The 60948-nt window shown below is 38.1% G+C and overlaps 3 protein-coding genes across 3 annotated transcripts in view; all 3 read left to right on the top strand.

The window, feature by feature from the left end:
- Window positions 1–866: 866 nt before the first annotated feature.
- On the top strand, window positions 867–27103 carry LOC118797436 (transferrin receptor protein 1-like). The gene is made up of 18 exons (XM_036556792.1): window positions 867–942; window positions 13692–13742; window positions 14158–14392; window positions 14655–14835; window positions 14967–15189; window positions 16013–16135; window positions 16246–16341; window positions 17584–17723; window positions 17819–17988; window positions 19448–19567; window positions 19691–19776; window positions 19868–19931; window positions 21169–21233; window positions 21315–21385; window positions 21477–21561; window positions 23037–23261; window positions 26316–26468; window positions 26763–27103. The coding sequence occupies exons 2-18, from the start codon at window positions 13704–13706 to the stop codon at window positions 27003–27005; spliced, it is 2319 nt and encodes a 772-aa protein (XP_036412685.1). The 5' UTR covers window positions 867–942; window positions 13692–13703; the 3' UTR covers window positions 27006–27103.
- Window positions 27104–32027: 4924 nt separating this feature from the next.
- On the top strand, window positions 32028–53893 carry LOC118797437 (transferrin receptor protein 1-like). Its single transcript, XM_036556793.1, has 17 exons — window positions 32028–32173; window positions 34927–35139; window positions 36919–37102; window positions 38706–38928; window positions 39010–39132; window positions 39263–39358; window positions 40577–40716; window positions 42280–42449; window positions 42545–42664; window positions 44792–44877; window positions 44973–45036; window positions 45118–45182; window positions 45278–45348; window positions 45456–45540; window positions 47423–47650; window positions 49717–49869; window positions 51976–53893. Exons 2-17 carry the CDS (start codon window positions 34974–34976, stop codon window positions 52225–52227), a joined length of 2226 nt encoding a protein of 741 aa, XP_036412686.1. The 5' UTR covers window positions 32028–32173; window positions 34927–34973; the 3' UTR covers window positions 52228–53893.
- Window positions 53894–59894: 6001 nt separating this feature from the next.
- tnk2b (tyrosine kinase, non-receptor, 2b) overlaps window positions 59895–60948 on the top strand; it is a 125841-nt gene continuing 124787 nt past the window's right edge. Inside the window, exon 1 of the mRNA XM_036556205.1 lies at window positions 59895–60133. The gene's annotated coding sequence lies outside the window, so the exon portion shown is untranslated. The remainder of the gene's footprint in view (window positions 60134–60948) is intronic.

The raw sequence follows: 60948 nt of genomic DNA, 5'->3' as shown, positions 1-60948 counted from the left end.
TCAGAAAGTAGCATTCAGTGTACGCAGTTCATGTGTGGAAACAAAGCCTGTTTCAAATTTGCTGTTTTTGTGATGTCACATTTAAATATCAGCCTCCAGTTTAGCCCCACCCGTTCACACACAGGTCACAATGAGTGTTTCAGCCTGGACTGCTTTTTGAATGAGGTGCAATACAGAACAGCCAGTAAGAACAGAGCTCATTTGCATACATCAATCTTAAAGGCACAGTAACATAAACAGCTTGTTTAATGCTAAGGGATGAAGAGAGGTCAGAAAATGGTCAGGAAAATTCATTTCTGGTTAATAAAGCCACACAAATTGCATGACTGTACCTCAGGAAAACAAAATAAATAGAAGAATGTAAGAAATGTTGAAGGGTTAAAAGATTAGAAGTTAAAAGATTCAGGTTTAGAAGGAAATAAATAAGATGCACGATTGTATACCTTTTTCTCGCACGTTTTAAAGCACACTTTCTATATATTTGCTGTGTTTTGGCCTCGCGATGGACTGGTGACCTGTCCAGGGTGTTTCCTGACCACTGGAATAGGGTCCCAGGATAAGCGGCTTAGAACGTGTATGTGTACTGTGTTTAATGTACATACATATATACATATACATAAGTGTACATATATATATATATATATATATATCAAAGCACACACACATATATGTGTGTGGTGTGTGTGTGTGCGCGCGCGCGTGTGTGTGTGTGTGTGTGTTTATTTACTTATTTTAACTTATAAAATCAGCAAAACATGTCCAGAGGTGCCCAAACTTTTGCACGCGACTGTATGTATCCAGTATCAGTTCATGTGCATGCACGATTATAAGAGTGCTGCCCACATGGTCTTACGTAGCAGTGACGTATTCGGCATTGAAAGCCTCGCGCAAGGTTGTCTGCACTCGAAGCGTGCTCGAGCCGCGGCAGACAGCGCGTGCGAGGTAGGTGCCAAAACTTTCCAGCGCTTTTGACACTGAGCTTCTTCAATGCATTCGTTGAAGTGTGTTGTGCAGTAGACCAGAGACCACCCGAGGCTGAAGGGGCTTCTTCCTCTCCGGCTTCTCTCTCTTTCCGATTTTACCCGATCCACCTTAAATGCCGCAGCGGTTACATTCCGGTGCCCTAGGTTACATTCTGAGGAACGTTACCGCTGCAGCATTTAAGGTGGAACGGAAAAATCGGAAAAAAACTTCAGATTGGTGGGGACCATGTGCTCTGGTCGACCTTCACAGTGGACCACTTTCCACTCAATACGTCATTCAGTTTTTTTATATTAGGTAATGGTCAGCTAAATGTGGCAGACAGCATAACTGACTGACTTACTAATTCACAGACTAAATGAATAAATAAATGTATTCTTGTCTTGTTTTAAAACTAATGAAATCACTAAAGCACCAAGCAGTGGATTAAAATTCAGTTCATCAAAAAATATATAGAAGATTTTTTTTTGCTCTTTCCATTTGATGATTGGTCACTGTCTGGTTCGTGTGGTCACTGTCTTTGTCATTGTTTGAGTCATCTCCCCACTTTATCCAGTTATTTGTGTATAGAGGTACTGGAGTGGTCTGTAACTGATATGCCCTGGCATGGCACAGTGAGGGGTTTACAGTGTCCTTCATGCCCTTCACCTACTTTCAATGCAAGGCTTATGTTTAAAGGGGAATCCCACCAATTTTTTAAATTTGCTGTTTAATTCAGTGGTTGAGATGTTAGCAAAGTCACTAAGAGTGGTTTGGCATGCAGTGGTTCGCTGTAGAGAAACTTACTGACGCAAATTTCTTTACAGTGGTGGTGATAGGAACCAGGCGTCACAATGTCTACAACTCAAATATAGCCATTTTATTTACTATCCAGAGCCACCAGTGAACCTACACGAGTTTTTATATGTTTAATAATAGTAAAAAAAGTTTAAAAAGTTAGTTTTCCGTGTGGACTGTGCCTAACAATGTCCTGTATGCGTTCATGCACCATGAATGTATATAAAACTATAAGTTTTAAACTTATTTTATCAAAGCTATCGTAACCATTGTATTCGGTAACTCGTGAGTTGGCTTTTTAAGCTGTTAAACGCTGCAGACGTCTGGTTCCCATCACCGCCACTGTGTACAGTTCTGCCTCTAAAATGGAGCAACCACTGTAAATGACTGTTTACGTCCTAACAGTTGATTTATGAAGACATTTTGAGAAATCGTTGTAATTCTCCTGTTAGCAGTTATAATTATGAATGTACAGAGCTGCTGATTGTGGCTTGTAAGTGTAATCTTATAGAAAAAGAATGACCACAGCTTGAATCCCAGATGGCTCCTTTTATTGGACATCAACCGTGCTGTTTGGGTGCAGAAGCTATTTATTTATTGACCCGTAGTCCACTTTGAGGGTATAGGGAGCCGTTTGAGAATTGGCCAACATGACCACTAGAAAAACAAGTTCATCATGCTTGGGTGATTTTATGTACTTTCTTGGAGCAACACTGCATCTCATTAGAGCTGGATTTCTTCGGAGTTGCTTTTTAGGACAGTTTTGCTCAGTTTCGCTGTAAAGGATGTGTTGTTTTAACTTTTTCAAGTTCATTGAACAACTTATAGTAAAGTTAATAGAACAATAATCTGCCCTACAGTTTATTAACCTCTTGTTATTGTTATTAGTCTTAAATATGATAATAAAGACTGAATATGAATATAAGTGAGGCTTATTATTCAGTATTCATAAACATAATTTGGTAACTGCTATGAAACGTGTAACTTATGTAGTTATGGGCGTGAGAAACTAAAATATGGGCCCACATAAGAACCCTAGTGTTTAAGGGGTTATCACAATTTTCATGCATCATTAGTAAAACAATGAATTGTTTTTGAAATGTTAAAATTGAGAGTAACAAAAGTCCTAAAACGCAATAATCTCTATTCACAATTCTAATAAAATACATTTTTTATGTTATGAAATGCAAAAGACAGTGAAGTAAAGTCACCTGAACATCAAGAACTTCGTTTTTTACCGTGTTCGTGGCACTTGGGGACACTAATATGGAGGGTTTTGGAACTTGCCCGTATGACTCTCACATGACCGGCCCAGTGGAGCTGAAGATGGGGCTCTAATCCTCTATGCTTTTTAAAAAAGGCAAATAAAAATGAGCTTTGAAGACTCAACAAGAAGTCTTTCAGAATGTGCCACAGTTAAAACAGTGATTGCATTTATGCTTTATGTTAACATTCATGCAAAAAAAAAAAACTTTTTCATAGCACATATTCACCCTGTTTCTGCGAAGGGATTAATATCTTCAGACTGGCATGTGGTCACATGCTGCTGCGGATTTGGGTCCCGGTGCTTGTGAATGGGTCGTGAAACGACCTGCCCAGAAAAAGCCATTCATCAAGATTTTGGCCGGAGAACAAGGTGCACACACAAAGAGCTGCACTGCTTGATGATTGTGCACTTTGTTCAGTGAGAAAAAACTGTATAATTAAAGAAAACGTGTCATCGCCATTGATTTGCTCATAGAGTCTGGCGGGGTCATTTTGTGCCACTGCTAGCTGCCATACAGAACAGACGTTATTGACAAGGGTGCAGACTGGAGCGCCCATTTCCCAGGTAATGGTGCAGAATGTCATTTCCTGTTAAATGTAATCTTATACAGCAGAATGACCAACTCCTGCAGAGTTCAGTCCCGCATGGCACCTTACTGGACATGTGCATAGTTAGAGTTAGGCCTTGTGATGACAGCGAGGGTTAGGCGATAATCATTGTTCAAAACTGCCAATAGTTCACAAATAGTTCACTAATAGTTCACAAATAGTTCACTGATAGTTCTCTGATGGTCTATAAGGCTTAAAAAATTCTGTATTTCCAAAACTGGCCACACAGTGGCGCTGAATGATTTCTTTCAGTGGCTGCTGAAGATATTAGCTTTAAGTGGAATTCCACCATTTTTTTAAAAAATTTCTGAATAGGTAAATTGTTTCGATTTGAATCAAAGTCACTCAGAGTGGTTTGATATAAAACACTCCATTCTTACGGAGTCAGACTTGTTCACAGTGCTGGTGATAGGATTCCTCTTAAAGCTACATCACGAAAGTTATTACGAGAAATGGTTATGAATACACTGCCTGATGTCTGAGACGTGGTTTAGTTGTTGTAAAATAAGTTTGAGATCAGCTTTAGCTTTAAAATGCATTTTTTAAATATCTTCATAGTTGAGAGGTGTATGCAGGGTAACTTGTTATTATTGAATATACTTATTATTAAAGAAAACTGTCACTACCACGGTAAAGAAGTCTTTAAGCTTCTCTACACGGAATCATTTCACATGGTAAAGCAATCTGAATGACTTTGTTTAATTGACGAGCGAATTATGTAGAAGTTTTTAAACATCGAAATTATGCTGAGATGACTTTGGGAAGCTGGGCTCAGTGTCTTTGCACTGAATTTCATGCATTGTCACGGATGTAGCTGATTAGGGACGGATCAAGACAATGTATCATATTAAATTATATTGTATTGCATTGCATTGTTGTACTGTAACTGGCATGTTAGTTGTGGTCAGTGTGTTAGCTTAGGGCTAACCTTTCGACTTGTGACTAGATCCAGACTCTATAAACTTTTGTTTCCACTGTTGTACTTTTATAATGTTGAATGCTCAAATAAACTGAAAATATCAGAAAAAGGGAATATTAACATTTTAAAATAAGGCACATTTTCAGCATCTCCTTGTTTTAGTTGTATTGAAAAACGTATTGAAATCGAGAACTCACTGTATAGTATTGGATCAAGTAGTGAATTTTGTGAATCGTTACACCCCTATAGTTAGAGCTTTTTGCATGTTTTGATAATGACTAGTTGTATCTAAATCTACAGCAAATTGCTTAACACAAAAATAGTGTTGTTAAATAAGCTGTTATACTGCTAACATTGCGACAATAATATCGATAAATCGTCCAGGCCTAATAGGAGCATGATCCTGATCCTCAGCCTTGACAGATGAAGATAAAGGAAACATTTGTGAGACACAAAGTAAGAAAGTTTAACATATCGCTGTTGTCGGAACAAAACCTTGTATCTCCAAAATGGTAACTTTACAGGAGAAGGAAAAAACCTACTTTACTTTTAATGTAAGTCAATGGAACCAGACGTTTTTCCAATTCATTTTGGGTCATTTCTTTTAGTCCATTCATTATGAAATTTACACACAATGTAAAAGACAACAGGTATTTTCAAATTATGTCAAAAATTGAGATACGAGGTTTTCTTCCGACAGCAGCGATATTAAGTGTAACATTTTAATACTGGTTTGTAAATCACTCATACGCCCCTTGGTTACTTCAGATGGTCCTTCATGTACGATCATTTCTAGAAAACTGATAGTTGTAGAAAACTTTGCGTTGTTTATAGCTACTCACTACTTTGCCGTCTTTTGTTTTTCTGAGCTAAACTGATCTTTACAGTATTTAATCAGAACTCTGTAGAATGACAGGCTTGGCATATAAAATATCAAAAATTGAATCAAATCATGACCTCAGAATCAAACCTCGAATCGAAACTGAAAATGCATGCATCCTTAAATTTAATGAGTGTGTGTTTCCAGGATGGACTGGAACAGTCGTCGCTAAGTGACCAATACATCTGAGGATTAGATCAGTGGCCCTTTTAGAAGAATGCATTTGTTTTCTGTGCAGCACTGAGTTCAGACTGAGGGGTAAAGTGTCAGTCTCAGGGGACGTGAGGCCCAGTTTGATCCGATTGTGTCCAAGCCCGCTGTGAGCCTTCCTGGTAGGGTGTGACCCAAAACGTGTTTCCTCTATCTCTAGAAGGCACACGCTGCTGAAAGCTGGAAGACCTGATACAAGTATGATCACGAATGTCCTCCAGAAGCGGCTGTGGTAGAATAAAGTTCTTGTAATTATTTTTAAAGTGTTCGTTTTTGCTACTGGAGCTACGAGGCTAATGTAGCTAGCAAATAATGGAAGCTGATACAGCGCCAGTTACTACAAATGCGTCGATATGAAAATTCTGTGTTGGTACCAATATGCCGATACAGAAACATTTTATGTACATTAAATGCAGAAATTGGGACTAAATCTATCTGGATCAGCATTACAGACAATATAACGTTTAGTTGTATGCAGACATTTAAGCACAGTAACCCAGCATATTGTTTAAATCTAATTATCGACCCAATACAATATAATACGATACCAATATGATTTTGATATCGTCGTGCATCCCCGCCAGTCAGCATAGTGTAATCTTTGAGGCTAAATCTTCCCACACCTGCCTCAAGTTGTTAAGTAATCTCAAATAGACTTTATGTGGTTTCTGACGCTGTAATGCTTCCAAAGTGGTTTGAAAAATTGAATTTGAAACCGTCAAAAATGTAAGTTTTTTGTGTAAACCACTGTTAATGAACAGAAGTAGGCATCTGAGTGCAGCCTATCAGAGGAAAGCAGGATGGGGAGAAGGCAGGGCTTATTCGGTGCACGGACCCTCATTCAAAGACTGGACTTTTAATAAATCAATTATAAATGCTGTGATTTTCTGGGGTTTCTTTTGTTAGAGGGCTGACATGAAAGGCTTACATTTATACATTTATTTCTGTGCAGTATAGAATTATAGCTCTGTAGAATAATTTTTAATATTTGAAAAATACAAAATTTAATATTGAATCTTGTCTTCAGACTTGAAAATCGTATCAAACCTGAGAATGTGTACATTGTTTTGCAAATGTTAACATATTAAAGGGCCAATATCCTACATTTTTCTTGTATTTTATTTTTTCCCTGAGGTTCACTTGAAAAAGTTGTGTGATTTTACATACCAAAAAAGGTCCTAGGCCATTTTTGCATGACCATTTTTCTACCTCTCTTTATCCCTCAGAATTAAACCGGCTGTGCCTTTAAGACTGATTTATGTAAATGATCCCTGTTCTGATTGGCTGTCCTGTGTTAAACCTTATTCAAAAAGCACTCAGTGTTGAAACACTCCCAGCTAAACTGCTGTGGGCTAAAGTATGTGAATACATGTAAATGAGCTGGTTCTTGTGACATCACAGAAACCATGAATTCAAAACAGGCTGTTTTTGCAGTTTAGTTTCCATATGTGGACTATATTGTATATACTTCAAACTCAGTTATATAAAATAAATAAATAAATAAATAAATAAATACAAAGCAAGGGAAATGAGTTTTTCCCTGATATGGGCCCTTTAACGTAGGGCACATATCAGAAATGTGTCATACTGAGACACCTGTGTTGTATAAAATCGAATTTTGAATTTGGTGTATCGCTCCTTCCCTACAGTATGGTATGCTGTATGGACAAAATTTAGGCCTTAATGTAGCTGCTGTTGCTGTTTTTAGCTATGAAGCATGATGTGTCCATGTTTATAGATAACAGAATGTCATACAGTGTCAGAAACCACATTAGGAAGTCAGTTTTCCTCTGATTATTCACTAAACTAAAGAAGCAGAGCTCTTTGTCTAGACTTGGACGTGTCTGTGCTTCTGTATATTTTGGTCACAGATAAACGTTTGTTGTGGTTTCCATCTCCACTGCGAAGCTCAAATCTCCAAGTCATCTCAAGTATGAATCTGAGCTCTAAATCAGTTCACTTGGCTCTAAATAAATACAGGTCTGAATTTATGACCTGGCAAAATAATAATAATAGTGCATGAGTTTTTGTCATTTTAAAACTATAAAAAACAACTGTTTTTTTATGTTCTAGTGTGACCCCTGGTGGAGGTCTCTGATGCTTAAACTTGCAAAGACATGAATGTAACATGGGCTCTGGCACAGCAGACTGATTTTCTAAAGGGTGGTGTCTGATAAAAGCCTGCATCGTGATATATTTGCATGTTGCTTGACTGAATGCGTGAAGTTGATGTCAGACCCTTCACCCGCATTGCAGGAGACAAAATCTTAATGGGAATGATTCAGTTATGGTGATATAGATTTGAATGCTGTGAATTACTCAGGCTGTAACAACACGCATGATTTGAGGTTCAATATGATTCAATTGTGAGGTCAAGATTCGCTTTTTGATCTTTCATACGTTAAAAAGGTCTCAGTTCTACAAAGCTATTACAGATTTGTTGGCTCAGATGAATAGAGGTTCTGCAACAGAACTGTCAACGCCTGCCGCACCACCCTTAAACAACAACAAGACCCCAAGATCACAACCCTGAAAATTTAGTAGCTCTTCAAAATAAAAGCCCAGGCATTTTCAGTGTGAGTGTGTGCATGGTATAAGCCCTGCCCCCTCTCTGCCTACTTTACTCTGATAGGCTGCATCCAGATGCCATAGTTATGTGATGGTTAGTGATCATTGATTTCAATGACAGTGTCAATGAAAGACAGTAGAGGTCACAGTGTTAGGATAGATTTAGTATTGTTATGTTTGTTAATAGTGCAAACATAAGCATGCTGGGTAAATGTGTCGTGCTGTGTCCATAGATATACATACCTAGATGCCGGTCAACATCGCTGCTGGACTGCATTCAGTACCGTTATAGAGCAGCAGTTTAAGAAAGATACTGCCCAAAATTATACTATTTCAAGAATATTACACTCAGAAAGCGGGATAGGATTATAGAACGGAGGGAACGCAGCGATCCACTCTCATGTGTGTGTGATGTGTATTGTTTGTGTGATGTTTATAGATATGGCTGTGTGGTTGGTGAAGCACAAAGAACCTGTTGATGTGTTTTTCCTCTGGTTTTATATTAAGCTTATTTCATCTAATGGTCTATTCAGGGGATCTTAACTTTATGTAGTACTTATTTATTTACAGTGATGGTTAAAGCTTGTAGGTATAGCATTCCTTAATCTGTTCCACCTTAAATGGTGCAGCTTCAGGCATCAGAAAGTGACTGCTGCGCCATTTAAGGTAGAATGGAAAACTCGAACAAGAAGCTGGCGAATAGGAAGCCAATGTGTCCTTCTGTGTATTAAGATTAGAAGTGATTCACACATTGACGGATCTGCTGATGTGTGTCTGATTTGTGCTTCTTGCGCTAAACTCAGTTTTAACGTCAGGTACAGACTGAATACTTTCCTGCTGGTCCAGATGGCTAATTATCACGATCAGTTATTAAAGAAATAAAAGCTACCGAGAGCAGTTCGTGCAGCCTAGATTAATCTGATTTTTTACTAAATAAATTTAGTGAAAATCAGTCGAGTAGTAATGAAGTTGTGGCTGATTTAATCCTGAGACTCTTCATCTCTCAGTACAAGTGAATTTGTTCACAAGCGGATCTTGACCACTCCAAACGTGGTGGACGCGCAGATGCATCGCCTCACATAGAGAATAACATAGCAGTGTTTACTGCAGAAACCTTGTAATTAACTGTATAAGTAACCTTTTATTGTCCAATTAGCCATTAGCATAGTGCTAATTTCCACTAGCGTCCCTGTAGGAATGTGTAGCATTGTTAGCGTCAAGCTAGCAGTGTTGTAAACATACCAACTCTGGCTCAAACACAGGCACGTGAAACAGCAGTAGAAGTAACGTAATCTTTAAGTACAGTTTTATTGTGAATCCACCCAAAAAGGTCTGAATTTTGAGGTCTGTTTCTCAATAATGTTGAATCACTCTGTTTAGCCTATTAGCTACCATCTGGCTTTATCTAGTGCAGCTTAGTTTCCATATATGGACTATATGGACTGGGGAGTGAAATGGTCTGTTTTGAAACTTTAACAATTGCTTGCATATTACTTTAATTTTTTTTTTTTAAATAAAAAAAGGAAACTAAAAGGAAACTAAATCTAGCATCATTGCATCCCTCTGTCTAATTACTTTGGCAGAGTTCACGAAACCCTGCCTGTGTGACGTTTTAAACAGTTTTACCTTGAATACACTTGAAGGATTTGAACTGATTAGATTTATTTATACTGTGAAAAAATCATAAAACTATGAGGATTTTTAGTTGTGTTCTTACAGAGCACTGTGTAATTCACTTTATATGTAGCCTTTTAATGTTCAGTTAGTGCTAATCTTCCATTAGCGTCCCTGTGAGAATTTGTAGTGTTGTTAGCGCCAAGCTAGCAGTGTTGTAAACACATTTTATACCAATTCCAGCTCAAACACAGACACGTGAAGCTTGTAGCAGCCAAAGAAGTACCATATTATTTTTTCTGTATGCAGTTTTACTGTAAATCCACTCAGAAAGTTCTAAATTTTGAAGTCTGTCTCTCAACATTGTTGAATCAGCTTGTTAGCCTATTAGCTACCATCAGGCTTTGTCTAGTGAGGGCAGAACTAAGTCCAGCTATGAAGAATATAAGGTGTAAATCTGTTAAAGAGGTCCTGCAACGGCTACTAGTGTTGTTCAACTTGCAGGGTCTTCATTTAGTTGCATTTTAAAGACAAGGATTTCAGCGGTAATGACAGATTTTTCATGCTGTGAATTGTGAAGCACGACGTAGGGACAAAATGCTTAAACAAATGTACACAAATTTTAGTATTTAGACCTTTAAACCATTTTTAAAATCAATACTTTATCTAGCAGAATGTCACTGCAGCTAATAGATTAACTTTGACTACTTTGATTATACATCTATACATATTGCATATTGCACTGCCACTTGATTTATACATCCATACATATTGCATATTGCACTGCCGCTTGATTTATACATCCATACATATTGCATATCGCACTGCCACTTGATTTATACATCCATACATATTGCATATCGCACTGCCACTTGATTTATACATCCATATATATTGCATATCGCACTGCAACTTGATTTATACATCCATAAATATTGCATATTGCACTGCCACTTGATTTATACATCCACACATATTGTTATGAACATTGTTATTGTTTACATTGTTAAGTCACTCAGTTCATTCACTGGACGTGACATGCACCACTGCATTGTCACCTGCAAAATATTTTTACGATACTTTCTTATTTTTGTACTGCACGTTGTGTTTTATGCTTGTTTTAGTATATTTTATTATATATCCTCACTTCTTTTTATGCATCTGTTTAATAGCACATGGCAATACTTTTGCTCTTGTTTTGCTCTTTACTGTACTTTGTGCTGCTGTAATAGACGACTGTGCCTCTGGGATTAATAAAGTAATCTATCTATCTTGATTAGAGTTTCGTCTTTAAAAGACACAATGGTGAAGGTGTAAGAATTAAGCTCTGTTTAAAACTCTTAATGCCTCTCATGCTTACAAGGGATATATAAAAGGCTCTGGAGAGGACCCCTGCTGGCTGACTGTGTCACTGAGATTTGTGGAGCTTATTTAAACACGCTCTCACGACATCTCCTCTCTGGAATGTCCTCCAGCCAAAGCCAAAGATCAGAGAAAGGTTAACGGCCCGCCAGTGGCTACGTGACTGCAGCAGCGTAATGAGTAAAAGCACCTGCACCCACAGGCCGGGTCGGTTAGACCTTCACGACATGGTTTAGATGCTTGTTTTATTTTATCTTGCATCGCATTTCTCACTCTTAACAGTGTGTAGCAAGATTGTGACTTTTTTTTTGCCCATATGGGCTTTTAATCTCTTTATCTTAGATCATGTAATGACAAAGCCACCGGTTTGGACAAGTTCACTAGTTTGGAAAACATCCAGCGTGCAACAGGAATAATTTCCACCTTGCAGAAACCTTTTTATTTTTTTTTTTTAGTGAATACTCTTGAAATTGGAAGCCCTTTGTCTTAAAGCTGGTATTGCTTTCACTGTAGCTGATATGAAAGGTGGAAGAATGAAAAGGGGAATTCCACCAATTTTATCAAAATTTCTGCATAATTACAATAAGATGTATAGAAAGTCAATCAGAGTGGTTTGGAGTGACATGCTACGTTCTATAGAACCTTCCCGAGAGAATTGTTCACAGTGGTGGTGATAGGAACTAGAAGTTTTAATGCCTTTAAAAGCTCCCTCACAGAAAGCTATTGCATGAAATGCTTACACAGCCCAATGGCTGAGACATTGTTCTACAATAGGTTTGAGAATTTGTTTTAATCCTTTTAAAAAAAGAAGGAAAAAAACAGCTGTCAAGCAAAATGGTACCCAAAAAATCAGTGGAATTCTCCATTAATGTGAGGTGCATTACTCAGGGATTCGTCCTTTGCTCAGTTAAATACGCTGCAGAGGTGATGTGTTTGCTGATGACTCCCTGCAGTGAAAGACAATAGCTTTGTATTCTGTTTCCATTTTAACTGCAGAAACCCCTGCAGTGTGTGATGTGATTGTGTGGTTGGCCTGATTTTCTACTGTGCATTCAGGTGCAGTTTATTTTTGGACACCGCTTTAGTTTCATGCCACCTACCACCACATTTAGATCATGTGAACCCACTGGATCCCCTAAATTTAAATACAGAGCAATAAAAATGATTCACTACCTCGACAATCACTTTAGACTCACTTTACTTTTGTTAAGAAGAGCTTGACTGAAATGTACAGTGATTCATGCCAAGGTCACTAATGCCACCTGACAAGCTCTTGTAACGCCATGGATAAAGTTCAGTGTGTTTTATTGACTTTTCGGATTTCAGTTTAATACTCAAATGTTGTCCAGCTGCCTCCATTGACAATGGTGGCAATTTAAGGGGCAATTCCACCACTTTTTAAATTAAAATTTAAATTTAATTAATTCTACATAATTAAAGGGCCCATATTATTTATTTGTTTATTTATTTATTATATACTTACTTACTTGTTTGTTTATTTATTGCTCTGAGGTTCACTTATGACATTTATGGTGCATTGTGTACTAAAAAACAGTCATAATTCATTTTGCCATGGCCATTTTCCAGCCTCTCTTTCTTAGAATTATACAGGACCAATATATGTAACTAACATCTGTTCTCATTGGCTGCCCTGTAAAAGCAGTCAAGGCTGAAAGACCCCTTGTAAAATAAGCATGAATAGCCGGATATGTGTAAATGCAATACTTTTCATGACATCACAAACAAAATTCAAAATGGGCTGTTTTTTTGCAGCTGAGTTTCCATATATGGACTGTATGGACTGGGGAGTGAATGATACATTTTGACATTTTAACATTGTTTACATACTACATAGATGTCTTTCATTTCACAAAAGTGAAGAAAATTAAATCAAAATGAAATTTTCTCTGATATGGCCCTTTAATTCTTTGAGATGTAAACAGTCATTAAGAATGGTTTGATGTGAAATGGCGCAGTGTAGAGAGATTTCTTTACAGTGGTGGCGACAAGAAACCAGAGGAACCAACAGAAATAGTACCATTTTGTTTACTGTTGAAAACCACCAGTGAACCTACGTGTCTTGTAAATTTTATACGTAATGTTGATGGTAAAATAGTGAAAAATCTGAAAAATAAATTTTCTTTGGGGACTATTTTGCCTCACAATGCCCAGTGTTTACCACTCCATCATTTATGGATTTTAGACCAAAATTTGTTTCAGACCAAAATAATGTAAACAATTTTTCAGGCATCAGGCAGCGTATCCGTTTCCTGTATTAACTTTCTGTGAGGGAGATTTTAGAGGCATTAAATTATTCATGTCTGATTCCTGTCACCACTACTGTGAACAATACTGACTCTTCTAGAAGGTGCATTTCATATCTTAGAGATTTATGATAATTAATCTTAGATATTTAAATACTTAATGGCCACATTATTGAGGATTGAATGATTGAATTTTGAAAATATTGTTTAACAAATTCTTCTTCTTTGTATTTTTTTTCAGTAATTAACCGAGATGGCGATGGATCAAGCCAGGTCCACCATATCAAAAATAGTAAGTCATGTTTGTTGTGCGATTTTAATGGAAAACTATTGTTTTACTGCCTAAAATCACAGAGTTTTGTACTTTTACAGTGAAACGAGGTCAAGATTCACGATCGCAGTTACATCATTACCAGCTCATTCGCTTGCCGTTCATGTAAATTCCTTTGAATTGTCTTTAATTGCGTGTTACAGTTTGTAGTTGAGGCCGAAGTTCACTTTAATTAATCAACAAAAAGCCTCAGTAGCGACTTTCAGTGTATCTGTTTCACTCACTCAGGAACATCTTGGGAGGGCTTTGTTACATGATTGGCTCTTTGGGGGTTTGCATTTGCGTTGGAAGCTAATCAGAAGAACGGACTGCAGTGGAAGAATTGTTTTAGGTCAGATGAAGCTTTGCTGTTTTTAAGTTTGCTGTGTGTCCGCAGTTCAACGGGGAACCTCGATCCTACACGCGCTTCAACCTCACCCAGAACATGGAGGGGGACAACAGTCAGGTGGAGATGAAACTGTCATCTGATATGGATGAGGAAGCCGAGGGGAATGGAGTTGGGGAGCATATGAACCACCACCCTCGTCCATCCCACGTCAGCAAACCCAGCCAGCGCTCCCCCAGGAACATCTGCTTTATGGGCATCGCCATCCTACTCCTCTTCATCATCGGTAAGAAAGCGGCTTGCTAATGATTTCTGCTTCTTATCAAGCCTGATTGAGCCCACTATAAATTCACAGTATGTCCAAAAGTATCCGGACATAGAAAAACATTCTGGTTTTCACTGTGTAGATCAAGGCATTATCACGTCTTCATTCAGTACCTGCAGCTATGAAACTTAGGATGATTCCACCCAAATTACAGATCTCTGTGAAGCTTGTGATGCTCTTTGTTTGAGGCTAATAGTATCATTTTCATCACCGTGTTGTTCAGGATACCTGGTTGGCTACCTTGCTCACAGAAAGGCAGACAAGGCGAATACGAGCTGCGCAGAGACCACTGATGATGGTGAAGTCATGGCTCCGATACAAACGGTTCTGTCTCTTGACTGGAGTGACATTACGGCCTTGTTAAAGAGCAAACTGACCACGGACAGCATTGACAAGAGCTTGAGGTAAGCATACAGATGTATCATTAGTAAAGCTGCCCAGTGCTTAGTGAGGTCTTTAAACAGTGTCCAGGGCTATGAAGAGGATTATGCTGCGATGTAATAACTGCCTCGTTCTTCTTCTCTTTTGTTCTCAGTGACTTCTCCAGTGAAAGTCACCAGGCAGGATCTCCAGGAGACGAGGTGCTTGCCAATAAATTGATGGGAAGATTCAAGGACTATGGCATGAACCCCTGGACTGACGAGCACTTTGTTAGAGTCCAGGATCGTCCTTCCAGCGGCACCAACAAAGTGACTTTCCAGAACAAAACGTATGCTGAATCCGGCTTTTTGGCCTACAGTGCAACTGGATCAGCTCAGGTTTGTAATTTAAAGCGATAGTTTGGCCAGAAATGGAATTTATTTTCCACCGGAGCTTTGAGGCTAATGTTGCTAACAAGTAAAGGGACCTCATAGCCTCCATTAGCATTGTGCTGACCACATACCTAAATCATCACACCTGCCGTAAATCATTTTGCGGTGTTAAAGGGGGAATCCATCGATTTAAATAAAATTACGCATAATTAAATGGTTAAGATGTAAACAAAGTCATTCAGAGTGGTTTGGTGTGAAAATGATCCGTTGTAGAGAAACTTACCGAGTCAGAATTGTTCACAGTGGTGGTGATAAGAACCAGACGTCCGCCTCTAAAAGCTCCCTCACAGAAAGTTATTACATGAAATAGTTATGAATACAGAGGCCTTGTCCACATGGATATTAAGAACTTTTTCTCTCGGTTTTCAAAAGATAAGTAAATAATAATAATAAGTTATCAATTTAATATATTATAATAAAGTAAAATAGACTTGCTTATGTGGTTTACGATGCTGTATTACACACTTTTATCTACAAAAATGGACAAAAGTACAGGTCAATATTCAAATTTATCTCTGTTGCTGCTGTTTTTATAGATACCAGTTTGTCAAACGATGTCAGAAGCCACATAACCAAGTCTATTAAAAATTACTTAACAAATAAACATGGTTTAAGGCAAGTGTGCACGACGCTTTCCATTGCTTGTTAGTGCAATTAGCCTCAAAGCTCCAAACCTTCACATGCCAAGCATGTTTCTCTGTGTATCTTTCCAAGATTGAGCTTGATATGAATGAGTAAGCTGTGTTATTGATTTGATTTAATTTAATAGGGTGCAGCTTTATATGCATATTATGGACAAGTAGAGGATTTGAGGCGCCTGCAAGACTTTAACATCGACCTGACCGGAAGAGTCCTCCTGGTTAGAGCTGGCAGAATTAGTCCTGCTGAAAAGGTTGGTACTGTGGATTTCAGCAGTGTTGCTGAATTTAATTAATGCTAAACTATCTCTTAGTTTGTTTCTTGTTTGTTTATTTTTATTATGCTTTTATTTTGAAATTACAGGTTGCCAATGCAGCCAGGATGAATGCAAGTGCTGTGCTGATCTACCCAGATCCTGCTGACTACTCATTCGAGAAAGACACAGACTTGTTTGGCCATGTAAGCACTTAGCAAACGCTCTGCAAATACTATAGGTTTAAGAAAGCAGCCAGTCTTGTTAGTGGATGCCCTTTTTTAGACGTCTTAAATGCTTCCATAAATGAAAATTTCCCTATAAACGTTTTAACTTTTAAACTTTAAAACTTTTAAAGCTTTTTAAATTTTACTAGTAGTTTTTAAATCGCTTAATGGTTGAGCGCCTTCATCCATTTCTGAGTGTTGATAGATGATGTTCCAAATCGAGCTTTATGATCATCTACTGCTGCCTTCTTCATATTCCACGTGTGAAACTTATAAAGAGCTGAGGTAGCGCTTTGTTTATACACACCAGACATCTGGAGCATATTACCAGTAAACATCTGTCAGGCTCCTTCTGTCAATGTTTTAAAAAAAAAAAACAGTTAAAAACATATTTCTTTACTTTAGCAATTAACTATTTTTGTAAAATTATTTACTTTTAATTTTACGGGTATATTACAATTACCGTTTTTTTTTCTTGTTAGGTGCATTTTTATTATTTTTTTCTTCTTTATTCATACATTTATCTTTTATGTGCTTTCAAATTGTAATTATTAATATATCCCTTTCCTGCTATTTATTATTTGTTTATTATTTTTTGTTTTTATTTTTGATGATCGATTTTCTCTTCTTCCTCTCTTGTTTTATACTTTGTAAAGTGAAGAAATATATAAATAAACATTATTATTATTATTATTATTATTATTATTATCATTTTAAGCCTATGGGCTGCAGTCTATTCATATATGAGTAAAACCCAATTTTAGATTAAACTGCAATGGCAGTGGTGTTTCACCCTTAAAAGGGCCCATATGTTACATTTTTCTAGCATTTTGTTTCTTTCCTCAAAGCCCTTTTATGACATTTGTTTAAAATATATATATATATATATCACTTTCAAGCCAATTAAGCAGGCTCTTTTTGTTACTGTCTCTTTAAGACTAGTATATGCAAATTAGATTCGTTCTGATTGGTTGTGGCTCATTCGAAAGCAGTCCAGGCTGAAACACTCCTGGCTTAAATAATAAAATTAAAAATTAACTGCTTTAGGCTGAATAGGTGGATATATGTAAAGGTATTGGTTTTTCATGACATCACAAAAGCAATTACTTTAAAACAGGCTGTTTTTGAAGTTATCGTTCATATCAGGGCTGCATAGACTAAGAAAGTGAAATGTTTGAAATTTAACCTTGCAGGTTGATTGACAGCTGGTATTTTTCCCAGGTCCATCTTGGCTGTGGTGATCCGTACACTCCAGCTTTCCCCTCTTTCAACCACACTCAGTTTCCTCCAGCGAAGTCCTCCGGCCTGCCAGCCATTCCCGCACAGACCATTACAGCCAGCACAGCTGCAGCCATCATGAAGTACAGCAAGAGACGCCGTTGTTTTGCTTTGGATGTTGTTCAGTTTCTCTACTACAGCATTAATAAACTTCATGAATATTAATTTCTCTCAACAGGGGTTTTGGAGGTCGTAATCCTCCAAGTGGTTGGGGTGATGGAGGTCTCAGAGATGTTCCGTACAAGCTTGGTAGTGACAGTGATCTGATCACTGTGGAGGTGAACAATGTCCTCACGGAGAAGAAGATCCATAACGTGTTTGGAGTCATCAAGGGTTTCGTTGATGCAGGTACAGAATGGTACAGCCTTAAACAGTGAAAATCAGAACGAGAACAGGTTATATTGGCAAATTAAGATACATAATTATCTGTCTGTCTGTCTGTCTGTCTGTCTGTCTGTACTACTTTTGACTAAGACTACCCTTTTAAAGGGTTTATGAATAGTTAGAATTACTTAATTATTAATTAGCTCATAAACACCTTAAAAATCATTAATAAACAGTTATACTAAATTAGTAGAACAGCAACAGTGACCTGTTATATCTGATGAATATGAATAAATGGTGAAGCTGACTGCTAACTAATGCTTTTTAAAGTGTTAATGACCTGATTAATAACCATTAATAAACTAATTTTTAAGCATTCATAAACCTTATGAGAGTAGTGTTGTTTTATTTTTGTGTGTATATATATATATATATATATATATATATATATATATATACACACACACACACACACATGCAATACAATATATATATATATAGTGAAAGAGAACACAGTTAGAAGAACACAGGTTTGGTTCCTGACTTCTCGCTGTACTCCAGCTTTTTGTGGCTTTAATTAAATGAAAGATTGATTTAAAAACTCTATTGGATGGTGAAATCATCTTCAATCTAGTAGATAAATCTAATATATCTCATTTTGATACTTTTTACTTATATTTTTACAACAATATTTCATTTATTTCTTGACAGTTTTGTTCTGGCAGATTACTTGTTCCAGGTTAATATTGGCTGTATTGACTAAATTTTAGTTGTTTTCACTCGATCACGCTATCATTATAGCTCTGTTTATCTATCTACCTGTCTCTAATGGTAAATTGTTTTTGATGCAATCACAGCACGTAAATTCATAATGTAAGTAAAGATTTTTAATAACCTTTAAAGAATCTATTGTTCTTATGTACTTTTTCATTTATTTATTATTTAAGTATTTATTTGTTCAGTAATGTATCAGTTTCTTATTATTCATGATTTTGATTGTAGTAGTAATAAAAAATAGTACTTCAAGTTTTTGAATCTTTAATAATAATAATAATAATAATACATCAATTTTTTGAATCTTTAAGAAAAAAATAATAGCAATAATAATAATTATTAGTTTTATTTTGTATTATTATTTTTTTTATATAGTTTATATGGTGAAAGTGTACTGTTGTGCTGAATGGTTGTGATGATTTTTGACCCTTCAAAACATTTACAAATTGTCTGTGGCAGCTTCTACAACCAGTTGAGTAATTTGTATGTGGGAGATTTGCGTCGTTGAGGCTCCTGCACAATCTCACGCGTTTCCACTATCAGCCACACAAGAATCCAATCAGGAAGTGACACGATTGACCTCAGCTGGTCCCCGCTAAGAACAGTGGGATCACTGGGTCCAGTTTAAATGTACTGTCTGTGGTTCTAGCTCTTGCACTCATTTGCACAAAAGGAGCACATCTTAAACTCTCTTAACCCTCTGGTGCAGATCGCTATGTGGTGATTGGAGCTCAGAGGGATGCCTGGGGTCCTGGATATGCCAGCTCTACTGTTGGCACCAGTTTGCTGGTTGAGTTGGCCAGGACTTTTAGCGAAATGATAAGCAAGGGTAAGTAAGGTGTACAAGTGTTTTTGTTAATGTGTTTGTGTTTTCCTGTGTGGTAAAAAGGGAGGGAAATGAGTGCAGTAGGAAATACTAATATTTACAATTGCAATTGTATTCCACATGAAGATGGATTCAAGCCGAGGAGGAGCGTAGTGTTTGCGAGCTGGAGTGCTGGAGAATATGGAGCTGTGGGCGCCACCGAGTGGCTGGAGGTTTGAAAACTTGTTTTTTACCTTTTGTGTGCTATATAGTTAATACAGTAAGTAAGCATGAATATCTAATTCATTTCATTTTGTCCTACAGGGCTATCTGTCCTCTCTCAATATGAAAGCTTTCGCTTACATTAGCCTCGATGGAGTTGTCACAGGTATGTGTTCAGTCTTATTTACAGCAATTGTTCAGCAAAAAGCTATTTTGAAGTCACTCAGACACCAAACCTGAGTTTGAGTTGGAGCTCTGAGGCTAATATAACAAAGTAAAGGCAACTCCCGATCAATTAGCACTGAGCAAACAGCCTCAAACCTTGTTACCTTGTTAAGTCATGTTAAATAGACTTGCTTGTGTGGTTTCTGCCTCTGTATGACGTACTGCTGTCTATGAACATTTGACGTAAGCACAAAATTGCATAAATTGCAGTTTTTGGCAAGAATGGTTTGGCAAAAAATCAAATGTCCACAATTTTCCACTTACCTCAGATGTACTTGATCAACCAAGACATGTTTGGTGTCCAGAGTTTGCTTCATTACTTTAGCACTGGAGCTGGACAAACACTAGAAGTCAATAGTCAGCCAAATGTTTTCTGTAAATACATCCTCGTAACTTCCTTCAACCTGCTCAAACCACATCCAGGTCATTAAGGTTGTGACTTGATGTGGTTTAAGACACAGTGTGACTTACTGTGAGCTAGGGATGCGTGATTGGAGTCAGCCAAGATCACAATCGACAGATTTTTGGTCCACATGCACAAGTGGCCGATAAATTTTTTTGTGTCGCAATTTTAAATAATGTGAGGCAGCTTTGTACTGAATGCTTCTACACCTGAAACAATATGTCGTAGCATAATCCTACATGACTCTTATATTAAATAGCCAGTTGCCTCTCACTTTCAGTGTAGCATTTTATTTGATTCATTAAATTTAAATAGGCTTCTTCACCCCTTTTTTGCATTGTCAGCCTGATTGATTTTATATAGCTTATCTACCAACTGCAACTTTTACTTTACTTTTAATGCATTTACGTTTAGTGCATTCATCATACGATGCAAAGGGCAACTGGCATTTTCAAATAATGTCAAAAAACGTCAAAAATCGAGATACAAGGTTTTCTTCTGACAGCAGCGATTTTATATATATATATATATATATGAATATTTCTGTTCAGGGTGAATATGGTAGTTTGAAACCCCTGATTTACAGAAAAGATTTGGGTGACTACTGACTTCTAGTGTTTGTTAGCAGCGCTAGCCTCAGTATTCCCCTTTAAAACTACAGAAGCAAAGTTTGAACACCAAACATGTCTTGGCTGACCGAATGTGCCCAAACCATTCCTTTAACAATGAAACATGACTTTCTAAAATGATAATAAACATCTAATATTTTGCACAGGTTCCTCTTTCAAAGCAAGTGCGAGCCCCCTGTTGTATGAATTAATTCAGAGCACTCTGAAAGAGGTGAGATTTCTGAGCTTTTAGGCTTTCTGGGTTGTGGACTGAGTAACTGTAGAGAACTAATGCTTTCTTTTTCTACCACAGGTGTCTTTACCCACTGATGCCAGCAAAAGTTTGTATTCACAAGTGGCTGGAAGCAACTGGGAAGCGTCTGTGTATGTGTGTCTTCTGCAGAAATTCAAACGCATTCCTTAAGGAATCGTATGTATCATAGTATACATCATAACAGTGCGTTTTTCTTCACAGGATGCAGCCAATGAGGATGTCTGATCCTGCCTATCCGTTCCAGGCTTTCTCTGGCATCCCCTCTGTCTCATTCCGCTTTACCTCAGTAAGTATCGTGGGAGGCAATGCTTATGGAATAAATAAAGGCTTCCTGGCTTCATAACTGATCTTAGTATGCAAAATGTTAGGCTTTTGTGCTTTGCTGTTTTTGAACTGTTGATGTTAGATCAAAATTTTAGAATTTATTCTTTGGTTTAAGGTAGGGATGCTTCAGAGTACTGACCCGATACGAGTGCTCAGTTAAGGCTCTTGTTTTGTAGTGACTATATAGCAACATATATGCTGAACTAGACAATGTATTGCCCTTTATTACAATTTATAAACTATTGGTAGGTAATTTAGAAAAATAATGAAAAATTCAGAGGCTCACACATGTACATCAGTATTTTTCTTCGCACAAATTTAACGGTTATGTACTAACATCCATTTTACTACCAGTGGTTGAGTTTTTACTGAAGCCTCTGGACCTGTTAGTTCTTTAATCAACATTTTATTCCCTGAATCTGTCTACAGCAATTAACAACAGTATTTACAACATCCTGCATGATGTTAACATCCATCAGCATGGCTTTATCAAAGCTACAGGCAGTAATATGTTGCTAACTTAGCAAATCAGCTCTCATTAGGGAAATGCAGCTGACAGTGTCGGCTTTTTATATTATTTTACCTTAATTTAATTAAGTATTTAGATAATCTCCGACGATTAGAAATTCCAACTTTCAGTTTTAACATCTTCAAACATCTCTCACTGGTTTGGGAAAGATGAAGATCTGCACTTCTTTGTGTGTTTTTTTTCTCCCATGACTGGATTTCAAACTAGCTAAATTTGGCAGGAAAACCGCAACCCTGGCAACCCCGGCAGTGTGTTTGCATGCTGAACCAAACACTCCACAGTGTTTGGTTCAGCAATAATGATAGTGAAAGCGTGTGATTCTACATAAACACCTCTTCTGTAGGTGTGCATGCTCTGCCCTGACCAGAACTGACAGTTGTTTGACGAGGATTTAGATGGAAAGAAAATATTGATATTTTGTAGAACACTGAAGTTTAGTGATCCAAAGTGGCTGGAAAAGGGGAGTGGTTGTTTTACAAGGACAGTTGTTTTTCTCTGTTTTGTTTTTTTGACGGGGTCGATGGCATCCCTTCGCACCCCCCCTCAAATCGAACCCTGTTTACAACTGTGAATATTTTTTTATCATATTTTTCTATAACATTTATAAAATTGTATTGTTATGTACAGTATTGAATGTGGATCAGTGACATCTGGCCAATATTTAGACCCTTTAATAAGGTTACTATTGTTGCCGACACCAATTCGGATACAGACTGTAGGTGTTTATAACTCATGTAATACAACTACCCAGTCTGGTGATCTGATGTGGTTTTACCCCTATAAATGGATTATTAATCTTAATATTATTCTTCCTGCGAGTTAAACATTAATCAGTGCTCTGGTTTAGTTGTGAATGCTGTTAGTTATAAAGACTTGAACTGAGATGACAGCTGACTTTTCTCTCTCAGGACAAAGAATATCCATTCTTTGGAACCCTGCTGGACACCAAGAGGAATCTGGACTCTAAAATATTCAACCTACGTGCGCTCACCAAGACAGCGGGAGAGATAGCTGGGCAGATGGCTCTTCGGCTGATGCATGACCACCTGCTCAGGCTGAATGTGGAGAAGTACACCAACATCATCCGCAGCAAAGTGGCTCAGATCAATAGAGAAGTCATAATTCTGCAGTCGGTGAGGCTTTCTGACTAAATTCAGGACGTATGTCCTTTAAAAACAAACCCTAGACCACAGGTTCCCAACCTTTTCTTAATCGTGGTCCACACAACCGTCCACAAAAGCATCTGTGAGCCACAGAATTTTACCAGCCTGATCATTTAAAGTGCAAACAAATATAATACAGTAATCAATGTGGCCTGTCAGTTGTAGTTGATATTATTAACAACACAATAAATGCCATAAAAGAACCAAACATTTTGTAGCTCACCTAATGAGTTAGACGATGTTATTTGGCAGCTACCAAGTGCTGGACGACATGCTGAAGAATTGAAAGTTGTGAAAGGTCTGGCTCAGTTAAATAGGTTTAGATGCTTATTTGTTTAGCCTCCAGTTGATGGCAGGCCTCATAGCACCACAACGAACAGGCAGAATGTCTTCAGGTGACAAAGATATCTTTTGCTCCTCGTAAAATAGGCAAGTGATGACACTGAGTGGGTTTCTTTCCATTCTGGAAAAGTGAAAGGAACATGGAGAGTTTCACCACCTCATTTAAGAGCTTTCAGACACAGTTTGGATGTTTGGAACTCAGTTCGAGCTCGTTTGAGCTGCTTTTGGAGATGCTGACATCATCTATTTGTTTGGCTTCACAGCTTTTTTTTAAAAAAAAAAAGACATCTGAGCGTTCAGCACAGAGCGGTAGTTACTCTTTAGGCTGTGAAGCCTAAACGCCTTGAACACCGAACACAGTTTATTTGTGCAGTAATTTGGGATGGCAGTAATTAAATTCGATCATGTATTTTATATTCTGCACACCACATGCGATTTTTTTTTTAACTCTCAAAAATGTATTATTATTCATGCTCTGTTTGATATTTGTGAACTTTTGCTGGTGACTGGATTCGTTTGCCTCCTGGTTTCTCACGGATGGTGTTAGCATCTCCAAAAGCAGCTCAAGGTGAAACTCTCTGGGCTACTTTCACTTTTCCGAAATGGAAAGAAGCCCACTCAGTGTCATCATTTGCCCGTTTTGCGAGGAACAAAAGAGATCTTTGTCACCTAAAAAACGTTCTGTCCTTTTGACGTGACGCAATAAGACCTGGTACTCTCTGCTGTGTTTTCATCGTTTCGTTTTATACTTGGTTTTCTTGTTTTTCTCTGTCTGAGACACAGTGGCTATTCACTTGTAGGTAATCCAACCTTGGGATTTTTTGGGAAAGACTCTGTTTGTAGACATCTATGATTATCTATGATGGATGAATTCCTTACGAATGAAAAGAGAAATGTTTTAGTTTGAATTGCACTCAAAATGTGAACATAACTAAAGTAACTTTTGCCTTTGACTAATAAACAAGGCTGACCTAAGTATGATCTATTTTTGCTAATAACAGGCGTTTTTCACGCACGGAGGAGGGGTCAAGTTCCGGGGGAGGTTGTGTGTAAACTTATTTCCGGTTTCCGTGCCGCTTCGCTACGAATATGGCTGCATTTCAGTATTCATCATCTTTGGCTGAACTCCCATGCTTTAGGCAGGACGATGTGGTCAGAATTGTGGAAGAGCTCTCGAGCACCAAACGTGCAAAACTCGATAAGGGATATAAATTCTTTTTTGAGCAGTTTATTTTTGATTATGAAGGTAAATCGTTAGCTGGTTCCAGTGTTGTAGTTAGTTAGCTAACGTCGGCTGCCTTACTTAATGTCACAGACAGGATGAGTAACGTTCTTCAGATTTAGAGATCTTTAAATATGTGTCTGTTTAAGAAGTAAATAAACGGTGTCTAACATGAATTATATCCTTCTCAGTGTCCAATGCTGTAGATAGGGAGATCCATGTAAGGGCCCGGTGTTACCAGTCATTAAAGAAAAGCGAGGAACCACACAGACTAGAGGTCCAAAGACTTCAAAGAAGTTCGAAGGAGTTGAACCAGTCCATTGTTACAACATTGCAGTTCACGAACCCATTTTAATTTACGCAATTAGATTTACAGTTTATAAGCTGATTCACTATTAGGTTTATACTGTATGTATCACATACAGCCACACATCTTTCCAGTAACCACCTGCCATCACCTGGGTCACTGACGTTCTTTGATGCCAGTCCCGAGGGTCTTGTACACTAGCCATGATTTTGGCCCATAACAAAAAACCCACGCAGACATGGGGAGAACATGAAAACTCAACACATATGACTGTTCAAATGTAGTACAAAGCTAAATGAAAATAAATAAAAGTGTAGAAATTAAAACGAGATATATATTTTAATAACAGCATTTCACACACAATGCAAGTTATGGTTGCCTCATATATACACTGTATATGCGCGTCCTCCTTGGCTTGTTCTTCCTCCTCTATCCCCGACATATCCTGCTCCACCACCCCCTCCTCCTCATTAGTAGAGTCTCCGAGGCAGGCCCTCACTCTGCTATACACAGACTCCCTTGCTTGTTGACTCCAACTGAAACGACATGGTACTGCGTCCCTTTTCACCCATGTTTTTCCCTTCAGTGTAATGTAGATGTCTGACGGGTTGAAATGAGCGCTGCACACATACATGCTGCTTTGAATTACTTTGAATGTCGCTTCTTTTTATTGTGATTAACCATTTCTTTCTGAGCTCATCATCCGATGGAAATGAATGAAAACTCAAAAACGGAAATGATTTTACACAGAACTTCCCAAACCGGAAATGTCGACCCTGGAAACGAGAGAAAGGCTCATTAGTCCCGTTTAAAAAAGTATTTGGTTAAATGTCTAAATATTGTTTAACATTGGTTTAAAAAAACTTCTAGTACAGTGGGCACAATATATTGCAAGTAACTATTACTAACATTTACAATTTCTTGATCTACGATGGTGGTTTTCAGCCTGCGGGCTGCAGTAAAACTGCTACTGGGTCACATCCCACAGGTTGAAAACTACGGTCCCAGATAAAGATATTCTAAACATGAATATATTGTGCCTGTTATGCATTACAAACTGTCAGCACAGTACAATACAGTAAAGGTTGTAAACCAAAGGATACTTAGGCCAGACTTGATACTTGACCAATTTTTTTACTGTTTGTTTTTTCAGTCTGGCCGTGTTCCAAAGACACTGAAAATGCAGTGGTTGATGTCAGCTTTGGGCTCATATAGTCGTGCTTCCAGAAATCTCAACACCAACATCCAGAACAGCGACCTTGAGGACTACGAGCAGTGTCGCATCATCAATAACCGAATCATGGCGGTAAATCTGAGCTTATTTAGTTTTCATCCAGTTAACAATACTGGTTACCAATTTGTTCAAAGCACCAACCCTTCATCTACCTCAATAGATTATGTGAAATTTTGTACTATCTCCTGTTTAGTAACATTAAACCAATGGTAACATGTATATGGGGCCTAGAACAGAACCCTGTGGTACACCATAAAGAATATCATGTTTTCAATGGAGGTTAGACTTACTAAAGTATTTTCTTACTTTAAGATGAAGATGGTGTGCTCTAATACACTACATTGTGTGTTTTCTCTGTATCTACAGGTGGAGAGGGATTTACTTTCTCCTTATGTGTCTCCCCGGGAGACTCCATTCAGACACATATTGCTGGGCTCTGGCTCACACACTCTGGAAGCTTTGCGTGCACACCTGGCTGCCATCAAGGAGGGCTCGGCCAGTGGTAACATTGACCTGCTGAGGAACCAGTTTGCTCTGGCCACCTGGACCATCCAGAGCTGTGCCAATGCGCTGGCAGGCAGTGTGTGGGAAATGGACAACGAAATTTAGGTGAATTCGATTCAGCTCATGGCTTGATTATGAACCGATGAAAAGTTTCAGATGAAAAAAAAAAAAAACATACCCCTCAAATAATGGATTGCACCCCACAGGTACATTAAAGTGCCTGTACTGTATTTCAACCAGAAGTTCTGTCTGTTTCTAACTTGCCATTCAGGCGGCCAGTGCTTTTGTGAAAAGAGTATGTTTAGCTTTAGTTTTCTCACAACCATTTTCTTTCAGTTCTGCACTCCTAACAAACAACGAGAGAAATCTTCCTGAACTAAAACTGGATTTTTGAAGACCGTGGGAACCTTTTAAATGCTACTGTAAATTTACTGGAAAGAAATGGTGGAGGAAAACGCCAACACAGTGATCCCAAGACACAATAACATTATAGAGTTTTATAAAAATAGCTTTAGGATAAAACTTTGGGTTGAAATACAGTACAGAGTTGCCATAAGCTGAATATTCAGATTATTATGTATCAATGCAAAACAAACAAAATTGAAGTTCAGGTCTCTAAAAAGAAAAGAAAAACCCCTGTAATATTAAGGCAAAAGCTGTTAATATTCATACTGGTGCTTCACGAACATGTAGTTCCGACTCAAATATTACCTCACACAGTATTTTTCTTAACAAATGCAGTCAAAATGCTAACTATGCAAGGCAGATGAAGCTCAAAATGTAGACTGTTTTAACTCCAAGGTCAGGCATACATTCAGTATTGATTGTTTTTGGACACAAAACTAACAATCAGGGAATTATATGGATTTTTCTTACCTTATTTGAGCAAGTCTTCCAGATGCCTTGTAAGGAAAACCTTATGCAAAAATCCTATGAATGCGGAAGCCGGCGACTAGTTCACACAGGCAAGGGCTACAGAGGACAGTCGTTTTCATTCTTCTGCTGTCTCTGACACTCCTGACTGTAGAGTTCAGTGCTGTTAAAATAGACCTAAAAGCAGCAGGAAGCCTCCTAATTTCTGGCTGCATGCTAAAATTCCAATGGACCATCCAAGACGGGCTAACCAGAGGCTTCAAAATGTGGCACTGAAATCTCTATTTATTTTTTATATTTATTTATCAGTGACAGGGTTCACTATAAATAGCATTTTGTAACGCCTTTTTTAAAGAAATGTATAATTATCGGAAGCAGTGCCTTCCATAATTATGACAGTTATACTGTCGAAATGACAAAGCAGCATCTGCTACGGAGGTAAACCTGTTTCCAAAAAGCTACGGCCAAGGACAGTCCCGTTGCAATGACTTTTGCTAAGACTATACCTGAAGGAATATTTCTCAGTTTATTAGCCGAGGCGTGTTTGATGTCTGAAGTTTGCTTCTTTAGTTTTACGCTGGAGCTACGAGTAATTGAAGATGACTAGTAATGAAAGCTTAAGGTGAATTTCACTAATTTGTCAAGATTTCTGTATAATTAAATGCTTAAGATGTAAACAAAGTCATTCAGTGTGCTTTTAATGTGAAAGAGAAAGAGTCAGAATTGTTCATTGTGGTGGCGATAGGAACCAGACGTCTGAAGAGCTGAATGCTTCTAACAGAAAGTTGTTATACAGACGAAGTGGCTACGAATACTCGGCCTGATGTCTGAGACATTAAGTGCGTTTACATACACTTAATAATCTTATGAATGCAGAAAATCAGATTTTGTCAGTAATCCGATCAACGCGTTTACATGCACTTGAGTAATCAGATAATGGGGAAACTCTGAGACAGGCGATAATCAGATTTCTGCTTTGCAACCAGCCAATAAACACGCAGAAGAAGATGTGACGTAAACAGAATGTAAAACTCAAACTTCACATCACAGCTTCTTTTTTTTTTTTTTTTAATTGAGCCACTTTACCTGAAAATATGAATATACATCATCTCGAAGATGAAGAATATTTAAATCCTTCATTTCATCAAGTTGGTTTCAGTGTTGTTCCAAAAGTGTTTTGCTGCGTCTCGCGGCGACGCTGCTTGCTTATTTCCAGTACTGCCGTCTGTTTTCACATGCGCAGACTGTGAAATGCGAAAGAAATCAGAGTAAGAGTTCACATGCACTGAGAAATCTGATTACTGAGCTTAAATCCATTATCAGATTCCTTTATCGGATTTCTAGACCTTACTCTAACAAATCGGAGTGCGCTGTTTAAATGACCATTTGAGTAATCACGTAACTGCAGAAATCCCATTATGATCATATTATTGAGGGCATGTAAACAAACTCATTGTTTTAAAATATAACATATTTTATAATATGTTATATTTATATATTATATTTTTGTTTTAAAATATAACATATTATATAACATATTATATAACATATTTATATGTATTTAACATATATTCATGGTGGACAGGTACATGCAGGGTGTTGTAAGCTTAATTTTGAAAAATTGGTGAAATTCCATATAAAATGGCCACAGCTACATTAGCTACAGTAGTGAAACTAAAGAAGCACCATTCTCTGTAATGTTCCTTGAAGCGTAGTCTTTATGCTGTCGTCCACACTAGACTAACGGGCTGCTCTCTGGCGCCTCTCCATTTTTGGAACACTTTTCTTCCTGATCCTAGCCATTATCGGGAGCAGTGTCTTCCATAATGTGAAGATGATGGTAGTTTTTGCCTACCAGCGTGTTGATATCGAGGGCAGTGCCCCTCATATTTCACTGTAGGGTGGATGAAATTATCGGGAACAGTGTTTCCCATAATGTTGTACATATCCGCGTTTGCGCACAGTCACCATGGGAACCGTCCCACGCGTGTCGGCTATTAGCAGTTCCTTTTCAGCAGTCGCATGGAACGTAGAAAAGAATCAGAAGAATCAGATGTAGATGAGAATAATATGCACGGTGTGATACTGTGATGGGCATTTGTATGATTTTGTAGTACATATTGTATTTTCTTTTTCTTTTTCTTTTCTTTTGGTTTAGTTTCTGACATTTTATGTTCTTTGTTTGCGCCTTATATGATATGAGAAGCTTTTCGAGATTCAATTTTGTTTCCCTCCTCTTTTATGCAGGGCTTATTTTATACACAATTCGATCTTCTGTCCTTGAATTGCATTCTGTCCATCAGCTCAGAAGTCTGGACACCCAATATGTTGTACTCAACAATTTTAGAGTGGTAATATATTTGACTCAGAATTAATATAACTACTTTTTATGATGCAAAATTCATAAATGTAATACCAATATGAATTTGGGATTTTACTTTATTATAAAGAAGGAATTTAAAAAGCAGGGACATCATTCTTGATGCATCTACAAAAAACAAAACCACAGACGTTTGTTAAAAGAAATGTATGTAATTTGCTTCCAGCACTCCACCTGCCTACCTGTTTATGTGCAAAGATGTTCAATACATAAACTCTTTAATGCAATAAATATTTACAACACATTAAAGGGCTTTGGCTTCTAACTCTGATGTCCTGCTTCGCTCATTTGTCAGTGTAATATGTTTTACTGCTTCTTCTCAGACTCTATCCGGATCACGTTAGTCTTTGTGTTTGTTATTACTGTATGTTCTACAGTATAAAGTCCACACCATCGTTTTAATCCCAATCCTGCTTCCTCTTCTGCAGATTTTGCAGACACGCATCAGTTCAGCAGCTCATTCTCAACACTTCAGTGTTCCTTCTCCTCCTTTAAGGGACTTACAGTTTCTGTTTAACTGTCTAACTGGGTTTAGGACAGAAAACACAATCTCAGCATTTGAAATTCACTGGATTATTCTTCACATTAGAGCCTTACTGTGCAAAGTACAAAAGAACTGCTATCAGTCCTGAAGGAAGAACCATGAACACTTAAAGAACCCTTTGCATGATTAAAGGGTTCTTTGCATCGTGAAGGAGTTCTTCTTCTGATGGGGAATTTGCTGTACATGGTTCCATATAGAACCATCATTGTGTGTACTACAAGTGTGTAGTAGAAATCACATAGATGGCACAGGTTTAATTACAACCGAAAGGAAATGATTACTGGGTGTAATATAAGTATACTGTTGTGTGCAAAAGTTTAGGCACCCCTGGTCAAATTATGTGTTTGCTGATTTTCAAAGTGAAAATAAGTTGCAAGTCCTCAACAGAGACGCACTTAAATACGACATTTCCCTCAAATTTTAATGCACAGTTTATGTTTATTTAGGGTGCCCAAAATTTTGCATATGACTGTCGGCCTAATGGGGTCTTTGAATGAAGTAAGAAATGAATATAATATAATATAATGCAATACACACACACACCCACACACATACATTTTCTAAGTCGCTTATCTTTCTGGGTCACAGGGGGTGCTGGAGCCTATCCCAGCAGTCATTGGGCGGAAGGCTATAATATAATATAATATATAATAATTCAGTTACGGTAGTGTGTGGCGTCCATGTTTTCATTTTTTTTTTTTCCAGCATATCAAGTTAAAAAAAAGATCACAAATGACCTGTAAAAGTTTTTCATTTTAACTTTTTTTTTATATTCGCTGCACTTACAGAAAACAAAGTTTGCACATATCAGAAACAAACAGAAACATGGAAATGACTACAAATAATTGAACTACAAATAACTGAAGGATGAAAAACATCTGTACATCAAAAAATACACAAGTAATTAAAAAAAGAAAAGGAAATCCCGTCTTAGTGGAAAAATGCAGAAATAAAACACAATTTAGGGTATCGAAAGTGCTCACTTTTTAAAGAATTTGTTATTTCTGGTATTAGTACTGAATTTTACAGATTGAAGTATTCATATTTAAGAAATGTTTAGGACTCGGTGCCACATAGTCTTTATGTGGTGAGTTGAAGCAAAAATGTGGACCGTCTTCAGGGGCCCTGAGGACCGGGTTGGGGACCACTAGCTTGAGTGACTTTGAGCGCTCACTCTGTCTGACGTGTCTGGTGCTAATAAAGAAGCTGAAGCTGTTGCTGAGTGTGGTCTATCCTCCACTGAGAGTGAGATCAGTATGCGCACAGACCTTTTTACATTCATACAAAAACGGTGTAGTTTTCTTTTCCGATTTAATTCGGGGACTTTTATGACTTTTATCTGGCGCGTGGCGACAGGAAACGAGGCGAAACACGGTCACATGACTGCTGAGCGCTTGTTGTGCAGCTCCAGCTGCAGCTGACAAACCGTGTCTACCGTGATTCGCACTGAATGATCTGCTCTGAACTGGTTTCTAGGTAAGAAAACATGTTTGTATGTACACAAATATACAGAGAGAGTTATGCATTTGAGGTGAAATGCCTTTAAGCTCTCAGCCAAGAAGAAAAAAGTCCAGTAGAAAATGATTAATAATGAAAAACTATCAGTATTTGTAGTTTTTTCAGGAGCTCATAAAGGGGAAGTTAGTTTTTGCTGATGCGCAGGAAACTACATTCTTCAACACTTTGGTTCTTTAGTGAACCATATACATAAAACCATCTACAGCACATTCTCCATTGATCTGAAGAACCATTTCACCATGCAAAGAACCATTTTAATCATGCAGAGAGTCCTTTGATTGTTCATGGATCTCTATAGAACCATCTTCTTAACTAAAGAACCTTTGAGGAACCTTCATTTTTAAGACCAGCTCTCAAATCCATTGATTTTCCAAAAATGTCTGTAGTAAAAGTTCTTTAGTAAAGGGAGAGGTTCTATTTCTATTAATTGTGTTCTATATTTCATGCCTTAATGGTTCTTAACTTGATGGTTCTTCAGACTGGTAGAGAATATGTGGTATAGGGTTCTGTATAGCACCAGACAGTGTTCTGCTGTGAAGCTTGTAGCAGTATAAGAACCCTTTTCTATACAGAACTCATGGTTCTGAGTAGAAGCATTGCCTTTACTGAAGAACCCTGGAAGATGTCTGTTGTAAGAGTGTAGATCGGGAGGAAGGCTGCATAGGGAGGATTATCTGAAGACACTATCTGTTCTTCCTTCGAGTGGAAAGAAAGAAATAATAAAGAACCCCTTATGGATAAGAAAGGGGGTCCTATAAGGATCTCATAACTGGTACAGTTGCCATTGTTTACTGCTGGATACTGGATCAGCATTATTATAGATTTCTATGAGACAATATTATACAGGAATATTACATAGAAGCAAAAATGATCATACAGGGTGTCCCAAAAAGATTCACATCATTTGAGTTGTGACTATCTGAGTAACTACATGTCCTGGCAGACGAAATTAAACAGGCTTCATGTTGAACAAAACAAGGTTTATTTATCAAAATTCGAACAAGAAATTCAGAGGGATGTAGATTTTATAACCGATTTCAAAGCTTCACAAATGTTCAATATGCGCACCGCCTGTGACACGACGCACGTCAAGTTGGTAGTCCAGCTCCTGCCAAACACGCTGTAGCATGTCTTGTGTAACAGTCTCCAGCGCAGTTCCAGTTGGTGCATTTTTATTGAATTTTTTCGAAAATGCCGCTGCACACTCTGTTTGACTGTGTTGGAGTATATTCTAACACACAAAATGCCTTTTCATCTCTAGTGGACGCCATTCTTCAACCTGAAAAAAGACATTAAAAATGAAACTTGGTTAGTTTTTACACATTTTGTTCAAATTTGAGATCATTTGAGGGAGAATTGGCTGTTATTAGACTACGAAACATGTCCGTTTTTTTGGGACACCCTGTACAAGAAATCCTTTGTTTTGCAAGGGACTCTAAGTGTGAATTTAGATATATTGTGTTTGCGCTGTGATTCAGATTATTAAAGAATCCCCCCCGACTAAAAATCCCACAACCTGTGGTGCACACTCAAAAAAGATGGTTCTTCAAGGGTTCTTTAGTAAAGAACATGGTTCTGTATAGAACCATGAACACTCAAATAACCATTTGCATGATTAAAGGATTCTTTGCATCATGGAAAGTTCTTCAGATTGCAGATTGCTGTCGATGGTTCTATATAGAACCTTTCTAAAAAAGGGTTCTATGTAGCACCAAATCAGAACCATTGACCAGTTGTGCTTGCACACAGAGGAATTTGACCTCCACATTTAACCCATCAATGCATTGAAACACCCACATACACTAGGGGGCAGTGAGCACACTTGCCCAGAGTGGTGGGCAGCCCCATCCACAGACCCCGGGGGGGGGCAGTTGGGGGTTAGGTGCTTTGCTCAAGGGCACTTCAGTCATGTCCTGTCAGCTCAGGGGATCGAACCAGTGACCTTTCAGCCACAAGGCTGGTACCCTGACCCCCAGCCCACAACTGCTATTGTCATGATGTCAAGTCTGTAATAATAGAAGAACCCTTTTTGGTACTATATAGAACCATTTTCCAAAAGGTGCTATATAGAACCGTATATAACACATTCTTCAATCTAAAGAACCATTTTACCATGCAAAGAACCATGTAAGCATGCAAATGGTTCTTTGAGTGTTCATGGCTTTATATAGAATCATTTTCTTTACAAAAGAACCTTTGAAGAACCATCATTTTTCAAGAGTGTACTTAAAGGGGAATTCCATTGGTTTTCCAGAATTTCTTCTTAATTCAGTCATTGGTTTTCAACAAAGTCATTCAGAGATTCAGAGTCGTTTAATATGAAATGATTCGTTGTAAAAAAAACTCATCAATTTCTTTACAGTGGTGGTGACAGGGAACCAGGGGTCAGTATGCCTACAAATTTAGTAAATATATTTTATTCACTATCCAAAAGGAGTAGTGAGCCTACACGTGTCCTTTTAAAATAAATTTTTATATGAGTTTTTATATGTAATGTTGGGTATGATGATGGTAAAAATAGTGGTAAATGATGAGGGTAAAATAGTGGTAAATCTAAAAATAATTTTTTTGGGTAGTAAAATTTAAAAAGATACATTTTAGTAACTTTCTGGTGGGCCAAATTCCCCGCAGACCACGCTTTTAGGCAGCTCACAGTACAGTGTAACAGCATAATAGCTTCTAACCCTCACATAATGCTGCCATGTCCACAGTTGCTCAGAGCCCCATTTCTGCCTAAGCTTCCCCCCTGCTCCAGAACATGGAGGACAACAGCAGTCAAGTAGAGCTGGTCCTGTCCGGTGACATGAATCAGGAGGATGAGGTGACCCATCACTTCCATCAGTCACATGCCAGCAAACCCAGCCAGCACTCTCCAAGAAACATCTGCTTTATGGTCACAGCAGCTTTGTTCATCTTTGCCTTTGGTAAGAAGCCTCCCAGCACAACTTTGAACCATTCAGTTTGGCAGTTTGACATAACGAGACATGTCAGGATGCTAAAAAAGGCCCTCTAGGAGCGATTCCATAGAAGAACCATTTTTAGCCATCTAAACAACCTTTCAATAGACGGTTCTTTAAAGAAATGTTCGTATAAATGAGATATAATGTACAGGTTATATGCCAGTTAAAGAGGTCTTAGTAGAACAAGCCACAAACAATTTACGAACCTTTATAATAGTAGGAGAAAACGTCTACATTCCCCCTTGAATGACGGTGGTTTTTTACTGTAAAGCTAAACTGTATCTATGCATGTGTTACATATACAGGGTGATATATAGACCAACTCACAGCACAAATAAACTGGAACAGCAGACAGTATTGTTTTTCTAGCACATTATCATTATTAGGACAAGGTGCCCTTTACCTGGGGTCAGAAGCTCTGAAAACTGATTGGGAGAGAAAGCAACGGGGGGTGTCTTACGCTGGGGGCCGTGTTCCCCCACGTTACTGTACTTATTTTCCAGTCCCTTCCATTATATGTGGGAATAACTGGAAGCCCCAAGACACAGTATTATTATGATAAGCTCACCGGACAAAAAATGAGTCACGTGTGACTGAAACGTACTTAATAGTGTGTAACCACCTCCACGAGCACAAAAAACAGCTGTGATTCGATTTGGCCTGGACTGGACAGGTTTCTGGATGTAGGCGACATCAATGTTCAGCCACTCTTGCAACAAAGAATTCAGTTTGGCCAGATTTCGTGGATGCCTTCCCTGATGTCTTACTCGCTGTTCCAGGTCGTCCCCCAGATTTTCAAAAGGATTCAAATCTGGGGATTTTTTGTGGTCCAGTCCAGATGTGTGAACGCTCCTTAAGGTTTGTCACGCCACAGTCACATTTGCAGCCCTGTGAACGCGAGAACTGTCATCTTGAAAAACAGGGATAGGAATCTTATGTTTCTCGGTAAGATGATGAGCAAAAGGCAAAACCTGGTTGTCCAGCAGCTCAGTGTAGACACTGCGGTTCAATTTTACTGTCACCTCAACAAAAGGACCCATTTCTGTGCAGTTAAAACCCCCAAAGAACATCACAGAGCTTGAGGCTTGAACCACACCTTGCACGCAGTCCTCATTGAAGTCTTCCTGAGGAGAACACGATGCCTAGCATCATTCACATATAGGCAGAAACGAGATTCATCTGACCAGATAACATGTTTCCAGTCATGAACAGTCCAGTGCTTGTGTCTCTTTGGCCACTGTAACCGGCAACTTTATGAGCAGAAGTGAGCAATTCTTGTATTCCGCTCTGCTCCATATGTTCATGGTATGCCGTTCCCTGCGGAGACTTCTTTCAGAAATTGGTTGTGAAGGACCTGCTAGACTTCTAGAAGCAATCATTTTCCACACATCAAATGAGACATTCACTGCACTGTGCCACATCTTCTCAATCCATGAATCCTGTTGAATACCCCGCAGGTATTTATAGTCCCATCATCCTTGTGCCACGCCATCTGCAGGAGTTAGTACCACTTTAAACATGCAAGATGACTAATTTTTTGTCTGGGGAGCTTATTTGAGCTATGATATGAGTCTGTTGCATTTTTTTACAAATTGTGAGATTCCATGTATTTTGATATATTGTATTTGTTTTTTTACTTTTGACTCCATATAAGGATTTCCAAAAGAATACTTTCCCTGACAGAAGCTTTGATCACACCAGAATGAAAAAAAAGACTTATGGTGTTATGACTGTGTCTTTCAGGGTTCCTGATCGGCTATCTTGCTCATCCAAAGACAGACAGAATCTCTCCGATCTGCATAGAGTCCGAGTCCTCTGAGGACGATGGTAATGGCCCACTTGAGACGGATGTCTTCCTGGACTGGAGCAATCTTACAGCCTTTTTAAAAACCACACTGACCACCAGCAGCATTGAAAAGAGTCTCAGGTAAATGTTCTAGAGCCAGACCGATATGAAAATTGTGTCAGCGATACGATACTGATTCACAGAACTAAAAATTCTGACAATATTGGCTGATATAATTTTTAGGGTTTTGAGAATAAATGTGTTAATAATGTGTTAATAATGTGTTAATATGATAAATTATTAGCGTCACAATTTTTTACTCTGTTAACGCATTTTCCTAGTGTGACCCTTCAAACCATACATAGTCGGTGTATACTGCTTTGATAGAATCTGTGATTGTGTATCTCATTCAAATACAGCTTTCAAAGCACTACAGACTTCAGCACACTAAGAAGACATATTAGAAGTTCTCCACTATATATTTTTATATCTCCTTCATGCAGTGTCACAATTTATGCATTGCGACATCATGATGCTACTGTATTGTCACATGCTTAGTAAATACCATGAGCTCTCACAATATTGAACCCCTAAACGAGAGCAAATATGAAGTGCATTGTCTGTTCTGCAAAACAGCATCACATACTTAAATGTAGTTCTGTTATGTAGCACAGTGCGACTTATAAAATAACTTGTAAAAGAGATTTTTAATCTCTGACATGATGAGGGCTGCATGATATGGACATAAAATGTAATGTTGTTGGATAAAGCCATTGGATCATGATGATATGAGCGATATGCTATTAATAAAATAGTGTGCCTCTGACTGGATGGACCACCGGTAGATTTATTTTCTGCTGTGTAAACAGAAATCAAACTCCTCTTTAAGTAAATTGCAACAAAAAATAAAATAAACAAATGAACAACTCACTACTGTACAAAATAAAAATAATGAAACATCAATAGCTACCAGAACTGCAAACACATCACTAATATAAAGCATTAAATGCTATTTGAATAGTGAAGGCCACCTTCATAAAGTGCTACAGTCTAAAAACATTCAGGATTCACAGCTTTTTAAATTGTGTTTGCAGTCGGACAAGAGACAAAAATAAATATATACATTTGTATTTTCAGTTTAAGCAAAATAAATAAATAAATGAATAAATAGATTTCATTCAATAAAAAGCTTCTTATGGTGATGCAGGTTTGTTGTAACAGTAGCTACTACTGCTTCATACACTCTACTATACAGTCCATGCAGTTTATACACAACACTAAGAGAGAACAGCCGTCATGTTTTAATCATTTTTACCGGCTGCTGTGTGTTTTATAATTGGCCATTTAGCTGAATGGTTCAGTTACTCTTTCCCCACATGGGTGAGGGAGTTCAAGTCCAGCACGGGGAAGCACTGGTTGGGCTTCTAATGGTACATCTCCATCAATCTATGTTACTTTGGTGCTGCACGTGAGATAATTTAATAATTTGATCATTAACGTTGTACATCACAGAGATTTATATCACCATAACAATAAAAATACTAACCTAGTTAAACAAAGGTTACATACATGCATAAATAAATAAATACATACATTTTATCGGCCAACTGATGTATTTCTGGCCCTAAAATATACTTAAGCCTGACCTTTTTTTTGTGGAACAAGTACAGTTGTTTATTTTCTCTGTCCAAACTCTGTCCACAGTTGGGTTATGACACTAAAAACCTCCCTCTCTTTATTTCAGTCAGTTCTCCAGTGACAGTCATGAGGCAGGATCTCTAGGAGATGAGAAACTGGGCGAAAAAGTTTTGAAAATATTCAAGGATTACAACATGAAGCCCTGGACTGATGAGCACTTTGTTAATGTCCAGGAGGGTCCTACACGTGGCACAAACCGAGTGACGTTCCGTGATGCAACGTTTGAAGAATCTGGTTATTTGGCCTACAGTGCAAATGGATTAGTGAAGGTTTGTATTTAAGTCCTTTTCTGTGAAGCCTGACTGTTTTTTACTGGACATGAATGAGTAAAATACACTATTTTACTACAGGGGGCAGTTTTGTATGCCTATTATGGACAAGTGGGCGACTTCAAACAGCTGCAGGACTTAAATATCAACCCCAGCGGAAGGATCGTCTTAGTCAGAGCTGGAAAAATTAGTTTTGCTGAAAAGGTTGGCATTTAATTTGTTAAATATATATATTTTATGTATATATATTTTTTAAAGCTAAACTGATGGATTTGAATTATGTCTGTTATGTGGTTTTTGTATTGAGTTTATTTCCACTTATTGAAAATTACAGGTCGCTAATGCAGCCAGTGTGAACGCTAGCGCTGTGCTGATCTACCCAGATCCTGCAGACTACACATTTGATGAGGGAACAGCTCTGTTTGGCCATGTGAGTTCCTGCCTGAACCTTTTATTCTTCAGTTTCAGGTAAATGCAAAATTATAAAGATACACACCGATCAAGCATAACAGTATGACCACCTCCTTGTTTCTACACTCATTGTCCATTTTATCAGCTCCACTTACTATATAGGTGCACTTTATAGTTCTACAGTTACAGACTGTAGTCCATCTGTTGCTCTGCATACTTTGTTAGCCCCCTTTTACCCTGTTCTTCAGTGGTCAGGACCCCCATGGACCCTCACAGAGCAGGTACTATTTGGGTGGTGGATCATTCTCAGCACTGCAGTAACACTGACGTGGTGGTGGTGTGTTAGTGCGTGTTGTGCTGGTCTGAGTGGATCAGACACAGCAGTGCTGCTGGAGTTTTTAAACACCTCAGTGTCACTGCTGGACTGAGAATAGTCCACCAACCAAAAATATCCAGCCAACAGCGTCCAGTGGGCAGCATCCTGTGACCACTGATGAAGGACTAGAGAATGACCAACACAGACTGTGCAGCAGCAGATGAGCTATCGTCTCTGACTTTACATCTACAAGGTGGACTGACAAGGTAGGAGTGTCTAATAGAGTGGACAGTGAGTGGACACTATTTAAAAACTCCAGCGGCACTGCTGTGTCTGATCCACTCGTACCAGCACAACACATAAAATGGACAATGAGTGTAGAAACAAGGAGGTGGTCATAATGTTTGATCGGTGTATATGCCTAATTAATAACTCATTTTACTTACTGTTTGTAATTGTGCTGTTATTTCATTTTAGAGGTGTTTGGCTCATCTTTCTTTTGTAACTGTACTGTGTATAAAGATTATTAATCATGACTGGCAAATTTTTGGCTGATTTTAACTTTTTATTTAAACCTGAAGCACACACTGTGAAAAAAACCCTTAGCTTTCCTTTTTGTCAGTGTTTAACTGTACATGATTCTGTTCTCTTGCAAACACAGTTGATTTTGCAAGGGAACGCAAAACTTTTGTGAGGGATTGAAAAAAAATTGCAGGGGAAGATAGAAGCCTAAAGTTAGCACAATGGCAATCTTCTCAAAAAACATTAAACAAATCTGAGATGCTCAGTCAGGAGGCTTTCGATGGTTTCACATGGACGGACCCAACACGGTAAAATTCAAGAACCCAAAAAAGGTTCCTTCATAAGCTAATTGTAAACTGCGTTTACCATGAACTAATCAAGTTTTATGTTTTTCCACAGGTCCATCTTGGCTGTGGTGATCCGTACACTCCAGGCTTTCCATCTTTCAATAACACTCATTTTCCTCCAGCAAAGTCTTCCGGCCTGCCAGCCATTCCTGCTCAAACCATTACAGCCAGCACAGCTGGAGCCATCATGAGGTACAGCAAGAGACGCTGATGATTTCAGTTTTACCTCACCAGTAATATTATTCAGTAGAGATGACAGGATATTGGTCTTTCTTTATGATACCGATACAGAAACTTTGAGTAATGGCTAATGTCAATTAGGGCCCGACAGATGTGAACATTTTGTTGCCGATACCGGCTTACAGTTCTGATAAACTATTATATTGTCCAAAATGATTTTATATTTAGATTCTGGATTTCAGTTATATATTCCACCTGTTTTAGTTAAGTAATGCTTTACTGTCCGATTGTCAGATCGCAACCGTCGCATTTTGTAAACTCAAACAGCAAAAACTCAGTCTTAAATAAAATAAACACTGTAGCTGTACTACTACTAGTACTACTACTAATAATAATAGTAATAATAGTAATACATTTAATTTATATATCATATTTCTCAAATTCAAGAACGCTTCACAAGAGCAAGAAAATACACAATCAACAATAAATTAAACAATACACAACACACCCACACACACTCCCCAGTTGTAGGGGAAGGTCCCTCTTCCCAGGGACCCTGCAACTATGGTGTAGCGCCACACAGACGGGAGGTTTGGGAAGCCGCATAGCCTGGAAAAAGTCCCTAAAATCAAGGACGTGTTTAGAATTTGTTGGCCTCTAATACCAGCGTGATATTTCTTTCTTTTAAAACCTGCAAAACTGTAAAATGATTTATTTTTAACTGAAGCATCTAAAGGAGAACTCCATCAAGTATTCAGAATTTCTGCATAATTCAGTTGCTGATGTGAAATGGTTCATTTTAAAGAAGCTTTTCAAATCTGATTCTGTGCAGTGGTGGTGATACAAACCAGGGGTCACAGTGTCTACAACACAACTATAGCCATTTTATTAACTATCCAAAACCACCATGCGTCTTCTGAGTTTAAATATATATACACATATATATGCCTTCCACCCAGTTGCTGCTGGGATAGGCTCCAGCACCCCCCCGCCAGCCCCCGCCCGGTGAACCAGAAGGATAAGCGGCGTACAAAATGTGTGTGTGGTGTGTATATATATAAACTGCAATGATGTGCAAATCTTTTGAGTCGTTAAGTTTCTGTAAAACAAAGAATTCACATCAAACTACTCTGAGTGAGTGACCTTATGCTGTTACAGTTGAATTATGCAGTAAGAAATACACAGCTTACATTATGCAGTATTATATAAAACTATAGCCTTTTTATTCTTTCACAAAAAACAACAAAACAACCCCAGAAAAAATCACTGACAATGCAAATGTGTGAAAAATTGTTGTTCTAGTATAAAACTTAACTAGTTACTTCTTAACATTAGTCTGCATGTGGATACTTTACATTGTTTATGTTATGATGTATTACAAGTAGTTCTGTGATGTATCAGGTTAGATTTGTTACAGAATTGGATTGGATTCTTTTTGTCCTCTGATATCCGATCCAGCATTTCTGCTGCTATCAGCCCGTCACTGATACTGGGTATCAGATTGGTGCCACCTCTATTTTTTAGGTGTTTCTATACATTGGTCTTCAATTTATGCTGTTTCATTTCTCTGAGCAGGAAAATGGAAGGTCCCGATCCTCCTCGTGGGTGGGGTGAGGGAGGTCTGCCAGATGTATCATACAAACTTGGTAGAGACAATGACACAGGCTCTGTGGAGGTCAGCAATGTCCTTGTGGGTAAAAAGATCCTTAATGTGTTTGGAGTCATCAAAGGTTTTCAGGATCCAGGTAAACTGGCCCAGCATGTACAGTCATGCTGCTTCACTCTGCACATTGACTCACATCAAGTAGGTTCCTTAATCTCTCTTAACCCTCTGGTGCAGATCGCTATGTGGTGATTGGAGCTCAGAGGGATGCCTGGGGTCCTGGATATGCCAGCTCTACTGTTGGCACCAGTTTGCTGGTTGAGTTAGCCAGGACCTTTAGCGAAATGATAAGTAAAAGTAAGTAGAGCTTTAAAGTATTGTTGCATTTTTACTGGTGTACACTTACAGACTGTAGCTGTAGGTGTCAAACTCTAGACCAGGGGTGTCAAACTCACTGAGTAAAAGGGCCATATTAGAAAATCTCAACAAAATCTGTGGGCCAGAGAAAAAAATGTTTTTATTTCATTTTTAATGAATGTAGTGCTGTAACCCAAACTGACCATTGTTTATTCAAAATACGCAAACACTTCAACAGTAAAATACAGACACTTGTAGTAGACCTTGAAATATTACATGAATACTTGAAATATCCAAAATTTTAATGTACCCAGGCCATAAAGGGTACTTGGGCTCAATTTCTGAGCTGCTGACAGTTTGTATTATAAACACAATATAGTATTTATACTGGTTGAACTGCAGCTGAAATCCAGCCAGTGTGTTTGGTGATATGACTGATGTGGAATTGCATAGAACTGTGTGGAATTGAGGTCTAACTCCTGCCCCTTAGGTTGTTCTTGGGGTAAGAGAGTCGGAGTACACATAACATTGCAGTGCATGCTGGGGACTGTAGTACAGCGCATTGTAAAACAGGCTAATATTAATGGAAAATTAAAAATACTTCTGCGGGCCGGAGAGAACCATGTCGAGGGCCTGATCTGGCCCATGGGCCTTGTGTTTGACACATGGGCTCTAGACACTAGGGATGCAGCAAAATTTTGGCCACCGAGACATGTACAAAAATGGCATTTCAGGTTTTGACTGAAATAGGAAAAATTGATACTTATTTATACTTAACATATTTAAATGGTAGTAAAAACAAGACGAAGTGAATAAAAACTTTGTTCCTTCGCTGTCCTGCGCTGGTCAGCACACATGCGTTCAGAATGTTTGAGCAGAAAATCAACAGTGGAAAAATGTCAGCCGTGTGGAACTATTTCATAGTTTCTATGAGGGACATCAGCCAAGAGATTTCTAATCTCTGCTCATGCACAGTGTCAAGTGTAGATACAACACCCATGAACTTCACTACAGGTTTGATACCCATTGAAAACTTCCTGCTCGATACACACAACACAGTAAAACAACAGAAGCTCAAAGTCCCTTTGAGCACAAGAAAGCCTTCTGTACAGTCTGTTTTTGAAATGATTAGAAAAGTCACGTAAAACAGCCAAATTGGAAAATATAGCTAAAAATAAAATCAATTCTTTTGGATAAGCAACTGTTCTCCACTGTCGAGGACGTTGGATTTCAGAAACACATACTGTAGCTTACCTACTGTAATAATTATGTAAAATTTATTTAATGCAAACTGTTTTTATTTATTGTTCAGCTCAGTTTTGTCCTATTAAAAGCAGGTTTTATAAAAAATGAAAGTGAATTTTCTTTATTACCTTGTAAGTTTTAGTGTGTTATTCAAAAACATAAGCAAAACAAATAAAATACCCTTTTTTCGGTTTTTGGTCATACATGTCTTGAATTTCAGTTTTAAATTTTCATTTCAGCGCGTCTGTAAAGTGACAGAATGAATCCGACGCATGCGAAAAGGAAAAAGAGTCTTTACTGGTTGAATCGTGATCCAGAGTCGTCGTCAAAAAACAGGCACAGGTCAAATCCAAAACAGACAAGAAGTACAAACAAACATAACACCAGGCAGAAGATCAGTCAATACCGGAAACAACTGTACAGTCAATACCGGAAACAACTGAACGCTCAGTAGCTCTATGAAAGACGCAATACCTCGCAATGAACTAGTCTAAAACCTGGGCTTTATACTAACACTAACTAGACATGTGATAACAGCAACAGGTGAAACAGATCAGTATTCTGGAGAAAGAGAGCGGTGATTGGAGCGCAGTGGAGGGTCAGGAGTCACGTGATCCCCCAGAGGATTCTGGGAGATGGAGTCCTTGGAGGCCTCAAAGCCAGAGGCCTGTTCCAGACACTAACCCTCACATTCCCAGCTTCCAGACTCCTTAAATTCATTGTTATACATATGGTACCTTATCAGGAAACAATGATACTGTACAGGTACAAACAGTGGTCAGGACAGGGTGTGTGGAGGCTTACAAAAATAATTGCAACAGAATTACAGTACAGTTACTGCATGTTTGCACTTTACAATTGCAATTCACTTTCCTCCTCCAGCTGGATTCAAGCCGAGGAGAAGCGTAGTGTTTGCGAGCTGGAGTGCTGGAGAATATGGTGCTGTGGGCGCCACCGAGTGGCTGGAGGTTTGAAAACCTTTTCTGTTTACTTATTTTCCTTTGTGTACTGTACAGTGTATAGTAAGAACTGATCAGTTCAGCATTTGGTTTTGTATCCACAGGGCTACCTGTCTTCTCTGAATATGAAAGCTTTCTCCTACATTAGCCTGGATGGAGTTGTCACAGGTGTGTATGTGATCTTTTGCTTAGCGATGAAAATAATAATAAAAAAAAATTTGTATGTTAAACATCTTACACTTTGCACAGGTCCTTTTTTTAAAGCAAGTGCAAGCCCACTGATGTATGACTTAATTCAGAGTACTCTGAAAGAGGTGAGATTGCTACATGGTATTTTTCTTTGTTTCTATGTGTTTATGTGGGGCAGGCAATTTAAGAGGTGGGTAATTCCCTCTTTTTTTCACTGCAGGTGTCCTCGCCCACTAATGGCAGCATGAGTTTGTATTCACAAGTGAATGGAAGCAACTGGGAAGCTGCTGTGTATGTGTGTTTTCTGCTGCTCAGAAGTTCAAACAAGAGCTTTTTCAACAAAGAGGCTTCATATGTTGCAGGATGGTATGGTTGACATCATGGGACCTTTTTTTCAGGTTGGAACCAATGAGGATGTCTGATCCTGCCTATCCATTCCAGGCTTTCTCTGGCATCCCCTCTGTCTCATTCTGCTTTACCTCAGTGAGTATTATTACTTTTCCTGAGCTACTTTTGTAAACTAAACAAATTATTAATCGTATTCCACGTCTGCTGTAAGTTTAAAGCTAATTCGATGTTGTCAGGAATAGTGTTGCAAAGAACTAATGCATTAGTAATAGAATAACATGATAAACAAGCCAAAAAACTAATGTCTAATTATTGAATTCTAATATTTACAGGTTAATTCTGTGTTGACATTTATATATTGTGTTGTGCCTATAAGGGAATCAATTTGCATATGCTAATTTAACTCATTTTGGTAGAGCTCTCATTAGTAAATCCAAAACACTCAGATAAAGAGTTTCATTCAGTAATACCTCATTTCTTCTGAATGATAATTTTGCAGCACAAGCGAAAAACGTCCCTAATGTCATTGAGAGGTGGGGGGGGGTCTACACTTAGAATAGGGCTGCAACTAATGATTATTTTTATTGTCGATTAATCTGTTGATAATTTTCTCGATTAATCGATTAGTTGTTTGGTCTATAAATTGTCAGAAAATGGTGAAAAATGTCAAACAGTGTTCAAACCCCAAGATGACGTCCTCAAATGACTTTTGATGTCCACACCATTAAAGATATTCAGATTCAGTTTGGTGTGTCAGAGGAGTAAAGAAACCAGAAAATATTCAAATTTAAGCAGCAGAAATCAGAGAATTGTAACTTTTATCGATAACCAAAATAGTTGATGATTAATTTAATAGTTGACAACTAATCGATTCATCGATTAATTGTTGTAGCTCTTAGAGAATCCCTCCAAACGTACCACAGCGGCAGCTCACAATCATTATATAGCTAACAAAGATATAGTCGATTTCCAAACAGATGAAAGATTACATTACATAAATGTGAAAAGAGAGCCATGTTTCACTAGCAGTGGTCGCTATTCTCACATATTCACGTCTGAAACTGATATAGACCACCTTGGTTTTTGTACACTGTAACTGCTATGAGAGCTCAATGGCTTCAAATTACATTGCAAGTGGCAATCATCGGGGTCCAAGCACTAGGTGCCTTACAGAACCAATAGAACGCTAATGATGTATTGGGAACAAATAAAGTTTTTAAATTGGACTGTTTATAATATGTGTGGGGTCTCAAAAGAAGATGTCTTACCTTGGTATGGTAAGCCACAGATTTTTAAAAAAATAAGTAAATATACCTAGAAAACAGTGCAGTGTTTGGACATGACTTGTTGCACTTGTCCCGGAAACCTGTTCACATAGAGTTTACCTAGTGAACCAATACTCATTTCTTATTGTAATAACTCAAAATTATAGGCTTAAACAAAGTGCCACATGTTTTTTCTGTTGTGGTAATTTAGCTCTTGGTGAACAGTACCTCAGTTTGTCAGGATATTCCCAAACATTTTAGTGTTACTCTACACATTTACAGGCCACATTTAGGAAGATTAATAGACTATTAGGCAATTAATTCACATGAATAATGTATCAAAATATTCATTTTTGTAGCCCTAGTGAATAAGAGTTCTGTTTAGCCAACCATTGTGTCATTTCGACCATAAAGATGTTTTTATTCAATACTTGTTAAATCTTCCCTTCAGAAGATGCTGAATGGGGATGTTTTTAAATTTATTTACTTACTTGTTTGATATATATTTAAATACTTTTTGCTTTGATAAACACTGAATTTGAAAAACATTTAAAACTTGACTATTTTTCTGTGTTTAATCTAATAATTGTGGGCTTTTTTTGCCTTACTATTGTTTTTTTTATTTTTTATTGACGATCATGGTAGTATAATTGGTATCAATATTAAGCCAAAACCGTGACAAGCCCTAGTCAGGTTTTACATTTGTCATGGGATGGTACCTGAACTAAAATGCCATCTGCTTTTTCTTTTAGGATAAAGGATATCCATTCTTTGGCACTATGCTGGACACCAAGGAGAATCTCTATAATGCAACGTCCATGAACTTACTTGTTTTGACCACAACAGCAGGAGAGATAGCTGGGCAGATGGCTCTTCGGCTGGTCCATGACCATCTCCTCGGACTGAATGTGGAGGCATACAGCAGCATCGTCCGCACCAATGTGGCCCATATCAACAAGGAAGTCATCAGTCTGCAATCGGTGAGGTTTCCTGACTAAACGAAGGACATATCTTCACTAAACTGGGTCAATCTATGTGAACTCACTGATGGTCTCCTGACCTCAGATTTGCTTAATTCTTTCATGAACTAATCTCATTGTGCCCAGCAGATGGTGTGAAAAAGTTTAGGCATATATCTTCATTAGTTTCTGAGATACAGAGACTTTAAAAGTAGACATGGTCTTAATTTTAGCCTTAAAATAAGTGCCATGTAAAAAGGTGCTAATTTTGATTATTCATCTCTCTTGAACTGTAGACGCTAGAGGCTTGAGCTTTAAGCGATTATTCTTTGGTTTAAGTTGTGTTTAAGGCCCAGTCCCATGTCATTCCTCGCCCCGTACCACTTACTGTTTTGCACGTTCAGACACAGGGGTAGGGTGTCCTGATTTTAGTTGAGATAGAGGGGTAGGGTGAAGTGTTAGGTTTTTCAGAGACTAACTCCAAACAGAGTGTTATGAGGAAAAAAAGAAAAACCAGCAAGGTGGCTGAACAAGTGACCAAAAAAACCGACCAATATGAGTCTTTTCTCGTTAAAAAATTATGATAACCACTGTTTTACTTTAGTTTAATATGGTTTCAGTGTATTATGGTCCTGTTCTTCATAACAAGCATTAAAAACTGCTAGTAGTGCTGATGTCTCAGTAGCTAGCTAGCTAAATTTCCTGTTCCACCTTAAATGGTGCTGCAGTTGCATTCTGGTGCTTCAGGCATTCAGAACTGCTGCACCATTTAAGGTGGAACGGGAAAATTCGAACAAGAAGCTGGCGAATAGCTGACTTCAGCTTCATATCACTGAAGAATTAGGGGTGGGTGATAATAAATAATTCACATCCCCCCTCTTTGAATATGATGCCCTAAATTTAACTAAAGCCCAGCAGTGAGGAGCTGAACTGTACCCTCCTCTTCTGTCACTGCAGACTGGCAGGGTCGCCTACAGAGCAGCGCTAGTAGCTGTTAATGAAGTAATGCTCTTTTTTATTTGAGGGTCCCATTTCGAAGGTGAAGATTTACACCACTAACCCTTATAACTCAGTTCCAAGGGGCAAGGTGACACTGAAAAACAGGGGGTAAGGGTAAAAATTAAAAATGGGATTGGGCCTAACTCTCTGCACAGAAGACAGAGGGATGCACGTGTGCCATCTTATGTGAAAAATTTCAGATTCCCGTCTGATCCACACCAAGCCGATATTATTTCCAAAGTCTGAAACCAAAAGTGAGATAATAATACGACACTTTAGAGTACATCATCCAACCGAGTACAATGAGTAAGAGAAGCTAACAGAACTGGCAGAGACGGATCACACGACACTGACTATAAGCTACCAAACAGCGGAGACGATGAGTGGATGCAGGAAAGCCACAACGAGAGTTCACTGCAATGTTAGGGTTGTTAAACCGATTTAAACCATGTTTGGTGTTTATACCTGTGTAATTAAGTGTTGCATCAACCCATCTTCGCTCCCGATCGGAATCGGCATGGGCCAGTGTTCCTAAAGGACTATTGGCAATCAGTATCAAACAAAAAATGCTTATGAGTTCATCTCTGTAGGTGATGCCACTGTTGCCAGTCATGCTAGTTATGTGCAGTTTTTTGCTCAAACTCAGAATACTCTTATTAGCTTGCTAACTGCACTAAAATGGAGGTTTTACACATTTCTTTTTTGACTGTGGCTTTATGAAGTGTTAAAACTGAAAACATCACACCTCAATTTCAACTGCATGTTGCTTATATCATTCAAAATCTAACTTAAAATGATGTAGACCTTTGGAAAGCACACATTTCAACAAAACCCTCTATCTCCATTTTTGTCGTTTTTCAGTTTTTGACATAATTTGAAAATGTCTGTTGCCCTTTACATTGTCTGTAAATTCCATGATGAATGCGTTAAAAGAAATTAGTTGGAAAAACGTCTGGTTCCATTGACTTGCATTAAAAGTAAAGATCGTTTTTCCTTCTCCTGTAAAGTTATCAATTTGGAGATGCAAGGTTTTTTCCCGACAACAGCGAAATATACCTCAGGTCTTCTAAACATCTCTCTTCTTTCAGTCTGGCCGCCTTCCGAAGATCCTGAAGCTGCAGTGGTTGTTTTCAGCTATGGGCTCTTACAGTCGCGCTGCCAGTAAACTCACCTTCAGCATTAAAAACAGCAACCTGAAAGACACTGAGCAGTGTCGCATCATCAATGACCGAATTATGAAGGTGAGTCACTCATTACTAAAAAAGATATTCCTGTTGTTTCCTTTAACGACAAAGAAAAAGTAATTGAGAATCCTTGCTTTATAAAGCTTTGTACCTTCCAATACTTCACAGACAGAATAAGCACAGATTGTTTATTATATAATGGTTTGTCTTAGAATAGATAATTTCTGCATAATTCAGTGGTTAAGAGTCATTCAGAGTGGTTTGATGTGAGATGCATCATTGTAGAGAAACTTACAGACTCAGATTTCTTTAGAGTGGTAGTGATAGGAACCATGTCCACAGCACAAATATAGACATTTTTTTTAATATCCAAAACCACCAGTGACCCTAAACGTGTTTTAACGAGTTTTATATGTCATGTTGATGATGGTAAAATAATAGGAAATCCGCAAAAAATGAGATTTCTTTAGAGGACTATTTTGCCTTATGACACCCTGCATGTACCTCTTTGCCATTAATGGCTTCAAAAAAATACGTTTTAGGCCGAAAGCTGCTTAAAGATATTATAAAACAATGTGAATAACCATTTTAACGATTAACTATGCAGCTTTTAGTGACATTAATCTCTTCAGATCTGGTTCTTGTCTCCACCACTGTGAACAAGTCTAACTCTGACTTCAGTTTCTGATTCTGATTCTCACTTCAGCTTCTCTAGAACAGAGCATTTCACATCAAACCTCTCTGAATTGTTTACATCTTCTAATTATGCAGGATTTTGTAAACATCAGTGGAATTCAGTAGTCAGTAGTCTGTATTAATAAGTTACTAAAAATCATTGAGCGGTTCGTAGAATAGGCCTAATCTTCCATTAATATGTTGCTTGGCAATCATAGCTTAATGAATTACATTGCTTGATGGAAAAACTGGTCATTACGATTATAATTAGTAATACATTAATCTAATAAGCTTAAATCAGCAGTGATTTTTACCACAGTTAAGGGAGGTTGTTTGGCATGATGCAATGTGTTGTAAAACAGCGACAAAACGCAACATGACAAAATTTGATGTGTGTGATTATATGTGTGTATATCAAGCATTTTACAGTAGCTTTGGACATTGCTCAGTGGCTCAGCCAATAAGATTTAAGAACCAGAACAATCCGTTTTATAATGTGTTTTATTGCCATTTTATAAAATCGCTGCTTTGTATCGTGCAAAGCAATATTCTTTAAATGAAGCATATCCTGCCTTCTTCTTGTATGTACACTTATAACATTTGTGTGGGTTTATGTACTAAAAAACAGTCAGTCATTTTTTCATTTTTACATGACTACTTTTCAACCTCTCCTTATCCTTAGAATTAAACGGGCTGTTTTTGTTACTGTTTCTTTAAGACTGATACATGTAAAAGACCTCTGTTCTGATTGGCTGCTCTGTTTTGTGCCTCATTCAAAAAGCAGTCCAGGCTGAAACACTCATTATAACCTCAGCAGGGCTAAAGAGCTGCAGGTTAAATAGGCAGGTTGAACAGCCTAAAAACATGATTTTCACAAAAAACGTGTGACCGTGTTCTGTTTCATGTCACGTGTGATGGCGTATTTTCTTGTAAACATGTTTCTTAGACATTTTACATATGAAGTAATTAGTAACACCTCTATAGAAAAAACACTTGCATGTGGTATTTTTTTGACTAATATTAGTGCACAGTTTATATTTACTGGTTGAGTTTAACATATTGGAAAAAAAATAAAATGTTATTGTTTCATGTTTGTTGTTTTCCAATATGTTAATTTCAGCAAATAATCAGTAATTGTGCATTACAATGTGCAGAAGTGTGTTCTTCATAGAGGATCTGTTAGCTTGTTTTCACTTAGAAAAATCAACAAAACATGACATTTGACCAGGGTTGCATACAACCTTATGTAAAAGTGTTGGTTTTCATGATATCACAAAACCTGTGAATTCAAAACGGGCTGTTTCCGCACCTTAGTTTCCATAGACTGGTGAGTGAACGGTAGGTTTTAAAACGTTAATAATGTTTTACATGCTACACTATTTTTTTTTTTCTTCAAAATATTGACCCTTTAAACATTGTAAAATCTCTGTACCGTGCAGCCTCTGGTTGCGTTCATATGCTCATTGTGCTTGTTTTCTGTGTTTACAGGTGGAGAGGGATTTTCTTTCTCCTTATGTTTGTCCACTGGAGAGTCCATTCAGACATATATTGCTGGGCTCTGGCTCACACACTCTGGGAGCTTTGCGTGCACACCTGGCTGCGATAAAGGAGGGCTCTGCCAGTGCTGATACTGACCTGCTGAGGAACCAGTTTGCTCTGGCCACCTGGACCATCCAGAGCTGTGCCAATGCGCTGGCAGGCAGTGTGTGGGACATAGACAATGAAATTTTGGTAGAATGAATGTCTGAAAGTCCGACTGCACTTTTGCACAATTTCATTAGAATGCCTTAAAGTGATACTGTGCTATACTTCACTGCAGTAAGCAGACAGCTGCACCTCGGATGACAGCATTATAGACTATGGAAGGGTCTTGAGCCCCTGCCCCTTTGCCCTTAGATTGTACAAATGCGCTCTCGGTCAGCGTGTATAATAATTGTGTTTTATACGGCCAGTCTTAAAGATCTGTTTCAGCGAGGCGAGGCAAGGCCGCATCCTGGTAATAGAGCTAGTGGGTCAGCTTACTGCAAGCTTTACAACTCTAACCCCTCTGGTGCAGTACTGACCGCCTGTGGAGATTTCTCATCTAATCTGTTACAGATCACTAAGAAAGCGTCACATCCCATAATGTGGTTTATTTTTGAAAAACAATTTAACAGAACATGTTGGCAGAACACGCAGTCATATGCAAAAGTTTGAACACCCCAGTCAAATTACACGTTTTCTGTGAAAATATGTGAAGATAAGTATGACATTCTCTATAGTGAACATACTTAAATATTATATTTTTCTGCAATTTTGGTGCACGATTTATGTTTATTTGCTGAGTTTAACATATTGGAAAAACGTAAAACATAAAATGTGCAACAACTGTGCACAGTCCACATTTTATATTTTGTTGTCCAATATGTTAAATTCAGTAAATAACCATTAATTGTGCATTAAAAAGTGCAGAAGTAGTTGTAGTATTCGTACAAACACACAGTAGAGGTGTACAATGCACATATTTTCTAGTCTGAGATAAATTAGTTTGGCCCACGAAGGCTGAACCGAAATGAGACAGTCTGCCCTACAGTGGATTTTCTGTTTGCGTCACAGCACAGCTGTTCCCGCCCTTACAGTTGCATCCGAAACGCTGCTCCTGTAAAGTCCTTTTAAAGTTCTTTAAAGATGGAGCCGGAAACTTTGATTTCAGTTGTTTATTTTTCCATTTATTAGAGCTGGAGATGCTTCACCGCGGCTACTGATGATTACATTTTTATCGTTAGCCATTCGCCTCAGTTTAAACCCAATACTTATATTTAAAAGTGTCTCTTCAGCCGGAGTTCGCTCCTCTGCTGACACCGCCATGTTCTCAAATCCTCGCCGGCAGGCAGTGAACTTCAAGATATGTTGGCTGGTGAAGGATCCACCCGCTGGATCCTTCATTGCCATGGAAAAGAAGGACACATTTCTCGGCCGCATATGAAGGAAAATGGGACAGTCTAGTCGCACCGCTGTGACGCAATCGGCCTTCAAATGAACTGGGACACACTGTCTGAATTCAGTTCATAAAGGCCTATTTAGCTGATGAGCTGAATCAGGTGTGTTTAATGAGGTAGCGTGCTGTCGTGTTTTGGCCCATCAGGACTGGAGCTTGACACACGTGCATTATAACATAAGCTCCGCCCCTCTCCGCCCACTTTACTCTGATCACCCTCATAGCTAGTTTTGGTCAGTGAAAGTGGGTTCCGTGAAAGATGATAAATGAGAGACCCTCGGAAGAAACCGAGGGCCGTATTGGCCATACAGGTTTAAATTTGATTTTTGATTTTGTTTTGAAATAGTTGACCCCTTAAAATCTTATTACATACATATTACATGCATACACAGTCTTATTACATGCTAAGGCTTATTATTCAGTAACTACAGGGACTTCAGTGCAAACTGGTTGAGCTTTTCTTAGGTTATAGAAGTGTGTAAGAAAACTTTGGGTCTGCTGGTGGGCCCTGGCCATTTAAGGGGTTAAAATAGTATGGTGGGGTCCAAAAGTCTGAGACCACTAATGAACATGTTTCTGTTTTGCATTCCTTTCTAATTTAATACAAACTTATCAGAATAGCAGCTTGAGTGAAAAGTACAATCTTTGAAATGTTCATTTCTTTCTGTTTAGAGCAGAATGTCCTCCTTTTACTTTAACGACAGCGAGCACTCGAGCTAGACTCCACAAGTTTACGCAAAAAACCTCTGATAAGTACATCAGATTCACCTGAGGGTCGACTGACTGAGTCGCTTCTGTGGAAGAGAAAGAAAATTCTTGTTTTTTAAATCTAGAAAGAAAGGCCTTCACATCAGTGTTACACATTTACCTACATTAGAATAGTGACCTAGAAATATTTCAGAATATTTCTGTTTAATTTTACTTATCCTGACTTAATTTTGTTTCAAATTTTTGTTTAAAGTTTTTTTCCCCGGTTTAAAAAAAACACAGATTTTCAGTGTGGTCTGACTTTTGGACCCCACTGTATGGAGTGCAGGAGGAGGAGCAGGACCATTAAAGTGCCTTAACGTATCCTTTTAAGAACGACATCCATAGCAGATAGGCGGTAAAAGACTTTACTCAATGCAAAAGGATATTTACGAGGAAATTTGTAATAGTATCTTTAGTATTTTTCCCTGTAATGTGAAAGCACACACACACACAAACAAACACACATACACATACACACACACACACACACACACACACACATACACACACACACACACACACATATATATATATATATATATATATATATATATATATATATATATATATATATATATATATATAGCTACTGTTGGAAGAAAACCTCGTATCTCCATTTTTGTCATTTTTCAGTTTTTGACATAATTTGAAAAGGCCTGTTGACCATAGTTACATTGCATGTAAATTTTATGATGAATGGACCAAAGGTAATGGCTCAAAATGACTTACATTAAAAGTAAAGTAGGTTCTTTCCTTCTCCTGTAAAGTACCATTTTGGAGATACAAGGTTTTCTCCCGACAACAGCGAAATATATAATTTTATTTTTTTAACATATATGTCTGATGTCTGAATAAACACAGGCTAAATTTCAGTACAGATTCAACTCAGGATGGACGGTGTGTTTGAAGCTGGTGTTTAGCTGTGAGTAGTCATTCTTAAATATGCTTATATATACTTAAATATGCTTTATATATTCTAAAAATATATAACACTCATGACGACTGTGGAGTTCTTTTAAAATATGCTGATTTCCAAAGGCCTTTTGACTGTGAGGTCAATGCAAGCAGGAGTGACTAGGATGTCAGTAGGATGTAAAGATGAATGTAAGGGAAAATTACAGAAAGCTTTTTTATTCTGGACTCTGAGTATTTCTGAGTATTTTTAAATTGATTTGGCAGTAATGGCACTTTTTACAGTCTGATACACACTGATGACCTGTTGTAGCATTATAATTCAACTGGATAGGACTATTTTACAATGGCTCATTAAGCAGGACTAAACTTTTTAAAGATTTTGTCTGTTTTTTCAGTTTTTTTTTAATTTAATATGCATCCAGTGCATAGATCCACTTCAGATTAACACACATAATGTCTATTGACTTTGTACTTATAAACGTGAACCAAAAAGTATGTATTCATAAACGTAAACAAAGATATTGTTGAAAAAAAACTAAACTGATAGGGAAAAATATTTGGAAACTAAAAATGAATAACTTCTTCTCTTTGTTGCAAAGCTGGTGTGGACAGTTACAGCTTTGAGGTGTTCATGGTAAGAAGTGTTTCACTTGTTGCAGCTTTTTGTCATTCAGTTTTGGCTCATTCCTCTTGGCAAACTGTCTTCAATTCCCAAAAGTTATGAGGGTCCCTCTGATGGGCTTGTGGTTTCAGAATCCATACATTTTCAATGGGATTCAAGTCAGAAGATTGGCTTGGCCATGCAAGCACGTTCACCTTTGTTTTTAGAGAGTCTTGAGTTATTCTCTATGTTTGAGGTCATTGTTCTGCTGAAAAGTCCATCTTCTCCCCAGATTCAGTTTCCTGGCTAAAGAGATTACATTCTTCTCTACTACCTTCTGGTACATCTCTCCATTCAAGTTTCTTTGGATGACGTGTAATGCCCCAGTATTTTATGTGGAGAAGCAGCCCCGTATCATGATGCTCCCACCTTCATGCTTCACTGCAGGTGCTCTTGGGATCATGCGCACAACTCCTCTTTCTCCAGATACAACCAGCTGAGTTACGGCCAAAGAGTTCTGTTTTTGATTTGTCTGTCTAGAATACATTGTTCCAGTTCTGGTTTGCCGAAATGCTAAATGTTGTCCTGCAGTTCTTTTCAAGGGTCTGCTGGCTTCTCTCTTACCTTCCTTGTCATGATTCTGAGAGTCTGTTGTGAAATCTTGCATGGTTCACCTCTTCAGGGACGATTCTTCATGGTCCCGCTAACTTTCCTCTTGCATATTATTCAACTAATTGTACTGACAGGGATGTTTGCTTGGGCTCTGTAACTTTTCCATTGGAGTGTTGTTTAATCATGTTCTCCCTGAGAACTTGAGGAAGCTCCATCACCTTCACCATGATTGCTGTTTGTTGTTTGCTGTGAAATCTTCCCAACCAATAGCAACAGGGTTTATAATGACACCAAGTGCAATTTGCATTAATATCTAGAACTTGATTTATTTTTGTGTAATCTTTACATATGCTTTTTTTAATATAGTGTCTGTTTTTTTTTCTTATCAATTTTGTTTTTTAAACCTGTCCTTGTTTATATTTATGAATGCATACTTTTTTCATACCTACAAGTACAACAGGCATCATGTGTGTAAATTTGAAGCGGACAGATGCACTGGAACTGTATTAAATAACAAAAGCAAAAGTATCTGAATACTTCTAAAGTTACATACTTCTATAGTTCTATAGTTAATACTGTTTGTTGTTGCTTAACAGCTGTCGAACACAAATGAGGCATTGATTAATGAGGAACTTCAGGTAGCTCACACTCATAAGTTGTGTTCTAAGTCAGTGAGTGTGTTTACATGCACTTAATCTGATAACTGCCAGCAATCTGATCAACGCGTTTACAAGCACTTGAGAAATCAGATAAAGGGGAAACTCTGGGTCTACATGAGTCAGGCAGTAATCAGATTTCTGCTTTGCAACCAGCCAATAAACTCACAGAAGAAGACGTGACGTAAACGTAGTGTAAAACTCAAACTTCACTTTACGGCTTTTTTTAAAACATCAATAGAATAGAATATACATCATCTAGAAGATGAGGAATGTTTAAAGCCTTCATTTCGTCAAGCATGTATTTGGTTTCAGCATCTCTCCGAGAGTGTTTTGCTGCCATCTTTCACCAACACTGCTTGCTTATTTCCGGTACCGCTGTCTGTTTTCTCACATGCGCAGACTGAGAAATCCGAAAGAAATCAGAGTAAGAGTTTACATACACTGAGAAATCTGATTACTGAGCTAAAATCCAGCTCTCTGTATCAGATTTATTAATCAGCTTTCCAGACATTTTCTAAGAAATCAGAATGTGCTGTTTATAAGACCTTTGCATAATCAGATAACTGCAGAAATCTGATTATGATCGGTTTGTTGAGTGCATGTAAATGCATTCAGTGTTTTTCAGCCCTGGTCCTGGAGGCCCACAGCCCTGCACTTCTCAGTGTTTTCCCTGCTCACAACACACCTGATCACACCTGTGTTAAAGCCGGGAAAGTATTAGTGTGCAAGGCAGTGGACCTCCAGGACCACGGCTGAGAACATCATGTCTGTGTTTGAGATCAAGAAGTAAAATGCTCTGTGTAATATCTTGATCATTGTGTCTTTGTTTTATGACAGATTTGTTTGCTTTTTTAACACTTTCATGCGTTTCTGAAGGCAATTTTCTGTGATTTATTACAGCGTTTCCACAGACTGTACCTACAGAATAGTTTTACTCTGAGGTTTTGAGTGCAGAAACACAAAGCCAAATAAAGTTCATGTAGAGTCATTATGATCTTCAACACTTTGGCTCAAGAAAACTTTACTGTTCCTTTTTCATGTTGTTAAGAGAATTCTGACCTGTGTCAAATAAAATTCCTATTTTCTTGTATTAATTCAGGTCTTTTTACTGTGGTAACTTCACATTATGTTCATTTCTCAGTATAATAGTATGAAGGTCAATGTAAACATTAAAGCAGCTGACAAAAGTCAATAAGTCAGCAAGCGAGTGTAAACATTACAGCAGCTGACATAATAATACCAAGTTAATGCAGCCTAGACAGAGTGCTACATCAGTATTTCCCAGCTCCAGTCCAGTAATCCATGCAAACTGCACTCATTCATTCATTCATTCATTCATTCATTTATTTATTTAATTATTTTTTTTTAGCCAGCTGTGTTAGAGCAGGAAAATACAAACCTGTGCAGCACTGTGGACTACAGGACTCGAGCAGAAAAAGACTCAACAATAATGTAAATTTAAAGGGCCAATTTTGCATTTTCCTCATGTTTTGGAAAACAGACATGCAGTCCACTCCCCAGGCATCCAATTAATTGAGTACCCCTCATATATATATATATATATATATATATATATATATATATATATATATATATATATATATATATATATATATACACCGATCAGGCATAACATTATGACCACCTCCTTGTTTCTGTGCTCATTGTCCATTTTATCAGCTCCACTTACTATATAGGTGCACTTTGTAGTTCTACAGTTACAGACTGTAGTCCATCTGTTTCTCTGCATACTTTGTTAGCCCCCTTTTACCCTGTTCTTCAGTGGTCAGGACCCCCATGGACCCTCACAGAGCAGGTACTATTTGGGTGGTGGATCATTCTCAGCACTGCAGTAACACTGACATGGTAGTGGTGTGTTAGAGTGTGTTGTGCTGGTACGAGTGGATCAGACAGTGCTGCTGGAGTTTTTAAACACTGTGTCCACTCACTGTCCACTCTATTAGACACTCCTACCTTGTCGGTCCACCTTGTAGATGTAAAGTCAGAGACGATAGCTCATCTGCTGTTGCACAGTTTGTGTTGGTCATCCTCTAGTCCTTCATCAGTGGTCACAGGACGCTGCCCACAGGACGCTGTTGGCTGGATATTTTTGGTTGGTAGTGACACTGAGGTGTACGCAGAGAAACAGATGGACTACAGTCTGTAACTGTAGAACTACAAAGTGCACCTATATAGTATGTGGAGCTGATAAAATGGACAATGAGCGTAGAAACAAGGAGGTGGTCATAATGTTACGCCTGATCGGTATATATATATATATATATATATATATATATATATATATATATATATATATATATATGCACACATACATATTAATAAGGAGCATTTCAGCTCAGACTGCCTTACGAATCACGCACAATACAGGACAGCCAATCAGAACAGACCTCATTAACACATCAGTTTTAAGGAACAGTGACAAAAGCAGGAGGGATTTACCTGCTATTCCCATAGTTGGCCACAAGGCGGCGGTAGGGCACTAACACTATTCCCTCAGTCCAGTTTAAATCCACTCTAAAATGATTTATTTATATATATATTGTAGTTCATTTTTGTAGTGTTGACATAACTCAAGGTTTCTTCCGTTTCTTATTATACTGATCATACGTCTACAGAATATAAAAACACCAAGATAAAATATTTCAGTGATTTATATATGATTGCATATCTCAGCCCAAATCAAACAAGCAGCTATTATTGAACACACTAATGAGTCGAGTCTACTGACGCGACTAGACAAAATGCAGCAGGTTTATAACCTTATAGAAATGACCAAAAAGAATAATGTCAAACTGAGGGAATTCGTCTCCACCAGAAATAGATGCGTGTCCCTTTAAGAGTGGGCTGCCAGCAGAGAGAGAGGAACTGAGGGACGAGGCCAGCACAGTGAGTGAGTGAGTGAGTTAGTGAGAGAGTGACGCTGAAATACAACGTTAGGACTGTAAAAAGCGACAGACAGCACGACTGGGAAAGAACAACAGCACAAAAATCACTCGAACTCGTCTGTGAAAGGTGCAGTTTGGGTTACAAAAGCGCTATAAACTCACGAGCAGGTAGACGGAGCGAACCTGAGGGACCTGAGGGGAGACCGGCGGCGTGCTGCACTGACAGGTAACCGGGCTTCAGACAAACTGACAGTCTAAAGTGAGCTGTTTTCTGCTAAAGCAGGAATATAAGTGAATATAACTGCGGTTTTAGCTGCTTTCCTGTGGTTACAGGGCATGTAAACAGCGGTGAGGTGAATGGTGGTGGGAATAACTCACCTGGTGAGCTGTTTCTTCTTCAGGTTCACCTGCATGAGCTCTATGAGTGAATGTAAATGGCGGGAAGTCACAGAAACGTGGACATACATGTGGACTAAAGCCTCACTGCTGCTCTCTGTGAGCTGCTTTCACTCAAAATGACCATTTTAAACGAGTTCACCCCGCAGGGTTGTACGATATAGACAAAAATAGTATATCGCGATCATACCGCTACATATCGCGATATTTCGGTACGACTTGTTTAGCGTGTTAACCTGTTCATGTCCAAGAATTAAAGTCACCAGTACGATAAAATGCCACAGATACTGTACTAACAGTGCTTGTGTCATTTTGTTACTGTTAGTCACAATTAAATCTGGCACCTCAAGCTAGAGTTTAATACACTGCTTGACAGAATTCACAATAAAATATTGGTTTTTTTTTAATGTTTTCGTGCACCAGTGTTCTTTCACTACAATTCCCAGCATGCATTATGCAAACACCCCATACAGCCTTTGGGAATCCCTGTGGTGCCAACCAATCGTAACTGCTAGCCTAGATACTGATCTATAAGCTAATAAATCGCTACTGTCTGAACAAAACCTTGTATCTCCACTTTTGTCGTTGTTTAGTGTTTGGCATAATCTGAAAGTACCTGTTGCCCTTTACACTGTGTGTAAATTT

Source organism: Colossoma macropomum, unplaced genomic scaffold, assembly GCF_904425465.1.
Source record: "Colossoma macropomum unplaced genomic scaffold, Colossoma_macropomum, whole genome shotgun sequence".
Taxonomy (NCBI): Eukaryota; Metazoa; Chordata; class Actinopteri; order Characiformes; family Serrasalmidae; genus Colossoma; species Colossoma macropomum.
Note: the sequence above shows the minus strand (reverse complement) of the source record. Positions and strands in the feature narration are given on the sequence as shown.

Coding starts and splice junctions, on each gene's coding strand:
- LOC118797436 (XM_036556792.1), top strand. CDS start 13,704: ATGGCGATGGATCAAGCCAGGTCCACCATATCAAAAATA. Junction 19,568..19,690: donor TAGCGAAATGATAAGCAAGG/GTAAGTAAGGTG, acceptor TTCCACATGAAG/ATGGATTCAAGCCGAGGAGG. Junction 26,469..26,762: donor TCAATAACCGAATCATGGCG/GTAAATCTGAGC, acceptor CTGTATCTACAG/GTGGAGAGGGATTTACTTTC.
- LOC118797437 (XM_036556793.1), top strand. CDS start 34,974: ATGGAGGACAACAGCAGTCAAGTAGAGCTGGTCCTGTCCGGTGACATG. Junction 35,140..36,918: donor TTTGTTCATCTTTGCCTTTG/GTAAGAAGCCTC, acceptor TGTGTCTTTCAG/GGTTCCTGATCGGCTATCTT. Junction 45,037..45,117: donor CCTGGATGGAGTTGTCACAG/GTGTGTATGTGA, acceptor CACTTTGCACAG/GTCCTTTTTTTAAAGCAAGT.